We start from the raw sequence: 68,561 nt of genomic DNA, 5'->3' as shown, positions 1-68,561 counted from the left end.
TCAGACGTTACTTTCCTTGATGTGAACTCATTCTCCCTAGCTTAATTCAGAAGAAGCTACGTAAAGTTTCATTTTCAGGCCAGCTAGCGCATCAAACACGCCCTTTTGCAATCTTTTGCGCTTCTCTTTGCAGACCTCTAGCTTGGAGAGGAGCTTGCAAAGCTGAGCTGGAGGAGTGAAAAACCTCAGAAAAACTGGACTTGGCGCCTGCTGCATTGCCACTGTTCGAGCAAGAGGCATGGCTGATGGTCCTCTCGCCTCTGCTGCTGTGGCTGGGGAAATTATTTATGCTGACCTGGATATCGGTCCCGGGAAACGCTGCAGGAGACTGCATTCGCTTCCTCAGCCTGGCAGTAAGTGTCTCGTGCGTTTTGGGGGCTTTTTTTGTGGGGGCTGTGGTTGTGCTGGGAGACTCAATACTCCGGGTTCATCTCTCCTGCCCTCGTAGTGGTGTTTCACATCTCCGTCTTGCTTCCTTCCTCCGCTGCCTTGCTGCGGTGCTTCATGCTCTCTTTTCCTGCTGACTCCAGTTCTGGTTGCTGGCTTATGAACAAAACCAGCAGAAGGTTTAATTCCTGCTCTTTCTGCCCCTGGGAGGGACCTCTGCCTGGTGAGGCCCTCTTCAGTCACAAGCTGCACCCTCTTTCTTTGTGACAATTCATGATTCCAGCAAACACATCCCTTTTGATCTCAAAGGGCTGGGCAAAACCCATCTTCTGCTGCTGTGAAGCTGCACTCGGATGTTCCTCCTTTGCTGTTCTATTCGTAGGCCGATGAGGAACCTTAATTGCGGATCCACCTTCGGCCAAGGCGAGCTCTGGCTTTGTCCAGAAGCATCGTCCTGCCTCCCTCCTGTGAAACAAGAGCCGAGGATGGGTGGCCTTTGCCTGGCCTTGAGCTCTGCAGGGAGGACATGTGCTGCATGCTTCCCTGAGCAGGGTGGAGCTGGGGGCGGAAGGGGCTGTCTAACCTGGGTCAGATGAAGTCTCCTTCCAAGGAGAGCTTGGTCCGTCCAGGTTCAGCGGTTTTGCCCTGGTGTGGAGATAGGGTGCCATGGTGGGGCACATCTCCCATCCTGGCCCACCTCTAACCTTGGCAGAAATGTACAATTTTCTATATTTTTTCCCCTCCACCATTTTTGGGAAGGGGGGAGGAAATTGTTTACCTTTTTTTTTTCTAATTTCTCTGGCAGTAGCGTGTGCTGCAGCTCTTTGTCCTTTCTCCCGCGGGATGCAGCCCCGTACCCCAGTTTTCCTTTCTCTGGAGAGGAAGCCCCATGGAGACCCCGCCGCCGCAGTGCCCCTCACCTGGGCGTCAGGGCTGCTGCCCCCAGCAGCTTTTGGGCTGTTCAGCTGTGGCCGTGGCAGGAAGCGCGGGCCCCGCTGGCAGTTTGCACCTTGCTGGCGCAAGCCCCATCGGTCATCGGTGGTTTGGTTTCCTGTCCCCTCTTCCGCGTCCCCAGCCCTGTGCCCTCCCGGCTCTTGGGCGCCATGGAGGATGAGGATGGCTACATGGTCTTGGGCAAGCGGGGTGCTGCGGGGAGCCCAGGTCCCCTCCAGGATGCAGGTATTGGGGGTCGTGTCTGCTGGTCCGAGAGAGGCCGTATGGGGCGGTGATGAGCGGTGCGACTTGAGAAGGGGGAGAAGCGGGGTGATGCCATCTGCCAGGTCCCCAGGAGCTGCTCAAGCTGGGGAAACTGAGGCACGGTGTGAGGGAGAAGGATCTGGGGGGGCTGTTGCTCATCCAACACCCTGGGCTGGCTGCTGTCCTGCCTCCGCCAAGCTACGGGTCTCAGCTGTGACCCCAAAAGAGGGAGCAGAGGGATTTTTGGGGATACCTGGCTCCTGCTGCTGGTCTCTTACTGGGTCACTCTGGGGTCACTCCTTTGTGTGTGTGTGTGGGGGGGGGTGTCTGCGGGGATTTGGGGGGGGTCTCACCAAGGTGCTTTGCCCCAGGACAGCCTGCTTTGGGCTCTGTGGGGATGGGGGGGACACGAGGACAACAGATGTTCTGCACCCCCACACCTATTTTTTGTCCCCCTTCCCCTGACAGCAGGATCCATCATGCAAGACTCCCAGAGGGGTTTTGCCCTGCCGCGGGCGCGTGTCCCCTCAGGAGCCCCCCGCTGTCCCCGCTGCCTCCTCAGGGGCCTGATGGCCACCCTGGTGCTCTCCCTCATGGTGCACGGTGAGTTGGGCCCCAGCGCCTTTTTTCTTGGGGGGGCAATGGGGGGTTCAGGGGGTGCTACCCTATTCCCCACTGCCAGTTGCTCTGTCTCCATCGCTCCAACCACCCCCACAGGGCATTTGCCACCATCCCTGACACAGTACAGAGATAAAGTCCTGGCCACTTCTTGTTCAGCAATAGCTAAAGCCAGCTGGATGGCTTTCACCCCTGAAACTGCTGGCAGTTTGTTATACAGTGGGGCCTCCTCAGCACAAGTCTCCTCCTCCTCTGGTGATATTCCAAAACTTTTGCCTTCTGCCCAGTCCATGATCACTGCCAGGATTCCCGGGCGACTGGGGTTTCCTATTCGAGCCCGGTGTGTAATCGGTGCAACCCACTTACCCCACGCAGCATCAGTTGCATGATGTGTAGAGGGGACCCTCCCTTTGAACACCCAGCCCAGCACCGGCAGTCGGGGTGCCAGCAGGAGCTGGGCTGCAGCACCAACCACTTCCCAAGCAGCTCAAACCCCTTCATATGCTGCCAATATCTTTCTCAGTTGGAGTATAGTGGGCTTTGGATCCTCTGTATCCCCGACTCCAAAACCCTCGGGGTCGACCTCGAGTCTCCCCTGGTGCTTTCTGCCAGAGGCTCCAGGTATGGCCGCTCTCCCCACCTGCGGTGTAGAGCATATTCCTTACATCCTGCCCTGCCTGGACCGGCCCAAGCGCTACTGCATGAACTATCTCCCGTTTAATTTGTTCAAAGGCTTGGTGTTGCTCAGGGCCCCATTTGAAATCGTTCTTCCTTTGGGTCACCTGGTAAAGAGGGCTTACGATCTGACTGCAATTTGGAATATGCATTCTCCAAAACCCACAACGCCTAAGCAAGCTTGTGTTTCCTTTCTGCTAGCTGGTGGGGACGTAGCTGTTATTTTGTTGATCACATCCATTGGTATCTGACAACGTCCATCTTGCCATTTTATTCCTAAAAATGGCATCTATAATGCAGGTCCCTTGACCTTACTTTGTTTTATGGCAAAACCTGCCTTCAGAAGGATTTGGACTAGTTTCATTCCCTTCTCAAAAACTTCTTCTGCTGTATGGCCCCACACAATGATGTCCTCAATGTACTGCAGATGTTCTGGAGCTTCACCCTGTTCCAGTGCTGTCTGGATCAGTCCATGGCAAATGGTGGGGCTGTGCTTCCACCCCTGGGGCAGTCGGTTCCAGGTGTACTGAATACCCCTCCAGGTAAAAGCAAACTGGGGCCTGCACTCTGCTGCCAAAGGGATGGAGAAAAATGCATTAGCAATATCAATTGTGGCATACCACTTGGCTGCCTTTGACTCCAGTTCGTACTGAAGTTCTAACATGTCTGGCATGGCAGCACTCAGTGGTGGTGTAACTCGTTCAGGCGGCGATAGTCCACTGTTAGTCTCTACTCCCCATTAGACTTTCACACTGGCCATATGGGACTGTTAAAGGGTGAGCGAGTCTTGCTGATCACTCCTTGGCTCTCCAGTCCATGAATCAGGTTATGGATGGGAATCAGGGAGTCTCCGTTGGTGCGATATTGCCGCCGGTGCACAGCTGTGGTAGTGATTGGCATCTGTTGTTCTTTGACCCTCAGCAACCCCACAACAGAAGGGTCCTCCGAGAGACCAGGCAAGGTGGACAACTGTAATTTCCTCCGTCTCCAAGGCAGCTATACCAAAAGCCCACCAGCACCCCTTTGGGCCCTTGAAATACCCTCTCCTCAGGCAGTCTATGCCAAGGATGAACGGAGCATCTGGGCCAGTCACAACAGGGTTCTTCTGCCACTCATTCCCAGTTCAGCTCACTTCAGCCTCCAGTACAGTGAGCTGTTGGGATCCCCCGTCACTCCAGAAATACAGATGGGTTCTGCCCCTCTATAACTTGATGGCATTAGGGTACACCGTGCACCGCTGTCCACTAGAGCCTTCTACTCCTGTGGGTCTCATGTGCCAGGCCACCGAATCCACACAGCCCAGTAAAGCCGGTTGTCCCTTTCCTCCACCTGGCTGGAGGCAGGGCCCCTCTAACACTGGTCACAGCATTCGCTGTTCACTCCTTGTAAATGTGAATCAGAAGTCCCTTGATTAAGATCGGGAGTAGAATTAGCCCTCCTCCTCTGTCTGGGGAACTGCTCACTGGAAACTGGAGCTGCAATTTTCCTGGGAGAACCGCCTTTTGTAATAGTTTTCCCTTCCAACTCACACACCTGTGCCTCTAGGGTCAAGGTGGGTTTTCCATCCCACTTCCTCATGTCCTCTCCGTGATCATGCAGGTAAAACCACAGGGTGCCCCTGGTGTGTATCCTCTCCATCCTCTCTCTTGAGCATAGGGACATTGACTCCTAATGGCTGAGATTAGTCTGTACAGGTGGGGAGTAGGACACATCCTCTCCGAGTTGCTGCAACTCTTGGGACAGCTTTTCCACAGCCAAGACACAGGCCTGTAGGGAGGAAGAGATACTTTCTTCGTATTCCCAGAGTTGGCCAGCAACTTCATCCACCGTTGGTGCCTCGTCATCTTTCCAGGTCAGTATTGCCAACGAGTTGGAATACGATGCTGGTGCGCTCCGTACCACCTTCCGCCACATGGGTCGTGTGCACCTGACTTCATCTGGATCTTTGGGTAACTGCTCATCGTTCAGGTCACTGTAAATCACCTCCAGCATGCCTAATTCCCCTCAGGTACTGGATACCTCTCTCCATGGTGGTCCATTTGCCTGGGCGATATATAACATCCTCCTTGAAGGGATTCCTTTCCTTCACGCCTGACAGGAGTCACCTCCAGGGGCTAAGGACTTGTGCCCCTTTCCCAATTGTTTTGTCAATGCCCCCTTCCCTGGAAAGGGATCCCAGCTGCTTGGCTTCCCTACCCTCTAATTCCAGGCTACTGGCCCTGTTATCCCAGCATCGGAGCAGCCAGGTGATGATGTGCTTGCCTGGATGACAACTGAAATCTTTTCGCATATCTCACAGCTCACTCAGGGATAGCAATCAGGTGGTTACCATCTCATTTATGGGTTCTTCCTCCTCATCCCTTACTAAAGCAGCTGATTTTCTTGTGTATTTTTTTCTTTTGTGTAGGGGCAACTGATACCAGCACAGGTTGGTTCTCTGGTTTAGCCACGGTGCCAGTCACTGGGGTTGGAGTGGCTGCAGTGCCTGTCATTTTGTCATCAGATCCAGACACCTTCTCTTTCCCTTGAGGGTACTGATTAGTGTTGACCACAGCTCGATAGGCATGGGCCAGTCCCCAGCATGTTGCCATGATTTGTGTCTCTCTCGAGTTGCCAGGGTGACCACATACTTTTTCCAAATACTTTACTAATTCTTCAGGATTCTGCACTTGTTTGGGGTGAAGTTCCAAAACACTGGAGGTGCCCAGTGCCCTAGGGACTTGCCCATATGATCCCACACACCCTGCCACTCATAACTCTCCAGCCTTGGGGCAGATCTCTGGGTGATATTCTTAAACTGCTTACTGACCTTTGTCAAAACCAAAACAATATTCCCAAGAAGTATCAATAGAAGTATCTCAACTGCCCAGGGATGTTCAAGATGCTGAAAAGTTATTGTAATGAAGGAGGAAACATCATAGAAGATGGCACAGGTGCCATTCATATTTCCTCCACAACAACACTCTCCGAGGAAGAGGTATAATTGCTAACTCTCTCCATGAGGTAGTACCCAAAGTACAGTAATGACTTCTGTATGAAACCCAAATACCAAGCAATGCTCAAGGTCAGGGTTTTGATAAGGAACCTCCAAGCAAAAGATCATGAATCACTGCAGAGCATAGCACACTGCACAAACCAACACCAAGCTTTAACATGTACTGCAAAAAAAAAAAAACCAAACCACAGTGCAGATCAGATGAACTAACATCATGACTGGCAACTGTTAAGAGATTCCTTCATTCACTCTGGTTAATCTGTTGTTATCTCAAACCCTTCAAGCCCCACGTTGGGCAGCAAAAAGGACTGTCATGGTTTAACCCCGGCCAGCAGCTCAGCACCATGCAGCCGCTCGCTCACCTGCAGAAAGCCAAACCCCTGCCCCGGTGGGATGGGGGAGAGAATTGGAGGAGTAAGAGTGAAAAACACTCCTGGGGTGAGATAAGAACAGTTTCATAATTGAAATAAAGTAAAATAGCTGTAATAATATAATAATAATAACAATATACAAAGCAGGTGATGCCCAATGCAATTGCTCACCACCTGCTGACCGATACCTAGACAGTTCCTGAGCAGCGATCGCTGCTCCCCAGCCAAACCCCCCCAGTTTCTATGCTGCCCATGATGCCATATGGTATGGAATGGCCCTTGGGCCAGTTTGGGTCAGCTGGCCTGGCTGTGCCCCCTCTCAGTTTCTTGTGCACCTGGCAGAGCATGGGAAGCTGAAAAGTCCTTGACTGGTGTCAGCACTACCCAGCAACAACTAAACAATCAGTGTGTTATCAGCATTCTTCTCACACTGAAGCCAAACCACAGCACTACACCAGCTCCTAGGAAGAAAATTAACTCTGTCCCAGCTCAAACCAGGACAACAAAGTTTTAATAAAAATAAATAATAAAAAGGTCGGTAGAAAACCAGCACCAGCACCTGATATATACACCAAGTACAAACGAATTACGAGAGAAGCAAGATGAGTTCTCGGACGGTCCCAGGAGGAGAAAGAAACCTGCTCCATGCATAAAACAAGGTGCCAGGCCAAGCAGACATATGTCAACTTCCACCACATCTCCACTTCCCGCAGGTTCATCTCCCTGAGAACTGCAGTGAGTTGTTGCTGAGAACCAGGAGCAACCTGGAGCAGCAGCTGAGGTAAGCACATCCCTACAGTCCTGGAGGAAGAGGTGAAGCTGGGAGGTTCCAGCACAGGTCCCTTCTCCATCACCTCTGATACCCCAGAGCCTTAGGCTTGCTGCACAAATAGCGACAGTGATGGGAACAGCTTGAACTCCCAAAATTACGCTTGTTCAAATACACGCATGGTCCTTGGCCGTGCACTGGGAACCTGCAACAAGAAGGAAAGACACCACCGGTACCGTTGGGTTACTGGTTGTCCCCTCAAGCACCCAGAAGAGACGAGTGCTGCCTGCAAGGGACAGCCCCAGCACACATGTCCCACCAGGACCCTGCCCGGCCCACTGCAGGACGGTCGCCCCACGGCCCCGGATCGCAATGGGACTCACGTCTGGTTGAAGCTGCTGCCATCCACCCACTCCAGGCGCTCGCCCCGTCTCCACAGCCCAACCCAGTAATCATCATTGTCCTTGAGGCACAAGTTAAACTCCTGGGTAGGAAAGAGAGAAGCCAACAGTCGGGAGCTGCTGCCAGCCCCACGCGAGTCACTGTCCCAGCCCCACGCTGCTCCCTGCCGGCCTCGCAGGCAGCCCCGGCCCCACACCGCTACCCCCCGGCCGTGGCACAGCAGCAGCTCCCACCCAAGGGCTGCTCCAGCAAGCTCCAGAGGCTTCTCAAGAAGCTCACCAGCACGGCCAGCGGTGCTGTTCCTGCTCTGCTCTGCCCCAGCCCTGCTCTGCTCAGGGGCCAGCCGAGCACCGCAGATGGGCAGACGCGCCCTGGGCTCCACGCTGCACCCCGTGCCTCCCTCCCTCCCTGCCAGGCCCCAGCCCACAGCTGCATCTCTGGCCCTACAAGCACCTCTCGCCTGCCCAGCACCACCCCCACGCCTGCACCCCACCCAGAACCCCCCGTCACCCCCACGCAGCCACAACAGCCCCTCACTCACCATCTCCCACCCCATCTTGAGCACGGCCAGCGAGGCCCCGAGGGAGGAGCACTGCTCCTGGCTCCACTCCCAGCTCCCCTCCTCTGTCGAGTTCGAGCAGTAGTAGCAGACCTTGTGGTACCCAACCCAGCCCTCAGGACAGCCCAGCACCCCAGCCGCAGGCAGATCTGGGTTCCCTCTGTGCCTTCCTGCTGCAGAGGGAAGGGGAGAAGGTCAGAGGATTGCACTCCACAGGGACCAGGGGACACAGGTCTGTGATGCTGGATGGAGGCAGCCGCTCCTCCCTTACCTGATTGTACAGCAACAGCCATGGCAAAAGCCACAACCAGAACCACGAGCACAGCCACCACCACCATGGCACACACTGGATGGCGCGCAGGCCAGTTGCCTGGGGGAGGAACAAGCCACTGGCAGTGAGGACAGTACTGTCCCACAGCAGGCATGGCCCTCGCATCCCCACCACCCCCAACACCAGCTGCCCAGGGAACACAGGAGGGACCCCCAGGGCACAGCCCGCAGCAGGAGAGCTGCCAGACAGACCCAGACATGCTGCGGGGCTGCTACGGACCACCCGATGAGGACTGAGCAGAACACGAGGCGTTCTTCGCTGGCTGGGCACACAGGTGGGGGTTTGAAAAGCCAACACACAGCCAGAGTTGAAAATGGCAACAAGGGCTTCTGTGGATTTAGGAGCAGCAGCAGGTAGACTCTGAAAAACCCAACTGCACCCTGCCCTGAGCAGCCTGCCCACGGGTGACATTGCCACAGAGAAGCCATCCCCTCCCTACAGGCCGCAGAGCTGGCTCCGTACTCACACAGAAATCCGCGTGCCCTTCTGCCTGTATCCCCTGGCATCTCTTTGCAAAGGCTTGCCTCTTCACCTGGGGGACCCAAGGCCTGCTCCAACTCTCCTGACTGGGAACATCTACAGGCTTGCGCCCAAGGCATCACAGCTGCCAAGAAAGCCTGTTTCAAGCCAGGCTGAGACACAGTTTTACCTCCACAGCTCTTATCGTCGTATTGGGACATTGCAGAGAAGATGATGATGACAATGATGCAGTAGATGGGGACGTTTAATTCTGTGTGCTGGCTGGGGCCACGCTTGGCTCTCCCGGATCAGCCGTGGCCCTGCGCTCACACTCAGGCTCGCGGAGGCGATGCCAGCGCAGGCCTGCCCTGGCCCTGCTCCCCCTGGCACGCTGCAGCCTGTCCCCAGCAGCCGGCCAGCACCTGGGGAGACAAACGCAGCGTCAGGGAGCTCAGGGACCGGCCCTCGGCCCCCAGCACAGCCAGCACCCTCCCCAACACCCTGCACCCACCCTGCCCACACAGCCCGCCAGCCACTCGACGCCTGCCACCAGCCCCCTGCCCACCGCTCAGCCCCCCCTGCTCCACCACCAGCCCGGGCCCAGGCACGACAATGGGGGGGACGGGGGCCCCCAACACCTCTGCCCAGCCCCGCTCACCGCCCCTGACGCGCACCAACACCCCCAGCCCCGGCACCCCAGCCTGGGCCAGGGGCCGCACCTTCAGCCCCTGCAGCCAACAAGGGGCTGCAAACTCGGCTCTCCTGGGGGCGACGGGATGGACCGGGCCTGAGCAAAGCTCCTTACGGGGTGCTCCGCACACAGACTGAAGCCAGGCGAGGGAGGAATAAGGCACAGCGCGCAGGAGAACACACACGCCTGCAATTCTTTTTTTTTGCTTTCCCCCCCACTCACCCGACAGAGCCCCTCGCACCGAGCCCCATCGGTTAAGGCAGAAACCAAAGCTCACTCCGGCTGCTGGAGCACAAGCTCCCCGCCCTGACATGCCAACACCAGCCCCGGGGAACCGCCGGCTGCCGGCACAGCAGAGGGTTTCCATGAATCCCAGCTGGGCTCCCGCCAGAAGAGCTGGAGCGGCTCCGCCCCACCGCGCCGCGGGGGAGGGCAGCACCCACGCCGGCACAGAGCGGGGGGTGCTGGAGCGGGGCGGGGGGGACGACCCGAAGCAGAACCCAGTGCCCGGGAAAGCCTCCCCAGGAGCCCTTCTCTGCTGCACAGAGAAACCAGAGGCAGCCACAGCTGCTGGGGAACGGGCTCCTCCTGCCGCTCCCGCACCGGCACCGGCGGGGAGCAAACGCGGGCAAAACCCAGCAGGAAAGCCCGGCCGAGCCCGCCGGGCCCCCTTCCCTCCGCGGCGAGCGGCCGAGCCCCAGCAGCCCCCACGGCCGGGCCCTACCTGCGCTACGGCCGCCCCCGGGCTCCGGACGCTCCCGCCGCTGCCGCCGCTCTCCGCCCCGATCGCTCCTGACGGGAGAGGCGGTACCCGGCCTGAGAGCCCGCTCAGCCCGCCCACCGCCCTCGCCCAATCAGCGCGCAAGGGGGAGGCGTGGCGGGAGGAAGCAGCCAATCGCAGCGGCCGCTTTACGGAGCTGGTGCGGGGAAGCAGCCAATCGCAGCGGCCGCTTTATCAGTCGCTCCTCGTGCGGGGCCTCGGCGCCCCCGGCCCAGGCCGTGTCGGGTCAGCTCGGTCTTTAACGGCCAGGCCCGTCAGGGGCGCGGGGCCGTGTCCCAGAGATGGGGCCTTGTCCCCGCTGTGCCAGAGCCACGGCCCGCGCCCAGCCCAGCTCTTTGCTTTATGCCATTGCCGCGCAGCGGTGGGTGCTGGGTGCTAATGGCACGCAGCTGGCACAGCCGCTGTCCTTGCTCCGCGTATTTATACATCGCACCGAGTCCCCGCGCCTGCGCTCAGCACCTCCTTACCTGCCTCCATTGGCCGTTCCTCCTTTTGCTTCGATGTGAAGACAGAGCTGCCTTTAAAATCACTCGGGGTGCTCGGTGGGCGGGGGTCTCCCCTTGCGGGTGGGTAGCTCTTCCAGCAGAGGTGTGGGTTTCATATTCTGATGAGCTGGGTCACTCAGGGCACTCCAGCGAGTGGATCTTGCTGCCTCGTGAGAGAGGGAGAGGGCACTTTTGACACCCGAGGATATGTGTTCGTTGTTTAGAGATCTCTTGGCCTTCTGCTCCTCAGGACAGATACCCTGGTGCCCGTTATCTTTCCCACATTCCTTCAATCAGTCATCAGCTCCCCCCTTTAAGACTGTAAGGAAAGAAGGTTCACATTTTCCTTAGACAAGATGGGGACCAGGGGGGTAAAGCCCCTCCCACCGTAAGGGAAGATCAGGTTTGAGACCACCTGAGGAACCTCAGTGTTCACAAGTCTGTGGGACCTGGGATGCACCCCAGAGTCCTGAGGGAATTGGCTGATGCAGTTGCCAAGCCACTCTCCCGGATATTTGAGAAGTCACGGCAGTCAGGTGAAGTCCCTGGGGACTGGAGGAAGGGGAATGTTGTGCCCATTTTTAAAAAGGGACGAAAGGAGGACCCTGGGAACCTGTCAGCCTCACCTCTGTGCCTGGGAAGATCATGGAGCAGATCCTCCTAGAAGCTGTGCTCAAGCACATGGAGGACAGGGAGGTGATTCCAGACAGCCAGCACGGCTTCACCAAGGGCAGGTCCTGCCTGGCCAAGCCAGTGGCTTTCTATGAAGGAGCGACTGCATCGGTGGACAAGGGAAAAGCGACGGATGTCATCTATCTGGACTGCTGTAAAGCCTTCGACACAGGCCCCCACAACATCCTTCTCTCTAAACTGGGGAGATATGGGTTTGATGGGTGGACTGTTCGGTGGATAAGGAATTGGCTGGATGGTGGCATGCAGAGGGTCGTGGTCAATGGCTGGATGTCCACATGGAGACCGGTGACAAGTGGAGTCCCTCAGGGGTCCGTACTGGGACCGGTGCTGTTTAACATCTTCATCAATGACAGAGACAGTGGGATCGAGTGCACCCTCAGCAAGTTTGCAGATGACACCAAGCTGAGTGGTGCGGTTGACACTCCAGAAGGATGAGATGTCATCCAGAGGGACCTGGACAAGCTGGAGAGGGGGGCCGGTGTGACCCTCATGAGGTTCAACAAGGCCAAGGGCAAGGTCCTGCACCTGGGACGGGGCAACCCCCAGTATCAGCACAGGCTGGGGGATGAAGAGATTGAGAGCAGCCCTGCGGAGAAGGACTTGGAAGTACTGGTGGATGAAAAGCTGGACATGAGCCGGCAATGTGCGCTTGCAGCCCAGAAAGCCAACTGTATCCTGGGCTGCATCCCCAGCAGCGTGGGCAGCGGGGCGAGGGAGGGGATTCTGCCCCTCTGCTCCGCTCTGGTGAGACCTCATCTGGAGTACTGCGTCCAGCTCTGGGGCCCTCAGCACAAGGACACGGAGCTGCTGGAGCAGGTCCAGAAGAGGGCCACCAAAATGATCCGAGGGCTGGAGCACCTCTCCTACGAGGCCAGGCTGAGAGAGTTGGGATTGTTCAGCCTAGAGAAGAGAAGGCTGCGAGGAGAGCTTATTGCGACCTTCCAGGACTTAAAGGGGGCCTACAGGAAAGATGGGGAGAGTCTTTTTAACAAGGCCTGTTGTGGCAGGACAAGGAATAATGGATTTAAACTAAAGAAGAATAGATTTAGACTAGACATAAGAAAGACATTTTTTACAATGAGGGTGGTGAAGCCCTGGAACAGGTTGCCCAGAGAGGTGGTAGAGGCCCCATCCCTGGCAACATTCAAGGTCAGGTTGGACGGGGCTCTGAGCACCCTGATCTGGTTAAAGCTGTCCCTGCTCACTGCATGGGGGTCGGGCTGGGTGACCTCTAAAGGTCCCTTCCCACCCAAAGCATTCTATGATTCTATGATTCTATGATAAGTCTCATCTTTTCGCACATCTGTCTTCCCGAGGCAGAGCAACATTTCCATGCACACTGTATGTATATATGTGTTAACCCAAATATTAATAAACTTATAATCAGTGTACATATTAGTTCCTTTAACCACAAGCTTAAATCTGCTATCCAAGAGGTCAGCCACTTGCAAGTTCCAGCAAAGCCAAGGGAAGTAGCATCCTTTTGAATTTCATATAAAATTTTAGGTTTTTTCCAAATTTCATCAGGATCAGCAGATACTCTGCCGCTCTGGTCCACACAGGCACAACAGCAGGTGTTTAGGACGGCACACACCCCTCCCTCAGTTGCCAGGAGCATATCCAGGGCCATTCTATCCTGAATAGTCATTTCAGTTAACTGGGTCACTTCTTACAAATCCAGCAATATTACTTCTATAAACTAATAAACTATGATTTGAGTCAGTTTTTGCACTAATCCAAAATGTGCGTTCTCCTCCCAGGGATGCTCCACTTCCTGCCTCTGAGAGTTCCCACAATGCACACTCATGATTAGAATAGAATTGAATCATTAAGGTTGGAAAAGACCTCTAAGACCATCGAGTCCAACCATCAGCCCAACACCCCCATGCCCATTAAACCATGTCCCCAAGTGCCACCTCTGCCCGTTTTTTGAACACTTCCAGGGATGGGGACTCCCCCACCTCTCTGGGCAGCCTGTTCCAATGCTTGACCACCCTTTCCGTGAAGAAGTTTCTCCCAATATCCAATCCAAACCTCCCCTGATGCAGCTCAAGCCCATTTCCTCTCATCCTATCACTGACTACTTGGGAGAAGAGACCAACACCCACCTCACTACACCCTCCTTTCAGGGAGTTGTAGAGAGTGATAAGGTCTCCCCTCAGCCTCCTCCAGACTAAACAACCCCAGTTCCCTCAGCCGCTCCTCATCAGCAGGACCCGGCACTTGGCCTTGTTCAGCCTCATACAATTGGCCTCGGCCCATCGATCCAGCCTGTCCGGGTCCTCTGCTCAAGGGTAGGAAAGCTCTGCAGATCAACACTCCCACCCAGTTTGGTGTCATCTGCAAACTTACTGAGGGTGCTCTCAATCCCCTCATCCAGATCAGAGCCCTGGGGAACACCGCTTGTGACCGGCCGCCATTGCATTTAACTCCATTCACCACAACTCTCTGGGCTCAGCCACCCAGCCAGGTTTTTACCCAGCAAAGAGTACACCTGCCCTAGCCACAAGCCGCCAGCTTCCCTAGGAGAATGCTGTGGGAGACGGTGTCAAAGGCTTTGCTAAAGTCCAGGTACATGACATCCACAGCCTTTCCCTCATCCACCAGGCAGGTCACCACGTCATAGAAGGAGATCAGCTTGGTCAAGCAGGAGCTGCCTTTCATGAGCCCATGCTGGCTGGGCCCGATCCCCTGGTTGGCCTCCACTTGCCTGTTGAGCATACTCAAGATGAACCCCAAGGGAGATCCCTGTAACATATCCTGTGCCCTGTGCCACTGCGTGGACCACTATCCTGGGCCTTGAAAAGCAAGTCTTATGGGAATGTGGCACACCAGAAGGAATCAAGTCAGGCAACGGGACTCATTTCTGAAACAGCCTGGGCCAAAGAGCACGGCACTGAGTGGGTATATCACATCCCCGGCCATGCACCAGCCTCCGGGACAATCGAACGATACAATGGGCTGTTAAAGCCTACCCGGAGAGCAATGGGTGCTGGGCCATTCAAACATTGGGAGACGCATTTAGCAAAAGCCACGTGGTTAGTCAACACCAGGGGATCTGCCAGTCGAGCTGGCCCTGCCCAATCAACACTTTTACGTACTGTAGAAGGAGATAAAGTCCCTGCAGTGCACATGGAAAAATATGCTGGGGAAGACAGTGTGGGTTACTCCTGCCTTGGGCAAAGGCAAACCCATCTGTGGGATTGCTTTTGCTCAGGGACCTGGGTGCACTTGGTGGGTGATGCAAAAGGATGGGCAAGCCCGATGTGTACCTCAAGGGGATTTGATTTTGGGTGAAAACAGCCAATGAACTGAATTGTACATTGCTAATTGTTATAGAATACAGTGTGTCATCACTTCTCTGGTTGCTATATGGCGTATCAATGGCTGTGAGAAGCTGCCAGAAGCTTCCCCCATGCCCGATAGAGCCAACGGCAGCCAGCTCCAAGATGGACCTGCCGCTGGCCAAGGCCGAGCCCATCAGCGATGGTGGTAGCACCTCTGGGGTAATGTATTTAAGAAGGGGAAAAAAACCCGTGGGACACCAACAGCAGCTGGAGTGAGGAGTGAGAATGTGTGAGAGGAAGGACTGTGCAGACCCCAAGGTCAGTGCAGGAGGAGGGCAGGAGGTGCTCCAGGCGCAGAGCAGAGATTGCCCTGCAGCCCCTGGTGCAGCCCATGGTGGGCAGCTGTGCCCCTGCACCCATGGAGGGCCCCGGGGAGCAGAGATCCCCCTGCACCCGGGGAGGAGCCCATGCCAGAGCAGGTGGGTGCCCGGAGGAGGCTGGGACCCCCTGGGAAGGACCCACGCTGGAGCAGTTTGTGGAGGACTGTCTGCCGTGGGAGGGACCCACGCTGGAGCAGGGGAGAAGGGTGAGGAGTCCTCCCCTGAGGAGGAAGGAGCAGCAGAGACACCTCTCCGCTTTGTTCAGATGTGCCACTCGTTAGGTTATCGTGGCCAAAGCTCAGCTAAGGAGGATTAATTAGTAATACCAGCATCCTCGGCTGCCGCGTGCTGCAGCGCTGCTTGGTGGTGAGCAACTGTGGGCCCTTGATTACCGGGGACATTTCAAGCTTGCTTTCTGTCGCCCTCCTGATACAAAAATTCGCGGATACCATTCTTCAAAGTCCAAACCTCTCTGCAGGAGGAAACGGAGTATTCAGAAAGTTTCCGAAATTAAACTCAATAGCAACAAAGCTACTATTAAGCAGGCATCCTTTATTGCAGCGCTGGGCAGCACTGGGGATCGTTCCACCACGAGTGCTCCAACGATTTGGCAAACTTCCAGCCACGTGGTGGGGCTGGCTGCGTGGCGCAGGCAGCGAGAGAAATATGAACAGGGCACGCACATGGGGCCAAGGGGAAGAGGCAGGCGGCGGCAGCACCGGGTGACATTTCCTTCCTCTGAGCCAGAAGGTGAAGGAGAAACTGGTGCAAAGCGAAGGAGCGAGGAAGAAGGACGGGGCTGGGGCTGTGAAAGGCGGCGGGGACGGGAGCAGGAGAGAAGGGCAGTCGTGGATTTGGCTTTCTGATCACTGCTGATTTAAACTCAAGTTTATCCTTGTGTGATAGAGAAGAGGGGGAGCTGATGGATGGCAGAGCACAGAGACTGGGGCTGCGGGCTCGCCTTGCCTGCCTATGCCCCAACATCTCAGGCACTCTGTGCCCTGTTTTTTTTTCCCCGAGCCAGGCACGGGGCTTGCGAACGTCCAGGGATTTCTGCCACACCAAAGGGACCAGCCCCCAAAGCTGTGGCCAGCCCTTGGCCTCCCCTGCCGCCACTTCCACAGCACCACAGAGCCTGGGGCTGGGGGCTCGCCTTGCCTGCCTATGCCCCAACATCTCGGGCAAGCTTGGCCCCGGTTTTTTTGCGCGAGCCTGGTGCAGGACTTGCGAACGTCAGGGATTTCTGCCACACCAAAGGGGGCAGCCCCCAATGCGTTGGCTGGCCATCGGCCTCCCCTGCCGCCGCTTCCACGGCACCACAGAGACTGGGGCTGTGGGCTCGCCTTGCCTGCCTATGCCCCGATGTATGAGGCACACTCGGCCTTGTTTTTTGCCGGAACCCAGCATGGGGCTGTTTTTTTCTTTGCCCGAGGCAGGAGTAACCCACATTACCTTCCCCAGCATATTTCTCACATGTACTACAGGGACTTTATCCCCCTCTACACTATGTAAGAGTTTTGATTGGGTAGGGCCACCTCGACTGGCACATCCCCTGGTGTTGACTAACCACGTGGCTTTTGCTAAATGCGTCTCCCAATGTTTGAATGGCCCAGCACCCATTGCTCTCCGGGTAGGCTTTAACAGCCCATTGTATCGTTCGATTGTCCCAGAGGCTGGTGCATGGCCGGGGATGTGATATACCCACTCAGTGCCGTGCTCTTTGGCCCAGGCTGTTTCAGAAATTAGTCCCGTTGCCTGACTCGATTCTTTCGGGGGTGCCACGTTGCCATAAGACTTGCTTTTCAAGACCCAGGATGGTGTTCCGGGCGGTGGCACGGGGCGCAGGATATGTTTCCAGCCATCCGGTGGTTGCTCCCACCATGGTGAGCACATGGCACTTGCCTTGGCGGGTTTGTGGGAGCGTGATACACTCAGTCTGCCAGGCCTCCCCATATTTCTGTTTCAGCCATCGCCCTCCATCCCAGAGAGGCTTGAACCGCTTGGCTTGCTTGATTGCAGCGCATGTTTCACATTCACAGATAACCTGTGCAACAGTGTCCATGGTCACGTCCACCCCTCAATCATGAGCCCATCTGGACATTGCATCTCTTCCTTGATGGCCTGAGGTGTCATGGGCCCACCAAGCTATAAATAATTCACCCTTACCTTGCCAGTCCAGATCCACCTCAGCCACTTCAAGCTGACCAGCCTGATCCACCTGCTGGTTGTTTTGATGTTCCTCAGTGGCCCCACTCCTGGGTACATGAGCACCTACGTGATGAACTTTGACAGCCAGGTTATCTACCCGGGCAGCGATATCTTGCCACAACGCAACAGCCCACATGGGTTTGCCCCTGTGCTGCCTGTTCCTCTGTCTCCATTGCTCCAACCACCCCCACAGGGCATTTGCCACCGTCCGTGACTCAGTACAGAGATAAAGTCCTGGCCACTTTTCTCATTCAGCAATACCTAAAGCCAGCTGGATGGCTTTCACCTCTGCAAACTGACTCAACTCCCCTTCTCCTCCAGCAGGTTCTGCGACCTGTCGTATACGACTCCATACAGCAGCTTTCCACCTCCGATGCTTTCCCACAAGACAACAGGACCCAGCACTGAACAGGCCACACTGCTTCTCATTTGCTGGCAGTTTGTTATACAGTGGGGCCTCCTCAGCACGTGTCTCCTCCTCCTCTGGTGATATTCCAAAACTTTTGCCTTCTGCCCAGTCCATGATCACTGCCAAGATTCCTGGGCGACTGGGGCTTCCTATTCGAGCCCGGTGTGTGATTGGTGCGACCCACTTACTCCACGCAGCATCAGTTGCATGATGTGTAGAGGGGACCCTCCCTTTGAACACCCAGCCCAGCACCGGCAGTCGGGGTGCCAGCAGGAGCTGGGCTGCAGCACCAACCACTTCCCAAGCACCTTGAACCCCTTCATACGCTGCCAATATCTTTCTCAGTTGGAGTATAGTGGGCTTCGGATCCTCTGTATCCCCGACACCAAAACCCTCGGGGTCGACCTCGAGTCTCCCCTGGTGCTTTCTGCCAGAGGCTCCAGGTACGGCCGCTCTCCCCGTGTGCGCAGTGAGGCACAGCAGGAACCCATGGGTCCTCGCTTCTCCTGACTCCTAATTAGCAGCCATTTCATTAGCCTAATTATCCACTATTTTATTACCTCCTGCACGTACCTTTCTTGCACCCTGACGTGGTTTAGCCCCAGCCAGCAACTCAGCACCATGCAGCCCCTCGCTCACTCCCCCTGCCCTGATGGGATGGGGGAGAGAATTGGAGGAGTAAGAGTGAAAAACACTCCTGGGTTGAGATAAGAACAGTTTCATAATTGAAATAAAGTAAAATAGTAATGATAATAACAACAATATAATAATGATGACAATAATATACAAAGCAAGTGATGCACAATGCAATTGCTCACCACCCACCGACCAATACCCAGACAGTTCCCGAGCAGCGATCGCTGGTCCCCAGCCAACCCCCCCAGTTTCTATACTGCCCATGATGCCATATGGTATGGAATAGCCCTTGGGGCAGTTTGGGTCAACTGTTCTGGCTGTGCCCCCTCCCAGTTTCTTGTGCACCTGGCAGAGCATGGGAAGCTGAAAAGTCCTTGGCTAGCATAAGCAGTACGAGAAACAACTAAAACATCAGCAGTTATCAACGTTCTTCTCCTACTAAATCCAAAACACAGCACTATGCCTGCTGCTAGGAAGAAAATTAACTCTGTCCCAGCCGAAACCAGGACACACCCTTTGCTGGACACTGGCAAGCATCACTGCTCACCATGCCACAAGGCTGCCCAATTCCTTCTGTGACTTAAATGCATTCATTGGCTCCGATAAGGAAAACGGCCCCAAATCCATTTTGCTGACCAGAGAAGGGGACATCAGGGGACGAGAGAAAAGACAGAGAGCTCCAGCCATCCCCCTCCGGCCCCTGGCACCCCACACTGCCACAGCTCCAGGGAGAAGAGCCGGGAGAAGCCGTCACGGCACACACGCACACTCCATCGCTCCAAAAGCCAGGACGGAAAGCGCACCCGGGGCCGAGGAGGGCAACGGACACGGCTGCCTGCAGCAGGCGCCTTCCAGAACATGAGGGACACCCATGGCAGTTTATCATGTTTTAATAGAAATAAATAAAAATGTCAGTAGAAAAACAGCACCAGCATCCATAACTCTCATGGGTGCCACACTGGGAGAAATTCCAGCAGGTCCATCTCCCCGAGAGCTGCAGTGAGCTGTTGCCGAGGCCAGGAGCAACCCGGAGCAGCAACCGAGGGAAGGACACCCCTACACTCCTCTGGTGGGGGAGGTCAAGCTGGGAGGCCCCAGCACAGGTCCCTTCTCCATCACCTCTGACACCCCAGAGCCTTAGGCTTGCTGCACACATAGGGACGGTCCAGTGAACAGCTTGAACTCACGAGGTCGTTGTTGTTCAAGTACAGACAAGGTTCTTGACCCTGCACCGGGAACCTGCAACAAGAAGGAAAGACACCACCGGTACCATCGGCTTAGCAGCTGTCCCCTCAAGCACCCGGAGGAGACGAGTGCTGCCTGCAAGGGACAGCCCCAGCACACACGTCCCACCAGGACCCTGCCCGGCCCACTGCAGGACGGTCGCCCCACGGCCCCGGATCGCAAAGGGACTCACGTCTGGTTGAAGCTGCTGCCATCCACCCACTCCAGGCGCTCGCCCCGTCTCCGCAGCCCAATCCAGTAATCATCCCTGCCCTTGAGGCGCAAGACAAACTCCTGGGTAGGAAAGAGAGAAGCCAACAGTCGGGAGCTGCTGCCAGCCCCACGCGAGTCACTGTCCCAGCCCCACGCTGCTCCCTGCCGGCCTCGCAGGCAGCCCCGGCCCCGCACTGCTACCCCGGCCGTGGCACGGCAGCAGCTCCCACCCAAGGGCTGCTCCAGCAAGCTCCAGAGGCTTCTCAAGGAGCTCACCAGCACGGCCAGCGGTGCTGTTCCTGCTCTGCTCTGCCCCAGCCCTGCTCGGGGGCCAGCCGAGCACCGCAGATGGGCAGACGCGCCCTGGGCTCCACGCTGCACCCCGTGCCTCCCTCCCTGCCTGCCAGGCCCCAGCCCACAGCTGCATCTCTGGCCCTACAAGCACCTCTCGCCTGCCCAGCACCACCCCCACGCCTGCACCCCACCCAGAACCCCCCGTCACCCCCACGCAGCCACAACAGCCCCTCACTCACCATCTCCCACCCCATCTTGAGCACGGCCAGCGAGGCCCCGAGGGAGGAGCACTGCTCCTGGCTCCGCTCCCAGCTCCCCTTCTCTGTCGAGTTTGAGAGGTAGTAGCAGACATTGTGGTACCCAACCCAGCCCTCAGGACAGCCCAGCACCCCAGCCGCAGGCAGATCTGGGTTCCCTCCATGCCTTCCTGCTGCAGAGGGAAGGGGAGAAGGTCAGAGGATTGCACTCCACAGGGATCAGTGGACACAGCTCCACGGAGCTGGACAGAGGCAGCCGCTCCTCCCTTACCTGATTGTACAGCAACAGCCACAGCCAAAGCCACAACCAGAACCACGAGCACAGCCACCACCATGGCACACACTGGATGGCACGCAGGCTGCTTACCTGGGGGAGGAAACAAGCCACTGGCAGTGAGGACAGTGCTGTCCCACAGCAGGCACGGCCCTCGCATCCCCACCACCCCCAACACCAGCTGCCCAGGGAACACGGGAGCAAGCCCCCAGCCCAGTTTCCCCACACTCACAGCTGGCAGCAAGAAAGCCAAGGGACAGTCACACCCACCAGGGACAAGGCTCTCACGCCACAGACGTGGGGGGACAACCTGCAGCAGGAGAGCTGCCACAGAGCTGGGGGGCTGGGGGGTGTCTGCTACAGACCATCCGATGAGGACCCAGTAGGGGACGAGCCCTTTCCAGAGAGCTGGAAGAAGCCTCACACTTGCCAGCCCCACTCCTCGGGGGGTGACGCTGCCACAGGGACACTGTCCCCTCCCCACAGACCACACGGCTGGCCCCGCACTCACCCACAAGTCTTCTGGGGCTCCTTTTGTCTGTACCCCAAGGCACCTCTGGCAGGGGGAATGCCCCTCCGTCCTGGCCACTCAGGGGCTCCTCCGCATGCCCATCGCCAGCCCAGAATCCATTCCCCTCCCTGTGTCCTATGGCACACTGACACGTGGAACACTTTTTCTCATAATAAGCAGGATCTTGCAGGCACGGCATCGCAACTTCTGTCAACAAAGCCTCTTCAGAGCAAGACATGGATGCAGATTCACCACCACAGCTCTTATCATCATATTGGGACATTGCAGAGAAGATGATGATGACAATGATGCAGTAGATGGGGACGTTTAATTCCGTGTGCTGGCTGGGGCCACGCTTGGCTCTCCCGGATCAGCCGTGGCCCTGCGCTCACACCCAGGCTCACGGAGGCGATGCCAGCGCAGGCCTGCCCTGGCCCTGCTCCCCCTGGCACGCTGCAGCCTGTCCCCAGCAGCCGGCCAGCACCTGGGGAGACAAACGCAGCGTCAGGGAGCTCAGGGACCGGCCCTCGGCCCCCAGCACAGCCAGCACCCTCCCCAACACCCTGCACCCACCCTGCCCACACAGCCCGCCAGCCACTCGACGCCTGCCACCAGCCCCCTGCCCACCGCTCAGCCCCCCCTGCTCCACCACCAGCCCGGGCCCAGGCACGACAATGGGGGGGACGGGGGCCCCCAACACCTCTGCCCAGCCCCGCTCACCGCCCCTGACGTGCACCAACACCCCCAGCCCCGGCACCCCAGCCTGGGCCAGGGGCCGCACCTTCAGCCCCTGCAGCCAACAAGGGGCTGCAAACTCGGCTCTCCTGGGGGCGACGGGATGGACCGGGCCTGAGCAAAGCTCCTTACGGGGTGCTCCGCACACAGACTGAAGCCAGGCGAGGGAGGGATAAGGCACAGCGCGCACGAAAACACACACGCCTGCAATTCTTTTTTTTTTTTTTTGCTTTCCCCCCCACTAACCCGACAGAGCCCCTCGCACCGAGCCCCATCGGTCAAGGCAGAAACCAAAGCTCACTCCGGCTGCTGGAGCACAAGCTCCCCGCCCTGACATGCCAACACCAGCCCCGGGGAACCGCCGGCTGCCGGCACAGCAGAGGGTTTCCATGAATCCCAGCTGCGCTCCCGCCAGAAGAGCTGGAGCGGCTCCGCCCCACCGCGCCGCGGGGGAGGGCAGCACCCACGCCGGCACAGAGCGGGGGGTGCTGGAGCGGGGCGGGGGGGACGACCCGAAGCAGAACCCAGTGCCCGGGAAAGCCTCCCCAGGAGCCCTTCTCTGCTGCACAGAGAAACCAGAGGCAGCCACAGCTGCTGGGGAACGGGCTCCTCCTGCCGCTCCCGCACCGGCACCGGCGGGGAGCAAACGCGGGCAAAACCCAGCAGGAAAGGGGGGCGCGGGCAGCGCCCAGGGCCGGCCGAGCCCGCCGGGCCCCCTTCACCGCCCCCCTCCCTCCGCGGCGAGCGGCCGAGCCCCAGCAGCCCCCACGGCCGGGCCCTACCTGCGCTACGGCCGCCCCCGGGCTCCGGACGCTCCCGCCGCTCCCCACGCCGATCGCCGCGGACAGAAATGAGGCGGTGGTCGGCCTTAAGAGAGCCCCGCTCAGCCCGCCCACCGCCCCGGCCAATCAGCGCACAAGATCGAGGAGTGGCGCGGGTAATCAGCCAATCGGAGCGGCCGCTTTACGGAGCTGGTGCGGGGAAGCAGCCAATCGCAGCGGCCGCTTTACGGAAGTGAAATTCGGCGTTGCCACATTCGGCCTCTGGCCACGGCCAGGCCCGTCAGGGGCGCGGGGCCGTGTCCCAGAGATGGGGCCTTGTCCCCGCTGTGCCAGAGCCACGGCCCGCGCCCAGCCCAGCTCTTTGCTTTGGTGGCAGGAGCTGCGACCCCCTGCTCCACGCTGGAGCAGTCTGCTCCTGAAGGGCTGCGGCCTGGGAAGGACCCGCGCTGGAGCAGTTTGTGGAGGACTGTCTGCCGTGGGAGGGACCCAGGCTGGAGCAGGGGAGGAGGGTGAGGAGTCCTCCCCTGAGGAGGAAGAGCAGCAGAGACACCTCTCCGCTTCGTTCAGATGTGCCACTCGTTAGGTTATCGTGGCCAAAGCTCAGCTAAGGAGGATTAATTAGTAATACCAGCATCCTCGGCTGCCGCGTGCTGCAGCGCTGCTTGGTGGCGAGCAACTGCGGGCCCTTGATTACCGGGGACGTTTCGAGCTTGCTTTCTGTCGCCCTCCTGATACAAAAATTCGCGGATATGAAAGGCCTAAACCTCTGACAATACCTGACTCAGGTAGTTTTAGTGATCTGCTGAGACAGATATTTCGAAGAATGTGACTCCTTGCCCGGCAGGAGTGAAAACAGACCCTGAGCAAGCTCGTTAGGCTTCCTGTGTAAAACACTGATGGCACAGACTCAGGACCCCCATGCTGAGACGAGCACTCAAGGAACCGGTTTCGTGGCATTCCAAGGCCAAAGGACTGATGAGCTCATTCAATGACCATATATGGACAAAGGAGGCCCAAAGATCAACCAGCGGACAAGTGAGGAAGACTATCGGAGACCACCGGAGGACCCCCGAAGACCACCAAAGAGGACGACTATGCCTGCGGATTGGACATTTGCATATGTTAATGAGTCTCATGTTTATGTAGATGCATTCTCGGAAATCCTATGAATATGTACGACTTTATAGTATATAATCTTTGGAAGCTTGCCCAATCGTTGGCGCACTTGTGGTGGAACGATCCCCAGTGCTGCCCAGCGCTGCAATAAAGGATGCCTGCTTAATAGTAGCTTTGTTGCTATTGAGTTTTACTTCCAGAACTTTCTGAATACTCCATTTCCTCCTGCAGAGAGGTTTGGACTTTGAAGAATGGTATCTGCGAATTTTTGTATCAGTTTTGGCGACCCAGATGGGACCATCTCTGTCCGGCTGCAGGACCCCTGAGTCGGAGACTCCCTTGTCCGGCCCCGGAGACTTCTCTGGAGAGACTCCCCGATTCGGCGGATCCGTGCGGGGGCAGACAAGGACCTCTGGTAAGAATAAGGCATTCTCTTCTGTTTTTCTGGTTTGACCGGTCATTTGAAGCTACTCGTAAGTCGCGGTTCGTGCGAACCCCACAGGGTGGCATACAATTGCATATACGATTTGTATTAATCACCTGGTTAGTACGTTGCATGGTTGTATTGACCATTTGATTAGTACGGTCGTCTGTGCATTTGTATTTGATTTTGGTTTACATACGCGTGTGTCAGTTATAAGTTTGGTAGTTTGGTGTAGACATATTTGAAAATCCCTGATCATCCTATGTCGACATTTGTTATTGTATCTGTGATAGTAATTGTTAGTTGTGTGTGGTGTTCGTGCCCCAGTCTCTGTCCTTGTCCTTGTGTTGTATAAACTTTAGAATGGGGAACCAACAAGGCGGAGTTCTGAAAAGGAGCCCTTTGGGCTGCATTTTAGCTCACTGGAAAGACATTGGGGGGCCATCTGGAGGGAATGTGAATCGTAAAACCTTGATAAAATATTGTAATCAGTGGTGGCCTTTATATAAGCTAGATGATGGCGAAAAATGGCCTTTTAACGGAACTTTAAAGTATAATACTTTGTTGCAACTTACGTTATTTCTACGAAGAGAGAGAAAATGGGATGAAGTGGTCTATACAGATATGTTTTTCACTTTGCGAAATCACCCTGAATGGCAGGAAGTATGTGGAATTAATCTATCGCCCCAGGACCCTATGGTTCTGGCGCTAGAAGGAGAGAAAAATAAGCAGGGGAGAGAATTAAAGAGGTGTTGCTCGGCGTGTAGCATTGGACAGAGATGTTTAAAAGTTGGCTCGCAGAATGAAAGGCTGGAGGATTATTTGCCTCCGCCAGAGAGAGAATGTGATTGGGAGGGAGATGCTGGTGCTGTCGGGGGTGAAGGATCGGAGGCACGAGTTAGGGAAGAAACTAATATCGGATTTTCTCCCATCACTGCCAGAACTCGGAGTAAAGTGGGACCTGTTGTACAGGCTCCACTAAGGCAGGCAGTGGGAGGACTTGTTAGAATTAAAGTGCCTTTTACTTTAGCAGACTTGGACTGCTGGTGAATTAATTATCGGGATGATCCCGAAAAGGTTGCTAAAGGATTTGAATTGATTGTGAAAACTCAGGACCCTGATTGGAAGGATGTGGATGCAATGTTGGATGTGGTGTTTAGTGAAGTACAGGCTCTGGTTTTGGTACAGGGAATGGATTGCTTATGATATCAGGAGAAAGTTACAGAAGGTGCAAGGAACAGATGCGAGAGATTTAGAGAAATTGCTGGAGATTGCTTGGCAAGTGTATTGGAACAAAGATAGTCAGAAAGAGAGAATAATGGGCAAAACAATTGCTAACGCTACAGTGGCTGCCTTGCGCACCACAGGGGGTCGGACACCACCCTCTTGGAACTCCTCGGGAAGCAACAGTAAGGGAGGGGGAGCCATGAGAAGGGGTGTGAGTGCCCCAGCCAAAGGAAATCAGCCCCTCTTAAGAAACCAGTGTGCTTCTTGTAAACAAACGGGGCATTGGAAAAAGGATTGCCCAAGATTGGGCAAATTGGTGAAAGTTGCCAACATGGAAGAAAATTGACGGGGACCAGGGGAATCTTCCCTAGCAGAGCCCTTGGTAAGAGTACAGCTAGGGAAAGAGGAAAAACCTGTAGAATTTCTAGTAGATACAGGTGCCACGTTTTCAGTATTAAACCAAAATTTATTGCCCGTAAGTAGGCAAAATGTTAATATTGTGGGAGCAACCGAACAGGTCGAGAAGGCTTTCTTTTTGAAACCCTTAAAATTCAGAATTGGGAACAGTGTAGAGATTCACAAATTTCTCTACCTGCCTGAAGCTCCTGGACCACTTTTGGGAAGAGACTTATTAGCTGAAACAAAATTTAACAACGGAAAAATTGTTTTTAAAATACCAGAAGAAAAACACATTGAAATTCTAAGTCTGGCTGTCACTGAACCCCGAGTTAAAGAAGAAAAATTATACAAGAAATAAAAGACCAGGTATAGCCAGGAGTATGGGCCTCGGGAATACCGGGAAAGGCTAAAAATGCAGAATTAATTGTTGTTAAACTCAAAGAGGGAGCACGACCTAAAACAATATCCCTTGAAATTAGAAGACAGGCAAGGAGTGAAAAGCGTTATAGAAGAATTCGTAAGATTCGGATTATTGATTGAATGCTCTTCAGAGTATAACACTCCTATTTTGCCTATCAAAAGAAACTGATGGCAAAACCTATCGATTGGTACAAGACCTGCGGGCAATAAATAAGATAGTTGAAGATTTACACCCAGTAGTGGCAAACCCATACACTTTATTAACAAGTTTAAAAGAAACCTATGAATGGTTCACAGTACTAGATCTGAAAGATGCATTCTTTTGCCTCACCTTGGCTCCTGAAAGCTGCAATTTATTTGCCTTTGAATGGGAAAACCCTGATTCAGGACAAAAAACCCAACTAACCTGGACAGTGTTACCTCAAGGATTTAAAAATAGCCCCACGATCTTTGGAAAACAATTGGCTAAGGAATTGGAGACCTGGGAAAGACCTCCAGGAAAAGGTATCCTTTTACAGTATGTGGATGATATTTTAATAGCCACTGAAAAGGATGAAGAATGTAAAGAATGGACTGTGAGTTTATTAAATTATCTTGGACTAAGGCGTTATCGAGTCTCATTACAGAAAGCCCAGATCTTGAAGAAGAAGTAATATACCTGGGATTCGTGATATCTAAGGGACAGAGACAGCTCGGGAATGACTGAAAAGAAGCCATTTGCAGGACTCCAGAACCGACTACGGTAAAAGAACTTTGAACATTTCTGGGAATGACAGGTTGGTGCAGATTATGGATATATAACTATGGACTTTTGGTTAAACCTCTATATGAACTGCTGAAAAATAGCCAGATACAATTAATATGGACTGATGAAGCCAAGAGGGCATTCAAAGAACTGAAATTGGAATTAATGAGGGCTGCAGCTTTGGGCCTGCCCGACGTAACGAAGCCCTTCTGGCTGTTCTCTTATGAAAGGCAAGGAGTGGCTTTGGGAATTTTGGCCCAGAGGATGGGTCCTTATAAACGAGCTGTAGCGTACTTCTCCAAACAATTGGATGAAGTAAGCAAAGGATGGCCAGGATGCCTTCGGGCAGTGGCTGCCGTTGTCTTGATCATCCAGGAAGCCCGAAAATTCACGTTGGGGCAGAAGATGATTGTGCACGCTTCCCACACTGTAACCTCCCTTTTAGAACAAAAAGGGGGACACTGGCTCTCTCCATCAAGATTCTTGAAATATCAAGGTCAACCCTGCTTCCTTTTTAACCGATAAACAGGAAATGGAGGCTGTCGTGCATGGTTGCATAGAAACCATTGAGACTGTGTACACGAGTAGGCCTGACTTGAAGGAGGAGCCGCTAGAAGAAGCTGACCACACCTGGTGTACCGATGGGAGCAGATTTGTAAAGTACGGAGTTTGAATGGCAGGATATGCTGTGACCACCACAGACCAAGTGGTGGAAGCGAAGTCACTCCCTAAGGGCACATCTGCACAACGAGCTGAAATAGTTGCTCTAGTAAGGGCGTTAGAGCTTGCTGAAGGATTGCGAGTGAATATCTGGACAGATTCAAAATATGCCTTTGGTGTAGTTCATGCCCATGGGGCAATTTGGAAGGAGCGAGGACTTTTAACCGCTCAAGGAAAAGTCATAAAACACGCTGATATAATTTTGCGACTTTTAGATGCTGTACAACTTGCGTCAGCTGTAGTGATTATGCACTGCAAAGGACATCAGAGAGGTAACACTGACAGGGAAGTGGGAAATAAATTGGCTGATCATAAGGCAAGGCAAGCTGCCGAACAAGGTGAGATATTAAGTCTAATTCCTGAAAAATCTTTGCCACTATCTGAGGTAGTTGAATATGATGAAAAGGATCAGAAGTTAATTACTGATTTAAAGGCTGAAGTTTGCCCATCAGGGTGGGCAATGTTGAAAGATAACAGAATAATAGTTCCCTTTAGAATATTATGGAAAATGGTAAAAACAGAACATGACAAAACTCATTGGGGAACTGAAGCTTTGTGTAATTCCCTCACCAAGCAAATAGTAGCCAGAAATCTGTTTCAAACTGTAAGAACTATGGTTAATAGATGTGAAATATGCTTAAAGAATAATCCCAAGGTAGAGAATCGTGTAAAATTTGGAAGTATTGATAAAGGGAATGTTCCAGGTCAAAATTGGCAAATAGATTTTTCGGAGCTCCCTAGAAAAGGGGGGTATAGGTATCTATTAGTATTAACTGATACCTTTTCTGGGCGGCCTGAAGCTTTCCCTTGCAGAACAAATAAAGCCCGAGAAGTAAAGTGCCAGAAGTGATCTCCTCTGATAGGGGACCACACTTTGTGTCACAAGTAGCTCAACAAGTTAGTAGACTTTTAGAAATTAACTGGAAATTACATACAGCTTATCGCCCGCAAGCAAGTGGGCAAGTAGAAAAGATGAATCCTTGACAATCACTTAAAAATCTGACAAAATTTATGGATTGGACTGTTTGTACCCTACAAGTTATGTGGCAATTGGAACAAAAGAATAAGGTACAGTCCTACTTGATGAGTAATAATGAGTTTATTTGGAGAAAATTATTTGGACAATGGGTCCACCCCAAGCACTGGGTAAAAGCGTTTTCGCAATTTGTGCAGTGCTATGATAGATGGTGTGCAGGAAAATTAATGTACTATAATGTAACCAACCCTAACATAATGTGTAACTTCTTAATTCTGCCAACACTCTTCTCGAGTCAAGAGAGCCTAGAATATTGGTTACCAGAATTCCAAGGGAAATATATTGGGAATGATAATAAAACATATGATTTGGATCTTTGTGAAACCACCTCTGACGGCATCTTATGTGGACAACAATCTCAATTAAACGAACCCTGCTTGTTAGAGCTAGATATGTGTGCTTAGTGACTAACAATGGATCAGTAGTTGAAGAATACAGCGTGACCACCCCATTCATAGGATGCCATAAGAATATAACCCATTTAACTTGGCACGGTCAAACGTATTCGTTTTGTTGCATATACAGAAGAACAAGTAGCAATGTTTTGGCATTATGAAAGCCTCAAGAACATTTCAGAATCTGTACAAACTTGTTGGACTGTCTAGTCAAATTGAATCTGATACCGCCTGTCACTGGTGGGATATCTTTTCAGGATACTCACCCTCTGCAGGGAAAACTTTGAATATTTTGGTTCACCCACTTTTGATATTGTTAGTGTTTGTTATCATGCTAACAGTCATCAATTGCCTTCTGTGGTATAAGCTAAAGAAACTGGCCATAAGAGTTTGGGCTTTGCCTAAGGTAATGAAATATGAAAATTTAGAAGCTTTGTAAAGGAATTTACAAGGTTTAAAGAAAAGGGGGGAATGAAAGGGCTAAACCTCTGACAATACCTAACTCAGGTAGTTTTAGTGATCTGCTGAGACAGATATTTCGAAGAATGTGACTCCTTGCCCGGCAGGAGTGAAAACAGACCCTGAGCAAGCTCGTTAGGCTTCCTGTGTAAAACACTGATGGCACAGACTCAGGACCCCCGTGCTGAGACGAGCACTCAAGGAACCGGTTTCGTGGCATTCCAAGGCCAAAGGACTGATGAGCTCATTCAATGACCATATATGGACAAAGGAGGCCCAAAGATCAACCAGCGGACAAGTGAGGAAGACTATCGGAGACCACCGGAGGACCCCCCCGAAGACCACCAAAGAGGACGACTATGCCTGCGGATTGGACATTTGCATATGTTAATGAGTCTCATGTTTATGTAGATGCATTCTCGGAAATCCTATGAATATGTACGACTTTATAGTATAAACTCCAAATCGTTGGCGCACTCGTGGTGGAATGATCCCCAGTGCTGCCCAGCGCTGCAATAAAGGATGCCTGCTTAATAGTAGCTTTTGTTGCTATTGAGTTTAATTTCGGGAACTTTCTGAATACTCCGTTTCCTCCTGCGGAGAGGTTCGGACTTTGAAGAATGGTACCTGTGAATTTTTATATCAGTTACTATTCTAGTCCGAACGATTTGGCAAACTTCCAAAGATTATATACTATAAAGTCATACATATTCATAGGATTTCCGAGAATGCACATTCTTCGAAATATGTGTCTCAGCAGATCACTAAAACTACCTGAGTCAGGTATTGTCAGAGGTTTAGCCCTTTCACTCCTTCTGGTATTATTGATATGGTGTTATTAACATGGCACAGGTATTGCAGTATTATCAACACAGTATTATGAAAACAGCATTATTAACACAGCGTTATCAATACAGCATTATTACCGCAGTATTAGTGATGCAGTATTATTAATAGAGCAGCATCAATATAGCGTTATCAACATTAACATTATCGATACAGCAGGATTATGCAGCATTAACAATACAGCATTATTAATGCAGCATTATCAATGCAGTATTATTAATGCAGTCTTATCAATACAGTGTTACTGATGCAGTAATATCACTACAGTAACAGAACACAGTAACATTCCTTATAGTACCTGTAATTAATTAAATACAAATAGAGGTATTATTAAGACAGCCACATGGTGGGGCTGGCTGCGTGGCGCAGGCAGCGAGACAAATATGAACGGGGCGTGCACATGGGGCCAAGGGGAAGAGGCAGGCGGCGGCAGCACCGGGTGACATTTCCTTCCTCTGAGCCAGAAGGTGAAGGAGAAACTGGTGCAAAGCGAAGGAGCGAGGAAGAAGGACGGGGCTGGGGCTGTGAAAGGCAGCGGGGACGGGAGCAGGAGAGAAGGGCAGTCGTGGATTTGGCTTTCCAACTTCCTGGGGTGAAACCAAGTGCTGTTAAAACCGTGATGGAAAAGAGAGGAGAAATAGCAGAGGGCAGAAATCGCCGCTGATTTAAACTCAAGGTTATCCTTGTGTGGCAGAGAAGAGGGGGAGCTGATGGATGGCAGACACCGACGGACATCAAGCGCTGATGGATGCCCATCACCGACAGCTATCAAACCCCGATGGATCCCAGACACCAACTGCTGGGGGGCTGGCAACAAAACCAAGCGGAAAGACCCTTCATAGCACCAGAAACCGCTCAGGTCAGGAGGATCAAGTAGTAAGAACAAGTTGTCCTTATTTTTGTCTTGCACAGGCAGCATGGGAGGGTCGGTAGCCTGTGCACGTTGAAAATTAAATATGACTTTGTTCTGTTTCTTGGGTTTATTACTACACGTGCATATAATGAGAAGGAGAAGGCATAGATCCCTTCTGTCCTCTCTTTAAACAGTTTCTCTGTCTGCACACGAGGGAAAACGAGGACCTTGGTCATTAATAGCTGTGGTGGGTTGGCCCCGGCTGGATGCCAGGTGCCCACCAAAGCCGCCCTCTCACTGCCCTTCTCAGCTGCACAGGGCAGAGAAAATACAACGAAAGGCTGGTGGGTCGAGGGAAGGATAGGGGGATCACTCAGCAATTACTGTCGTGGGCAAAATAGACTTGAGTTGGGGAAAATCAGTGTCTTTTATTGCCACTCAAATCGCAGCACAAAACCCCAGAGAGAAAATAATGTTATTAGTAAGAGGCTCCATGCGGTAGCTCAGCTTTCTAGGAAAGCACGCAGACGTTAATCAACCGTTTGCTTTTGCTTTTGTGACTGCTGTGCTTGCAGAAACCATCCCAAGCTCAGCCGCTCCAGCTCTTCTGGCGGGAGCCCAGCTGGGATTCATGGAAACCCTCTGCTGTGCCAGCAGCCGGCAGTTCCCCGGGGCTGGTGTTGGCATGTCAGGGCGGGGAGCTTGTGCTCCAGCAGCCGGAGTGAGCTTTGGTTTCTGCCTTGACCGATGGGGCTCGGTGCGAGGGGCTCTGTCAGGTTAGTGGGGGGGAAAGCAAAAAAAAAAAGAATTGCAGGCGTGTGTGTTCTCCTGCGCGCTGTGCCTTATCCCTCCCTCGCCTGGCTTCAGTCTGTGTGCGGAGCACCCCGTAAGGAGCTTTGCTCAGGCCCGGTCCATCCCGTCGCCCCCAGGAGAGCCGAGTTTGCAGCCCCTTGTTGGCTGCAGGGGCTGAAGGTGCGGCCCCTGGCCCAGGCTGGAGTGCCAGCGCTGGTTGCTGACCTTCAAAGATAAGGGGATGGTAGAACAAACGGGCATGGACAAAATAGGAGAAGCTGGGTAAGAGGTAATTCGGGCAGGGGCAGATCACGACCTCCGACCCGATTAAGGACTGAAGCAAGTACCCCCCCGACTCCTCCTGCGCAAGCGCAGTGAATTAAAAGCACACTAGGGCTTTAAAGGCTATGCGAGTAAACTGTTAAGCAATGAAGATGAGCGCAAGAAGACAAGTTAAGGATTATGTATTAGAAAGGTGTGGAGATTGTATATTCAATGTATAAACAAGGGAATGGAATCCGAAGCTGGTGCGCTTGATTTGTGGAATTCTTCCACCTTGCACCCTGCGCAGAAGAAAGCAAAATCTCCTTTCAAAACCAATTTTGGTTTCGGGAGCTTTATTTCCAGGTACCAGGGGGAGCGTGGTGGGGCCGGGCCCTCAGGCTGGCTGTGCCCCTGCCCTGTGCCGGGGGTCCTGGGGAGGAGCAGGGCCACCCCCAGCCGTGCCGTGGGGCAGGCTGTTGAGCCCTGGGGTGTCTGCTCCCCGTCGGTGCCCGGCAGCAAGTTGGGGCTGCCCGTGGGGGAGCCCGGGGCTGCCTCCTTCCCTGCCCCACGGAGCTGCGTCCCCTGCTCCCTGGAGCGCAATCCTCTGACCTTCTCCCTTCCCTCTGCAGCAGGAAGGCACGGAGGGAACCCAGATCTGCCTGCGGCTGGGGTGCTGGGCTGTCCTGAGGGCTGGGTTGGGTACCGCAAGGTCTGCTACTACCCCTCGAGGGAGGAGGGGAGCTGGGAGTGGAGCCAGGAGCAGTGCTCCTCCCTCGGGGCCTCGCTGGCCGTGCTCAAGATGGGGTGGGAGAGCTCCTGGAGTGGGTGGATGGCAGCAGCTTCAACCAGACGTGAGTCCCATTGCGATCCGGGGCCGTGGGGCGACCGTCCTGCAGTGGGCCGGGCAGGGTCCTGGTGGGACGTGTGTGCTGGGGCTGTCCCTTGCAGGCAGCACTCGTCTCCTCCGGGTGCTTGAGGGGACAGCCGCTAAGCCGACGGTACCGGTGGTGTCTTTCCTTCTTGTCGCAGGTTCCCGGTGCAGGGCCAAGAACCTTGTCTGTACTTGAACAACAACGACCTCGTGAGTTCAAGCTGTTCACTGGACCGTCCCTATGTGTGCAGCAAGCCTAAGGCTCTGGGGTGTCAGAGGTGATGGAGAAGGGACCTGTGCTGGGGCCTCCCAGCTTGACCTCCCCCACCAGAGGAGCGTAGGGGTGTCCTTCCCTCGGCTGCTGCTCCGGGTTGCTCCTGGCCTCAGCAACAGCTCACTGCAGCTCTCGGGGAGATGAACCTGCTGGAATTGCCCCCTGTGTGGCACCCATGAGAGTTATGGATGCTGGTGCTGTTTTTCTACTGACATTTTTGTTATTTATTTCTATTAAAACATGATAAACTGCCATGGGTGTCCCTCATGTTCTGGAAGGCGCCTGCTGCAGGCAGCCGTGTCCGTTGCCCTCCTCGGCCCCGGGTGCGCTTTCCGTCCTGGCTTTTGGAGCGATGGAGTGTGCGTGTGTGCCGTGACGGTTTCTCCCGGCTCTTCTCCCTGGAGCCGTGGCAGCGTGGGGTGCCGGGGGCCGGGGGGGGATGGCTGGAGCTCTCCGCTGGAGCCCGTCACGCGGCGCTGGCTCTGCCCCATGCCCAGGCGAGTTGTGGGGCTCCCCCGGGCCGTGCTCTGCTGAAAGCCACCGTCCCTCCCCGTCAGCCCTTGTTTTCCTGCGTATGGGGGCTCTGCGGGCCCCCCACATCCTCGCCCCCTCGAGAAGGTGCTGCTGCTGGAGCCCCAGAAGCAGCCGAAAGCAGCCGTGGGCGTTGGGGACGAAGCCGACCAGGATGGTGGGTGAAGAGACCTCGCCGTGTCCCCTGGGAGCGCGGTGCCGGTGTGGTGGCTGTGCAGGAGGGCCCCTTCCCAGTGCTCCCAGTGTGTCCATCCTTGAGCATCCCAGTTAGGGGCTCAGATGGCAGCAGGGACGGGCGAGGAGTGCTGCTGGGGCAGTGCCAGCTCATTTTTGTTTGACTTGTTCTTCCTGAGCTGGGGAAACCGTATTCTGGAGGCTTCTGCCACAGGGAGAGGCTCTTTGCTTCTCTCCCCCTGTCCCAGTTTCTTTCCAATTTCTTCCTAATTCCATTTTCCCCCCTTTTACTTACCTTAGCGCTTGCACCACTACGCTTTGTCTCCACCTTGGCCTCCGTTAAGGCCGACAATCCAGCTAGAAGTTTGACAATCCCCTGAGTTAGAGCAGGCGCAGGCTGCGGTGAGCAAAGGGTGGGAAATGCAGGAGCACGTCCCCGTTTTTGAGGTGCCTTTTTTCCCTGGGGCAAGGTCACTGGGGCTTTTTGACTGCAACAGCTCTACAATTACCTTGGTGGATGTGGCAGCCATCACAGGCTGCCCTTCTTATTTCTGCTTTCATGCTGTTAACCACAGACACCTCCTTTCTCATGAGGGACAGGGCAAAATTTACCCGATGAGGCCGCAAAGCTGCTTAAAGGAAAGCAAAATGGCTTTGAGCGATGTTTGTCTGCAGTGTGATGGGGGTGACAAGGGAGATTGGGGTGTCAGATCGGGGGCTGTTGTGGAAATAGGGTCTGCACTGAGCTGCTTGGAACGTGGTGGTGGCTGGCGTAGGCGGCTCACGCCCAGCTGCCTGCGCTAGCAATGCCTGCACCTCGGTTTAGCTCGCATTTCCCCTACCTGATGCTCTCTTTCTGCCTCCGCGCATCACGGGGCTCCTGCCAGTGTTGCCTGCAGTCCAACCTGGACTGGAGGCAGTGGGTTAAACTGGTCCCTCGAGAGCAACCAGCACGGCTGAGCGTCCAGCTTCCCCGCACTGCTTAATTCCTTCCTGCTGCTGTTGCTGTAAAGAGGAGGCATCATGCTCCGCAGTGTCCTGGCTCTGCTGTTCCTAGCTGCAAAATTAAAAAATGAGCTTAACAAGGTCACAATCTCTCCGGGGTTTTCCCTTCCTGCTCTGCACAGGCAGCATGCGGGGATGCCGTGTTCGGATGTGTGCAGCGCAGACCGTGATGGGACAGTCCCTGCTCGGGTCCCACCCTTCTGGGCATGGCATGGGTTGCAGTCAAGCCCCGCCGTGTCCTTACATTGCAAATCTGGAGTGGTTTTGCTCTCCAGAGAAACCACTTTCTCCTAAATGGGGATAAAGACCTAATTTTGGGATGCTTCAGGAGGGCTCATGTCTAACCCCTGCTTTCCAAAGAGGTTCCCAGGCTTTTTGGCACCTGCCTGCTCCGCAGAGCAGCAAAATGGCGGTGTGCTTCCAACCCAGGCTGAAAAACCAGTGGGATTACAAAGAAATCGGTAACGGGGAGAAGGCGGCGACGCTGGCGTAGGTTTGGGTGTGGAGAAGCAGTGGCTAAGGCTAGAAAACCCCTTTCCAGTAGCTAAAGGGAGGAGATAAGGGTGGGAGAGATCTGTTTTTATTTTATTTTGTAAAAATCACAATTCTTCCAATCCTACTAGGAATATTCTGGGAGATGGCAGAGCCTCTGCATCATTCTTGCAATGACACCTTCTTTTTCCTGGAAGATAACCAGTTTGGACAGAGGGGAGCGAGGTCTGGAAGTGCCTCTTTGCAGAACCCCATATTTTGGGGTTGTTGTTTGGGCTTGTTTTATTATTGAAGGTGTCTTGTGTGGGAGATTTCCTTTGGTAGCTTAGAAGACTGTGGCTCAACTTTGAATAGAAAAGGCTTCTTGGTGCTATCAGACGTTACTTTCCTTGATGTGAACTCATTCTCCCTGGCTTAATTCAGAAAAAACTACGTAAAGTTTCATTTTCAGGCCAGCCAGCGCATCAAACACGCTCTTTTGCAATCTTGCTCCCCTTGACGAGCGCTCAGAGGCTCGCGCTGCTCCTCGCAGACCTCTAGCTTGGAGAGGAGCTTGTCAAACCGAGCTGGAGGAGTGAAAAACCTCAGAAAAACCGGACTTGGCGCCTGCTGCATTGCCACTCTTCAAGCAAGAGGCATGGCTGATGGTCCTCTCGCCTCTGCCGCTGTGGCTGGGGAAATTATTTATGCTGACCTGGATATCGGTCCCGGGAAACGCTGCAGGAGACTGCATTCGCTTCCTCAGCCTGGCAGTAAGTGTCTCGTGCGTTTTGGGGGCTTTTTTTGTGGGGGCTGTGGTTGTGCTGGGAGACTCCCACCCTCCAGGTGGTGCAGGGAGGGGAAGGGGCCCATGGCTGTGGCGGTGTGATGAGGGATCCCGTCTGCTGTTTGGGATCCCTTCCGTAGTTTTGTCTTGAAACGGCTCTGGGGTTTCTTTGAAAACAGGGTCACCATTTCACTCTGTGGCCTGAGTCCTACCGTGACTCAATTAAAATGGGATTCTTCCACTGTGGAAACCAAGTGGGCTTGCATTAACACTTGGTGCCGTGGGGTTAAATACCGCGGTGGCTTTTCTGCCTGCAGCTGCCCTTGGCGTTGCCCCCCTTACACCTCCCTCCTCCTTCCTTGTGCGGCTGCTTTGGCTGCAGCCCTGCCAGCATCAAGCCTCAGCTTTGCACGATTATTTCTAAGCCCTGACTGCCCCCAGCTTGGCCGTTTGAACATCCTGGCATGATGGAAGAAGAAATCCCCACACCCAGCCTCCAAAGCTGCCCAAATTCAGCTGCTCTTAGGAGACCTGTGATGCTTAAGGGCAGCTGGTGTCTTTAGATGGCCTGATCCAAGTCTCAATACTCCGGGTTCATCTCTCCTGCCCTCGTAGTGGTGTTTCACATCTCCGTCTTGCTTCCTTCCTCCGCTGCCTTGCTGCGGTGCTTCATGCTCTCTTTTCCTGCTGACTCCAGTTCTGGTTGCTGGCTTATGAACAAAACCAGCAGAAGGTTTAATTCCTGCTCTTTCTGCCCCTGGGAGGGACCTCTGCCTGGTGAGGCCCTCTTCAGTCACAAGCTGCACCCTCTTTCTTTGTGACAATTCATGATTCCAGCAAACACATCCCTTTTGATCTCAAAGGGCTGGGCAAAACCCATCTTCTGCTGCTGTGAAGCTGCACTCGGATGTTCCTCCTTTGCTGTTCTATTCGTAGGCCGATGAGGAACCTTAATTGCGGATCCACCTTCGGCCAAGGCGAGCTCTGGCTTTGTCCAGAAGCATCGTCCTGCCTCCCTCCTGTGAAACAAGAGCCGAGGACGGGTGGCCTTTGCCTGGCCTTGAGCTCTGCAGGGAGGACATGTGCTGCATGCTTCCCTGAGCAGGGTGGAGCTGGGGGCGGAAGGGGCTGTCTAACCTGGGTCAGATGAAGTCTCCTTCCAAGGAGAGCTTGGTCCGTCCAGGTTCAGCGGTTTTGCCCTGGTGTGGAGAAAGGCTGCCGTGGTGGGGCACGTCTCTCAACAACCAACCCATCATGAGCAAGTTTACCGCAGTGCCAGCGGGATCAGTGTGAAACGGAGGAGGGTGGCAGTGCTGAAATGCGGACGCTTGACCAAAGCTTTTGAACAATCAGCAGCAGAACCGTGGAGGGCTGCCAGGCTCTGAGCTGCGTTTGGGGACAAAATGGCCCAAATCTGTGCTGCAGGCCTGGCTGGCTGGATGTGGGATTGAGGGATTGAGTGTTTTTCTCCTAACAGCTCTTTCCCTTGCAGCATCGGGCTGCCCTCAGTGGCACCGAACCGCTCTCTGGGCCAGCTGGACCGGGAACCTCCTTCTCGGAGTGGCCGTGGTGGGGATGGGATGCTCCTGTGAGTAGCTCTGCTTGCCAGCACGGGGACAAGCAAAGGACAATCCAAAGAGCAGGGAGGGGGTCCCTGCTCCTGGGGGTCTGGCCCGGGGGCTTGTGTAGGAGGCAAATCTGCTTTTTATGATCTGCGTTGGGTGACGCACATCAGTGCAAGGTGTGGGGAAGTGGGGTTTTATCAGAATTGCTTAGAGCTGCTGGGTGGAGGAGACTTGGCTGTTTTGGTTGGCCAGCGAGGGGAAACCACTGGAAACTTCTCAGCTGTGGCAGGGTCAGGATTTGACACCCCGTGGCCGAGCTCAGGGTCACACGGAGCCCTGACAAAATTAGTCTTGCACCCAGTGTGATGTTGCTGGTGCCATCTGATGCTGCCCACAGCACCCCCAAACCACACCAAGCATGTGGAAGGGAGACTCAAGTGTCTGATGTAACTTGGCAAGGAGATCCTCCAAAGCGGGGGAGATCCACTGGATCTTGCGCTGGGGAGGGACTCGGGTGTGGATTTGAACTGTGGGGATGGATCTGCCATGCTTTTGGCACAGGGGTTCGGAGGAGGGAGCAAAGGGATCAGACTCGAGCTTCCCTGGGCACCGTGCCCTCCACGGGGCCGAGAGCTGCAAAACGCAGGTGATGCTCTCGGCATGTGGGAGCAACTTTGGGCGTGAGCCGGGGCATGGTGGCTTTGTAGGGATCTGCTGTCCCCATTGTAGGGTGGATCTGGGGCCAGCAGCGACCTGGGGATGATTGTTTGAACTTGGTGTGTGTCCAGTAGCGGAGAAGACCCCAAAATAAATCTGCTGGGAGCTGTCACGTGCACTGCAGGTGCCTGTGGGCTCGCTGTGCTGCAAGGGGTGGTCAGAAGGTGGCAAAGAGCCCTTCACCCTTGCGTCAGGCCCCTCTGGCTGCACAGATAAGGCTGGCGCAGCTTGTTTTGCAGGGGAGGCCGCTTCCGTAGCGGTCAGAGGCTACGGGGCTTTCTGCAGCTGTCCTGTTTGATGCCTCCATACCTCGTGTGCTGCCTCATGCAGGGGGTGCAGGGGCCACATCCTGTCGCCAGTGCAAAGCAGCAGTGGGGTGGAGGCAGTTCCAAGTGAGTGTGGGGGTGAGCTCAGAGGTGCTGACCCCGTACCCCAAAAGAACACGGCCTGGGGTCTGCTCTGGGTTGGGACCCCAGGCCAGTTCTCACCCCCCTGAGATGCTCAGATCAAGGCTCAAGGTGAGCTGAGATAGCAGGAAGGATGAGGGGAGGGCTGGAGGGCTCTGAGCACCGGCTTGGGGTCAGGATCCATCCCAGACACTGCCCGGCATCCTGCTGGGGCCACGTGCAGGTAGATGTCGGTGGGCATCATGCCTGAGGGAGCCAGTCCCTCTCCCCTGCTCCATCCTTCCCTTGCAGTTCTCCACCAGCAGTCACAGAACCCAGGAAGCTGCAAAAACGGGAGCGGGAACGTAGGAGACGGCAACGCCACCCTGGAGAACATCCGCTCGGAGCTGAAGAAAGGTCTCTGCTTGTCAAAGCTGCAAGGTAACTGCCCCGGCCACAATGCATCTCCACACCATCAGCATTCCCAAGAACTTGCAGCACCCCTAAACTGGAGAACCAAGCAAAGCTCAGGGCATCCCCGTGTTCCTGGGGAGCAAGCAGGACTTAAACACTTGTCCTTCTTTGGATGTGCAGGGGCCAAGGTGGCTTCTTGGTGGCTGAACGTGGCACTGACTGTCTTTCAGAGAGTGAGGGGTGCAGGCTCTGCCCCACGGGCTGGGTGCTGCGCGGGACCAAGTGCTATTGGGCTGCCGACAGGTTCAACCCTTGGAACAAGAGCCGGGAGGACTGTGCGAATCGGGGTGCCGAGCTAATGATGCCGGGGGACCTGGATGATTTGGTAAAGGGACCGATGGCATCGGGGATGTGGGACGGGTGCCCGGACTGCACCCGAGGGGCTGCTGGTGGCACCTGGGGAAGGGCTGAGGGCTTGCCCCGAAATCTGGGATCAGCACCCAAGCCCCCGGGATGCCTCTGCCAGCGTCAGAGTGTGGGGGACACGGGTGGGGCTCAGTTCTGGGCTGGGGGCTGCACGGGGACAGGCTGGAGCCTGTTTTGGGATGGTGATCCATGGCACATGGGCGTCACCCCCTGCCCTCTCCCCCGATACAGGATTTCCTCAATAAAATCCTACAGAAACCCAGCCGCTACTTCTGGATCGGCCTCTCCCTCCCCTCCGGTGGGAAGGGCTGGACCTGGGTGAACGGCTCCCGCCTGGACCAGAGCCGGTGAGCGCTTTGGGGAGGGATGGGTGTCGGGGTGGGCACCTCCACCATCACCCGAGGGCCCCTCGTGCCGTGACGTGGGCTCCCTCCTGCACCCGCAGGTTCCCGCTGAGCCCCGGGGATGAAGGCAGAGCCTGCGGGATGCTCCGGCAGGACAAGATCGGCTCTAACAGCTGCAGCTCGGGATTGCACTGGATCTGCCAGAAAGAAGCCACCCAGCTCTGAGCCATGGGCCGCAAGCTGGGCTGTGGTCGGGAGAGACGCTTGGGGATGGGCCAGGATCAGGCCCTCATCGGGGGATGTGGAGCCAGTGCTGACATTGTTGTGCACCGACCATCTCCTGCACAAATTAATCGTGACGCTAGCTGGGCTCTGTTGTGTGGTGCTTTCAAGCAAGTTTGCTCAGGGAGGGCTGGGAAGAGCATCCTTCTGTACCAGCCAAGCCTGCTTGTGCACGCACACCCATGGGCACGCTGTGCCGGTCCCTTTCTGCCCGGCAGCACTTGCCCCTGGCCCTGCCTCGGCCTGCCATGGCTCCAGGGTGCACCAGGGCCCCCATCCAGCCCCCTGGGGCGATGCCTTTGGGATTTCTGCCCATGCCAGCGTCCCCTTCAATCTTCCTCCTGGACCGTCCCCATCCTCAGGTCATGCTTTCGCCCCAGGCGCAGCACAGCTCACCCAGGAGGTGGCTCGTGCCGGGCACTGGAGGAGACAGATGCTCACGGCATGGTGCTTGCAGCAGCATTGCAAAGGCAGAGAGAGGAAGTGCAGCCATGAGAGCGTTAGGGTTAGAAAGGCAAAAAGAGGTGGGGGGATTAAAAAAAATCCCAAACTACCACCCCAGCAAGTGAGGTCGCCATGAGGCAGCGCCTGGCCCAGAGCCCAAGGAGGGAGAACACCCAAACCCTGTTTTGCTGAGCAGAGGAGGGGGACGGGGGACCTGGGGACGGCTGCAAGTCTGAGCCACAGCTGCCACGTCGGCGTGATGGGGATAAGATGGTGATAAGAGCCTCTCCCTAGAGCAAAAACCTCCAGAACTAGGGTTTCCCCAGCGCAGAGCGAGCTGCAAAGCTCGCTGGGACTGCCCCAGGGTATTGCGCTGCTCCCATCCCTGCTGCATGGAAACAGCCGCCTGAGCTGGGATGCTTGCGGATGGATGGACTGGGAGCACTGGGAAGGGGCCGTTTGCAGCAGCCCTGATGCCCGCCCTTGCACAGAGCCACACCAGCACTGCCCTCGCAGGGGGGGCAGCGAGGTTTCTTCACCCACCACCCAGCTGGGTTTGTCCCTGCCACCCACAGCTGCTGCTGGGGCTCCTGCAGCAGCACCTTGGGGGGGATCAGGATTCGGGGGGCCCTGAGAGCCCCCGTACACAGCCTTGCGCAAGCAACCGCACCCCTGTGCAGACACAGCCATCTCCCCGGGCTCCTCCTCCTGCCCCCAGCACCTTCTCTCTCCTTTTGGTGCACTGAAAACAGGAGGGTGCTGCCAAGAGCTGCCCAAGGGGAGAGCAACCACTCCCTTCCATCCGCTGGTGTTCCCAGCTCTGCTCGCTCTTCCCTGCCAGGGTCTCTGCAATGAGATGGGATGGAAAAGCTGGCATCACCCTCCGGCTCTTGAGCCCAGAAATAGCTTTGTCTGCTGCATCTGTCACCTGGCACCAGCTGCGATAGAAGGCTGTAGCTTTGGCCCTGTGTTTGTTGGCGGGTTGTTTTGTTTTGTTTTGTTTTTTTAAGCACTTGTTCTGTAAAAGGAACTGACCCTTTCAAGTGGGGAAGAGGCCCTGGCTGGGAGCTGGCAACTGTTCCTTTGTGGGGAAGGCGGATGGGATCCGTCGCCTAAAAACCATGCGTGTCGCTCTCGCGGCTGGTGGGTGAAGATGCTGACGATGGGCAGCCATCAGCTGATGCGCTTGGGAGGATGGTTTGGAGCTGATGCCATCCCTGCTGCCCACCTGTGGTGGTGCAATCCCCCCCACCCCCTTATTGCTCTTTCTCGTACACCTCTTTACGACCTCCGGAATTCCAGGCTGCAGCCTTTGTGTAGCGAGTTGGTCAGTTAAGCACCCTTAATTGTACCAGAAACTCCTACATGGAGAAGCAGAGAGCGGCTCTGTTCTTATCAAAATCTTCATATTATGGCTCATGAGGGGAGCAAGAACAAGCAGCTACCCCTGGCAGCCTTGGAACAGAGCGGTATCAGCGCTACTGGAATTCCAGCAACTACCGACCCGAACTGTGGCTCGGGTGGAAATTTACTGGTGGTTAAAGTCAATCATCTCACAATGCTATGAACAGCAGTCCTAGGGGAGGCCCTTTGAGCTCTCCTGGACCGCCGCGGGCTGCACCAGCATCTCCCTCTGATCGAAACGCCTCTCAGAGCCGGCGAAGCTAGCAGACCCTGACAGTTTGCTGCAACCAGAAATCCATCGCCGAAGACCGACAGTGGAGCCTGGGCTGAAACCCTTCACTCCTCGAGGCTCAACCCTCGCCCGTTGAGAAATGCCAAGACATTCGACATGAATATTTCACTGAACTCGAGTGGAATTTTTAACTGGTATGAAAGGGCTAAACCTCTGACAATACCTGCCTCAGATAGTTTTAGTTATTTGCTGAAGCAGAGTAGATAAATAGGACAGATATTTCAAAGAATGTGACTCCTTCTCTGACACAATTAAAACAGATCTTAAGCTCGTTAGGCTTACTGAAGCACTGATAGCACAGACTCAGGACCCCCATGCTGAGACGAGCACTCAAGGAACCGCTTTCCAGGCATTCCAAGGCCAAAGGACTGATGAGCTCATTCAATGACCATATATGGACAAAGGAGGCCCAAAGATCAACCAGCGGACAAGTGAGGAAGACTATTGGAGACCACCGGAGGACCCCCGAAGACCACCAAAGAGGACAACTATGCCTGCGGATTGGACATTTGCATATGTTAATGAGTCTCATGTTTATGTAGATGCATTCTCGGAAATCCTATGAATATGTACGACTTTATAGTATATAATCTTTGGAAGCTTGCCAAATCATTGGAGCACTCGTGGTGGAACAATCCCCAGTGTTGCCCAGCGCTGCAATAAAGGATGCCTGCTTAATAGTAGCTTTTGTTGCTATTGAGTTTTATTTCGGGAACTTTCTGAATACTCCGTTTCCTCCTATGGAGAGGTTTGGACTTTGAAGAATAGTATCCGCAAATTTTTGTATCATGTATACTATTATATATATGTATTCACGTTTGTGTGTATGCATGTGTGAATCAGTTTAAGTAGTCTGCAGATGTACGATTTAATTTCAAAGTGAGTCTCATACTGCTGCATTATCCTTATTCCTATTAAACCGTTGACCAAGTCTGAGACCAAGAGTGGGCCCAGCCGCACCCAGACTCCTCTCTGAGAAGGAGTTTAGAAAGCAAGGGGGTCTATTCCAAACCTCGTGACTCAACGGCAGGGTCCTCCTTATCCCCTACATACGCAATCCCTTTGTGAATCATTCCAACTCAGTGTAATTTAATTTTCCTTTATGCACTTCCTTCTAGTAATAGTGTAAACCTTGCCATCTTCGAGTCTGTAACTAAGTCACTGTTTTGATCCATTTTGTCTAATCACATTGTTAATCACTGATGACTGAGTGCTATAAAATATTACAATCAAATGCCCTCTGTGTTTCTCTGTAGGAGACAAGAGACAGGACGGGAACTGCAGCCCATGGAAGGGACCCACGCTGGAGCAGTTTGTGGAGGAAATGGAGGGAAACTCAACAACTTCTTTGTCTCAGTCTTCACCGGCAAGCTCTCTCCTCACCCCTCCCGAGTCGATGGAGCGCAAGATGGGGACCAGGGGGGTACAGCCCCTCCCACCGTAAGGGAAGATCAGGTTCGAGACCACCTGAGGAACCTCAGTGTTCACAAGTCTGTGGGACCTGATGAGATGCATCCCAGAGTCCTGAGGGAATTGGCTGATGCAGTTGCCAAGCCACTCTCCCGGATATTTGAGAAGTCACGGCAGTCAGGTGAAGTCCCTGGGGACTGGAGGAAGGGGAATGTTGTGCCCATTTTTAAAAAGGGACGAAAGGAGGACCCTGGGAACCTGTCAGCCTCACCTCTGTGCCTGGGAAGATCATGGAGCAGATCCTCCTAGAAGCTGTGCTCAAGCACATGGAGGACAGGGAGGTGATTCCAGACAGCCAGCACAGCTTCACCAAGGGCAGGTCCTGCCTGGCCAAGCCAGTGGCTTTCTATGAAGGAGCGACTGCATCAGTGGACAAGGGAAAAGCGACGGATGTCATCTATCTGGACTGCTGTAAAGCCTTCGACACAGGCCCCCACAACATCCTTCTCTCTAAACTGGGGAGATATGGGTTTGATGGGTGGACTGTTCGGTGGATAAGGAATTGGCTGGATGGTGGCATGCAGAGGGTCGTGGTCAATGGCTCGATGTCCACATGGCTGGAGCCCCTCTGCTCCGGGGCCAGGCTGAGGGAGCTGGGGGTGTTCAGCCTGGAGAGGAGGGGGCTGCGGGGAGACCTGAGTGCGGCCTGGCAGTGCTGAAAGGGGGCTACGGGAAGGGTGGTTTAACAAGGCCAAGTGCCAGGTCCTGCACTTCGGGCACAACAGCCCCATGCAGCGCTGCAGGCTGGGGGAAGAGTGGCTGGGAAGCTGCCTGGCCAAAAAGGAGCTGGGGGTGTTGGTCGACAGCGGCTGAACATGAGCCAGCAGTGTGCCCAGGTGGCCAAGAAGGCCAACAGCATCCTGGCTTGTATCAGGAATAGTGTGGCCAGCAGGAGCAGGGAGGTGATTGTGCCCCTGTGCTCGGCACTGGTGAGGCCGCACCTGGAATGCTGTGTCCAGTTTTGGGCCCCTCAATACAAGAAAGACATTGAGGTGTTGGGGCGTGTCCAGAGAAGGGCAACGGAGCTGGGGAAGGGTCTGGAGCACAGGGCTGGTGGGGAGCGGCTGAGGGAGCTGGGGGTGTTCAGCCTGGAGAAGAGGAGGCTGAGGGGAGACCTGATCGCTCTCTACAACTACCTGACAGGAGTGGGCAGGGAGGGGGGTGTTGGGCTCTTCTCCCATGTAGTTAACGATAGGACGAGAGGAAATGGGCTCAAGCTGCGCCAGGGGAGGTTTAGGTTGGAAATTAGGAAAAATTTCTTTACGGAAAGGGTGGTCAAGAATTGGAACAGGCTGCCCAGAGAGGTGGGGGAGTCCCCATCCCTGGAAGTGTTCAAAAAACGGGCAGAGGTGGCACCTGGGCACATGGTTCAGTCTGGTCTACCCTTGGTTGGCTTAGAGTAGACTTGGCAGTGTAGGTTAATGGTTGGACTGGATGATCTTAAAGGTCTTTTCCAACCTAAACGATTCGATGATTCTATGATTCTATGATGGGGGCAAGCTTTTTAGCAAAGCCTGTTGTGACAGGACAAGGAGTAATGGATTTAAACTAAAGAAGAACAGATTTAGACTGGATATAAGGAAGAAATGTTTTACAGTGAGGGTGGTGAGGCACTGGCACAGGTTGCCCAGAGAGGCGGTGGAGGCCCCATCCCCGGAACCATCCCAGGCCAGGCTGGACGGGGTCTGAGCCCCCTGCTCTGGTTAAAGCTGTCCCTGGCACTGCAGGGGCTGGGCTGGGTGGGCTCTAAAGGTCCCTTCCCACCAAAGCGTTCCATGATTCTATGAGTCTCTGATTCTATGAAATGGAGTCCCTCGGGCAGGGGCTGTCGGGAGCTGTAGTCCTGGGGGAAACTCACCCGTGGGCCCTCTCAGGGGTGCACCCTGGGGGTCCCCTCTGTGTCCCCCCCACCCCCAGGGGAAGCCCCCAGGATCCCCCGGCCCCTGTGCCACACTCCCAGGGATCCATGTTAGGCCTCGGGGTGAGAGTGGGCCCAGGCCCCACATCCATCAGGCCCCAGGGCTTTGGCCATTTTGGGGGGTGAAATACTCCCCTTGCAGGCGTTATTTGGCGTTTTACAGCCCTGTCCCCCCTGGTTGGGAGGAGAAGGCAGAGCCCCCCCAACCCACCCCACACCCCTTCCCTTTCAGCCAGCTCCCAAGCTGCGCTAACAGTAAACAACAACACTAAAAATAAAAGCTAAGGCACCTTTGTTGCCATGGCTGGGTGACCTCTTCCACGCTCACCTGCTGCTCCTTCCCATTCCTCTAAGGGCTCTTATGGCCATTGCCCAAGTTATCCCACTGTTCCATGAAATCATTTTTCCACCCTCCTGAGCATCTTTTTAGGGTTCTCCTCTCCCCAGCAAGAGCTCAGATATGCTTGGCATTAAGAAAGCTGTTTGAAATTTAGATTTCTACCTCCTCCCTCAAGTCTTCCCCCAAAAAAGTGGATTTTTTTTTTAAAGTATTATTATTGGTTTTATTACTTGTTTTAACCTGGCTCAGAGGTGGGTGGCTTCTTTCTGGCAGATCCAGTGCAATTCCAAGCTGCAGTTGTGGGAGCTGATCCTGCCCCATTGGACCATCCCGCAGGCTCTGCCTTCATCCCCGGGGCTCAGCGGGAACCTGCGGGTGCAGGAGGGAGCCCACGTCACGGCACGAGGGGCCCTCGGGTGATGGTGGAGGTGCCCACCCCGACACCCATCCCTCCCCAAAGCGCTCACCGGCTCTGGTCCAGGCGGGAGCCGTTCACCCAGGTCCAGCCCTTCCCACCGGAGGGGAGGGAGAGGCCGATCCAGAAGTAGCGGCTGGGTTTCTGTAGGATTTTATTGAGGAAATCCTGTATCGGGGGAGAGGGCAGGGGGTGACGCCCACGTGCCATGGATCACCATCCCAAAACAGGCTCCAGCCTGTCCCCGTGCAGCCCCCAGCCCAGAACTGAGCCCCACCCGTGTCCCCCACACTCTGACGCTGGCAGAGGCATCCCGGGGGCTTGGGTGCTGATCCCAGATTTCGGGGCAAGCCCTCAGCCCTTCCCCAGGTGCCACCAGCAGCCCCTCGGGTGCAGTCCGGGCACCCGTCCCACATCCCCGATGCCATCGGTCCCTTTTCCACCTCATCCAGGTCCCCCGGCATCATTAGCTCGGCACCCCGATTCGCACAGTCCTCCCGGCTCTTGTTCCAAGGGTTGATCCCGTCGGCAGCCCAATAGCACTTGGTCCCGCGCACCACCCAGCCCGTGGGGCAGAGCCTGCACCCCTCACTCTCTGCGGACAGACGGACAGACACCACCCTGCTAAGGCACCCCAGGGCAGCCTTGCACCAGCCGGGGTGGGGACAGCACGGTTCCGCCGGAGGGATGCTCCGGTACGGCTTATTGGGGGGGGTCCCCGTTGAGGAGACCCCATGGGGGATGGGTTACCTTGCAGGGGGCACAGGCTCTTCCTCAGCCCCAGGTAGATGCAGCCCAGCGACGCGTTCCCACAGCCCGCGGTCCCCTCGGGCTGTCCCCTCTCCGCCACCAGCCAAGACACTGGGAGAGACGGATGCTGAGCCCAGTCCGGGGCTCGGGAGTGGAGGGGGCACCTGGTCCCTCCCACAGCCCCCATTCCCCACCAAAAAGGCCCCTGGGGCCCAACTCACAGTGAACCATGAGGGAGAGCACGAGGAAGAGCACCAGGGCGGCCATCAGGGCCCCAAGGAGGCAGCGGGGACAGCGGGGGGCTCCTGAGGGGACACGCACCCGCGGCGGGGCAAAACCCCCCTGGGGGTCTTGCATGATGGATCCTGCTGTCAGGGGAAGGGGGACAAAAAAAAGGTGTGGGGGTGCAGAACATCTGTTGTCCTCGTGTCCCCCCCATCCCCACAGAGCCCAAAGCAGGCTGTCCTGGGGCAAAGCACCTTGGTGAGACCCCCCCCCCCAAATCCCCGCAGACACCCCCCCCACACACACACACAAAGGAGTGACCCCAGTAAGAGACCAGCAGCAGGAGCCAGGTATCCCCAAAAATCCCTCTGCTCCCTCTTTTGGGGTCACAGCTGAGACCCGTAGCTCGGCGGAGGCAGGACAGCAGCCAGCCCAGGGTGTTGGATGAGCAACAGCCCCCCCAGGTCCTTCTCCCTCACACCGTGCCTCAGTTTCCCCAGCTTGAGCAGCTCCTGGGGACCCGGCAGATGGCATCACCCCGCTTCTCCCCCTTCTCAAGTCGCACCGCTCATCACCGCCCCATACGGCCTCTCTCGGACCAGCAGACACGACCCCCAATACCTGCATCCTGGAGGGGACCTGGGCTCCCCGCAGCACCCCGCTTGCCCAAGACCATGTAGCCATCCTCATCCTCCATGGCGCCCAAGAGCCGGGAGGGCACAGGGCTGGGGACGCGGAAGAGGGGACAGGAAACCAAACCACCGATGACCGATGGGGCTTGCGCCAGCAAGGTGCAAACTGCCAGCGGGGCCCGCGCTTCCTGCCACGGCCACAGCTGAACAGCCCAAAAGCTGCTGGGGGCAGCAGCCCTGACGCCCAGGTGAGGGGCACTGCGGCGGCGGGGTCTCCATGGGGCTTCCTCTCCAGAGAAAGGAAAACTGGGGTACGGGGCTGCATCCCGCGGGAGAAAGGACAAAGAGCTGCAGCACACGCTACTGCCAGAGAAATTAGAAAAAAAAAAGGTAAACAATTTCCTCCCCCCTTCCCAAAAATGGTGGAGGGGAAAAAATATAGAAAATTGTACATTTCTGCCAAGGTTAGAGGTGGGCCAGGATGGGAGATGTGCCCCACCATGGCACCCTATCTCCACACCAGGGCAAAACCGCTGAACCTGGACGGACCAAGCTCTCCTTGGAAGGAGACTTCATCTGACCCAGGTTAGACAGCCCCTTCCGCCCCCAGCTCCACCCTGCTCAGGGAAGCATGCAGCACATGTCCTCCCTGCAGAGCTCAAGGCCAGGCAAAGGCCACCCATCCTCGGCTCTTGTTTCACAGGAGGGAGGCAGGACGATGCTTCTGGACAAAGCCAGAGCTCGCCTTGGCTGAAGGTGGATCCGCAATTAAGGTTCCTCATCGGCCTACGAATAGAACAGCAAAGGAGGAACATCCGAGTGCAGCTTCACAGCAGCAGAAGATGGGTTTTGCCCAGCCCTTTGAGATCAAAAGGGATGTGTTTGCTGGAATCATGAATTGTCACAAAGAAGGAGGGTGCAGCTTGTGACTGAAGAGGGCCTCACCAGGCAGAGGTCCCTCCCAGGGGCAGAAAGAGCAGGAATTAAACCTTCTGCTGGTTTTGTTCATAAGCCAGCAACCAGAACTGGAGTCAGCAGGAAAAGAGAGCATGAAGCACCGCAGCAAGGCAGCGGAGGAAGGAAGCAAGACGGGGATGTGAAACACCACTACGAGGGCAGGAAAGACAAACCAGGAGTATTGAGTCTCCCAGCACAACCACAGCCCCCACAAAAAAAGCCCCCAAAACGCACGAGACACTTACTGCCAGGCTGAGGAAGCGAATGCAGTTTCCTGCAGCGTTTCCCGGGACCGATATCCAGGTCAGCATAAATAATTTCCCCAGCCACAGCGGCAGAGGCGAGAGGACCATCAGCCATGCCTCTTGCTCGAACAGCGGCAATGCAGCAGTCGCCAAGTCCGGTTTTTCTGAGGTTTTTCACTCCTCCAGCTCGGCTTTGCAAGCTTCTCTCCAAGCTAGAGGTCTGCGAGGAGCAGCGCGAGCCTCTGAGCGCTCATCAAGGGGAGCCTGGGAGCCTCTTTGGAAAGCAGGGGTTAGACATGAGCCTTCCAAGGGGACAGGGTGGAAACTGTTCCAAACAGCTCAGGAAATCCATCTGGTTTGTCTTCATTCCTTGTTTTCGGGTCACTTCCAAGGGACTTTATTAATGCAGCATTATCAATACAGTATTATTAATGCAGTCTTATCAATACAGTGTTACTGATGCAATAATATCACTACAGTAACAGAACACAGTAACATTCCTTATAGTACCTGTAATTAATTAAATACAAATAGAGGTATTATTAAGACAGCCACATGGTGGGGCTGGCTGCGTGGCGCAGGCAGCGAGAGAAATATGAACGGGGCACGCACATGGGGCCAAGGGGAAGAGGCAGGCGGCGGCAGCACCGGGTGACATTTCCTTCCTCTGAGCCAGAAGGTGAAGGAGAAACTGGTGCAAAGCGAAGGAGCGAGGAAGAAGGACAGGGCTGGGGCTGTGAAAGGCAGCGGGGACGGGAGCAGGAGAGAAGGGCAGTCGTGGATTTGGCTTTCCAACTTCCTGGGGTGAAACCAAGTGCTGTTAAAACCGTGATGGAAAAGAGAGGAGAAATAGCAGAGGGCAGAAATCGCCGCTGATTTAAACTCAAGGTTATCCTTGTGTGACAGAGAAGAGGGGGAGCTGATGGATGGCAGACACCGACGGACATCAAGCGCTGATGGATGCCCATCACCGACAGCTATCAAACCCCGATGGATCCCAGACACCAACTGCTGGGGGGCTGGCAACAAAACCAAGCGGAAAGACCCTTCATAGCACCAGAAACCGCTCAGGTCAGGAGGATCAAGTAGTAAGAACAAGTTGTCCTTATTTTTGTCTTGCACAGGCAGCATGGGAGGGTCGGTAGCCTGTGCACCTTGGTTTGGTTTGGGTTTTGGTTTGTTTTTTGGGTTTTGTTACTATATGTAACTATTTGGGGTTTATTACTATATGTAACGAGAAGGAGAAAGCGTAGATCCCTTCTGTCCTCTCTTTAAACAGTTTCTCTGGCTGCACACGAGGGAAAACGAGGACCTTGGTCATTAATAGCTGTGGTGGGTTGGCCCCGGCTGGATGCCAGGTGCCCACCAAAGCCGCCCTCTCACTGCCCTTCTCAGCTGCACAGGGCAGAGAAAATACAATGAAAGGCTGGTGGGTCGAGGGAAGGATAGGGAGATCAGCAATTATTGAATTTATTGCCAATCAAATCAGAGTAGGGTAATGAGAAATCAAACCAAATCTTAAAGCACCTTCCCCCCAATTCTCCCTTCTTCCCAGGCTCAGCTTCACTCCCCATTTTCTCTCCCTCCTCCCGCTGAGTGGTGCAGGGGGACGGGAATGGGGGTAGCGGTCAGTTCATCATCCATCATCTCTGCTGCTCCTTCCTCCTCAGGGGAGGACTCCTCACCCTCCTCCCCTGCTCCAGCGTGGGTCCCTCCCATGGGGTGCAGTCCTTCAGAAGCAGACTGCTCCGGCGTGGGCTCCTCCCCGGGTGCAGGGGGATCTCTGCTCCCCGGGGCCCTCCATGGGTGCAGGGGCACAGCTGCCCACCATGGGCTGCACCAGGGGCTGCAGGGCAATCTCTGCTCCGCGCCTGGAGCACCTCCTGCCCTCCTCCTGCACTGACCTTGGGGTCTGCACAGTCCTTCCTCTCACACATTCTCACTCCTCACTCCAGCTGCTGTTGGTGTCCCACGGGTTTTTTTCCCCTTCTTAAATACATTACCCCAGAGGTGCTACCACCATCGCTGATGGGCTCGGCCTTGGCCAGCGGCAGGTCCATCTTGGAGCTGGCTGCCGTTGGCTCTATCGGGCATGGGGGAAGCTTCTGGCAGCTTCTCACAGCCATTGATACGCCATATAGCAACCAGAGAAGTGATGACACACTGTATTCTATAACAATTAGCAATGTACAATTCAGTTCATTGGCTGTTTTCACCCAAAATCAAATCCCCTTGAGGTGCACATGGGCTTGCCCATCCTTTTGCATCACCCACCAAGTGCACCCAGCAAAAGCAATCCCACAGATGGGTTTGCCTTTGCCCGAGGCAGGAGTAACCCACACTGCCTTCCCAGCATATTTCTCATATGTACTACAGGGACTTTATCCCCCTCTACACTATGTAAGAGTTTTGATTGGGCAGGGCCAGCTCGATTGGCAGATCCCCTGGTGTTGACTAACCACGTGGCTTTTGCTAAATGCGTCTCCCAATGTTTGAATGGCCCAGCACCCATTGCTCTCCGGGTAGGCTTTAACAGCCCATTGTATCGTTCGATTGTCCCAGAGGCTGGTGCATGGCCGGGGATGTGATATACCCACTCAGTGCCGTGCTCTTTGGCCCAGGCTGTTTCAGAAATGAGTCCCGTTGCCTGACTCAATTCTTTCGGGGGTGCCACGTTGCCATAAGACTTGCTTTTCAAGACCCAGGATGGTGTTCCGGGCGGTGGCACGGGGCGCAGGATATGTTTCCAGCCATCCGGTGGTTGCTCCCACCATGGTGAGCACATGGCACTTGCCTTGGCGGGTTTGTGGGAGCGTGATACACTCAGTCTGCCAGGCCTCCCCATATTTCTGTTTCAGCCATCGCCCTCCATCCCAGAGAGGCTTGAACCGCTTGGCTTGCTTGATTGCAGCGCATGTTTCACATTCACAGATAACCTGTGCAACAGTGTCCATGGTCACGTCCACCCCTCAATCATGAGCCCATCTGGACATTGCATCTCTTCCTTGATGGCCTGAGGTGTCATGGGCCCACCGAGCTATAAATAATTCACCCTTACCTTGCCAGTCCAGATCCACCTCAGCCACTTCAAGCTGAGCAGCCTGATCCACCTGCTGGTTGTTTTGATGTTCCTCAGTGGCCCCACTCCTGGGTACATGAGCACCTACGTGATGAACTTTGACAGCCAGGTTATCTACCCGGGCAGCGATATCTTGCCACAACGCAACAGCCCACATGGGTTTGCCCCTGTGCTGCCTGTTCTTCTGTCTCCATTGCTCCAACCACCCCCACAGGGCATTTGCCACCGTCCGTGACTCAGTACAGAGATAAAGTCCTGGCCACTTTTCTCATTCAGCAATACCCAAAGCCAGCTGGATGGCTTTCACCTCTGCAAACTGACTCAACTCCCCTTCTCCTCCAACAGGTTCTGCTTTCCACCTCCGATGCTTTCCCACAAGACAACAGGACCCAGCACTGAACAGGCCACATTGCTTCTCATTTGCTGGCAGTTTGTTATACAGTGGGGCCTCCTCAGCACGTGTCTCCTCCTCCTCTGGTGATATTCCAAAACTTTTGCCTTCTGCCCAGTCCATGATCACTGCCAAGATTCCCGGGCGACTGGGGCTTCCTATTCGAGCCCGGTGTGTGATCGGTGCGACCCACTTACCCCACGCAGCATCAGTTGCATGATGTGTAGAGGGGACCCTCCCTTTGAACACCCAGCCCAGCACCGGCAGTCGGGGTGCCAGCAGGAGCTGGGCTGCAGCACCAACCACTTCCCAAGCACCTCGAACCCCTTCATACGCTGCCAATATCTTTCTCAGTTGGAGTATAGTGGGCTTCGGATCCTCTGTATCCCCGACTCCAAAACCCTCGGGGTCGACCTCGAGTCTCCCCTGGTGCTTTCTGCCAGAGGCTCCAGGTATGGCCGCTCTCCCCACCTGCGGTGTAGAGCATATTCCTTACATCCTGCCCTGCCTGGACCGGCCCAAGCGCTACTGCATGAACTATCTCCCATTTAATTTGTTCAAAGGCTTGGTGTTGCTCAGGGCCCCATCTGGAATCGTTCTTCCTTTGGGTCACCTGGTAAAGAGGGCTTACGATCTGACTGTAATTTGGAATATGCATTCTCCAAAACCCACAACGCCTAAGCAAGCTTGTGTTTCCTTTCTGCTAGCTGGTGGGGACGTAGCTGTTATTTTGTTGATCACATCCATTGGTATCTGACAACGTCCATCTTGCCATTTTATTCCTAAAAATGGCATCTATAATGCAGGTCCCTTGACCTTACTTTGTTTTATGGCAAAACCAGCCTTCAGAAGGATTTAGACTAGTTTCATTTCCTTCTCAAAAACTTCTTCTGCTGTATGGCCCCACACAATGATGTCCTCAATGTAGTGCAGACATCGTGGAGCTTCACCCTTTTGCAGTGCCATCTGGATCAGTCCATGGCAAATCATGGGGCTGTCAATTCCAGGTGTACTGGATGCCCCTCCAAGTAAAAGCAAACTGGGGCTTGCACTCTGCTGCCAAAGGGATGGAGAAAAATGCATTAGCAATGTCAATTGTGGCACACCAGTTGGCTGCCTTTGACTCCAGTTCGTACTGAAGTTCTAACATGTCTGGCACGGCAGCACTTGGTGGCAGTATGACTTCGTTCAGGCCACAGTAGTCTACTGTTAGCCACCAATCCCCATTAGACTTTCACACTGGCCATGTGGGACTGTTAAAGGGTGAGCGAGTCTTGCTGATCACTCCTTGGCTCTCCAGTCCATGAATCAGGTTATGGATGGGAATCAGGGAGTCTCCGTTGGTGCGATATTGCCGCCGGTGCACAGTTGTGGTAGTGATTGGCGTCTGTTGTTCTCTGACCCTCAGCAACCCCACAACAGAAGGGTCCTCCGAGAGACCAGGCAAGGTGGACAACTGTAATTTCCTCCGTCTCCAAGGCAGCTATACCAAAAGCCCACCAGCACCCCTTTGGGCCCTTGAAATACCCTCTCCTCAGGTAGTCTATGCCAAGGATGCACAGAGCCTCTGAGCCAGTCACAACAGGGTTCTTCTGCCACTCATTCCCAGTTCAGCTCACTTCAGCCTCCAGCACAGTGAGCTGTTGGGATCCCCCGTCACTCCAGAAATACAGATGGGTTCTGCCCCTCTATAACTTGATGGCATTAGGGTACACCGTGCACCGCTGTCCACTAGAGCCTTCTACTCCTGTGGGTCTCATGTGCCAGGCCACCGAATCCACACAGCCCAGTAAACCCAGTTGTCCCTTTCCTCCACCTGGCTGGAGGCAGGGCCCCTCTAACACTGGTCACAGTATTCATTGTTCACTTTTGTACATATGAGTCAGGAGTCCCTTTACTGAGTGCAGAAGATGATCAGCCCTTTTTACTCTGTCTGGGGAACTGCCCGCTGGAAACTGGAGCCACAATTTTCCTGGGAGAACCCCGCTGTGTGATTGTTTTTCCTTGCAATTCACATACCCGTGCCTCTAGGGTCAAAGTAGGTTTTCCATCCCACTTCCTCATGTCCTCTCCATGGTCTCGCAAGTAAAACCACAGGGTGCCCGTGGTGCGTACCCCCTATATCCTCTCTCTTGAGCGGAAGAATGCTGACTGCTAGTAGCCGAGATACTGGCCTGTATAGGTGGAGAGCAGGACCTATTCTCTTTGAGTTGCTGGATCTCCCAGGACAGCTTCTCTACAGCCAATATGAGGGAGGAAGAGATATTTTCTTCGTATTCCCAGAGTCAGCCAGCCACTTCATCCACCTTTGGTGCCTCTTCAGCTTTCCAGGCCAGTATTGCCAACGAGTTGTCATATGATGCTGGTGCGCTCCGTACCACCTTCCGCCACATGGGTTGTGTGCACCTGACTTCATCTGGATCTTTGGGTAACTGCTCATCGTTCAGGTCACTGTAAATCACCTCCAGCATGCCTAATTCCCTCAGGTACTGGATACCTCTCTCCATGGTGGTCCACTTGCCTGGGCGATATATAACATCTTCCTTGAAGGGATTCCTTTCCTTCACGCCTGACAGGAGTCACCTCCAGGGGCTAAGGACACAACAACTCTGAGATCAAGTGAAACAACATTGCACCCAGTGACTATTAAACTAATATAATGAATGCTTCTCACAAATTTAACACACTCTGGTCAGTTCTGTTATGTCAAACCCTTCGAGGCCCACGCTGTGCACAAAAAGGACTGTTGTGGTTTAACCCGGCTGGCAGCCAAACACCACACAGCCATTCGCTCACTCTCCCCCTCCCCAGTGGGATGGGGGAGGGAATCAGGAAAAAAAAGTAAAATTCATGGATTGAGATAAAGACAGTTTAATAGGAAAGAAAAGGAAGGGAAATAACAATAAAAAAATATACAAAGCAAGTGATGCACAATGCAATTGCTCACCACACACTAACCAACACCCAGCCAGCCCCGAGCAGCAATTGCTGCCCCCCAGCCAACTCCCCCCAGTTTCTATACTGAGCATGACATCATATGGTATAGAATGTCCCTTTGGTCAGTTAGGGTCAGCTGGTCTGCATGTGCCCGCTCCCACCTTCTCGCTGGCAGGACATGGGAAGCTGAAAAGTCCTTGACTGGTTTAAGCACTACCCAGCCACAACTAAACCATCAGTGCATTACCAGCATTCTTCTCACACTGAAGCCAAACCACAGCACTACACCAGCTCCTAGGAAGAAAATTAACTCTGTCCCAGCTCAAACCAGGACACCTCTCTGCTTCGTTCAGATGTGCCGCTTGTTAGGTTATCGGGGCCAAAGCTCAGCTAAGGAGGATTAATTAGTAATACCAGCATCCTCAGCTGCCGCGTGCTGCAGCGCTGCTTGGTAGTGAGCAACTGCGGGCCCTTGATTACCGGGGACGTTTCGAGCTTGCTTTTTCTCACCATTGATGCAGTAATATTACTGCAGTAATATAACACAATTATTTATTATGATACCTGTAAATTATTAAATACAAATAGACATATTAACAGAGCCACATGGTGGGGCCGGCTGTGTATTACACTGTGTTTGAGCTAGGTCGTGCCTTCCGCAACACCAACACCTCCCCTTCTGGCAGGTTCGTCTCCCCGAGAGCTGCAGTGAGCTGTTGCCAAGGCCAGGAGCAACCCGGAGCAGCAGCCGAGGGAAGGACACCCCTACGCTCCTCTGGTGGGGGAGGTCAAGCTGGGAGGCCCCAGCACAGGTCCCTTCTCCATCACCTCTGTCATCCCACAGCTTGGGGCTTGCTACACACATAGGGACGGTCCAGTGAACAGCTTGAACTGGCGACAGCATTGTTGCTCAAATACGCACACGCTCCTTGGCTGTGCACTGGGAACCTACAACAAGAAGGAAAGACACCGCTGGTACCGTCGGCTTAGCGGCTGTCCCCTCAAAAACCCGGAGGAGACGAGTGCTGCCTGCAAGGGACAGCCCCAGCACACACGTCCCACCAGGACCCTGCCCGGCCCACTGCAGGACGGTCGCCCCACGGCCCCGGATCGCAACAGGACTCACGACTGGTTGAAGCTGCTGCCATCCACCCACTCCAGGCGCTCGCCCCGTCTCCGCAGCCCAATCCAGTAATCATCCCTGCCCTGGAGGCGTGAGACAAACTCCTGGGTAGGAAAGAGAGAAGCCAACAGTCGGGAGCTGCTGCCAGCCCCACGCGAGTCACTGTCCCAGCCCCACGCTGCTCCCTGCTGGCCTCGCAGGCAGCCCCGGCCCCGCACTGCTACCCCCGGCCGTGGCACGGCAGCAGCTCCCACCCAAGGGCTGCTCCAGCAAGCTCCAGAGGCTTCTCAAGGAGCTCACCAGCACGGCCAGCGGTGCTGTTCCTGCTCTGCTCTGCCCCAGCCCTGCTCTGCTCGGGGGCCAGCCGAGCACCACAGATGGGCAGACGCGCCCTGGGCTCCACGCTGCACCCCGTGCCTCCCTCCCTCCCTGCCAGGCCCCAGCCCACAGCTGCATCTCTGGCCCTACAAGCACCTCTCGCCTGCCCAGCACCACCCCCACGCCTGCACCCCACCCAGAACCCCCCGTCACCCCCACGCAGCCACAACAGCCCCTCACTCACCATCTCCCACCCCATCTTGAGCATGGCCAGTGAGGCCCCGAGGGAGGAGCACTGCTCCTGGCTCTGCTCCCAGCTCCCCTCCTCCCTCGAGAGGTAGAAGCAGACCTTGCGGTACCCAACCCAGCCCTCAGGACAGGCCAGCACCCCAGCCGCAGGCAGATCTGGGTTCCCTCCGTGCCTTCCTGCTGCAGAGGGAAGGGGAGAAGGTCAGAGGATTGTGCTCCACAGGGACCAGGGGACAGCTCCACGGAGCTGGACAGAGGCAGCCACTGCTCCCTTACCTGATTGTACAGCAAAAGCCATGGCAAAAGCCACAACCAGAACCACGAGCACAGCCACCACCACCATGGCACACACTGGATGGCGCGCAGGCCACTTGCCTGGGGGAGGAACAAGCCACTGGCAGTGAGGACGGTGCTGTCCCACAGCAGGCATGGCCCTCGCATCCCCACCACCCCCAACACCAGCTGCCCAGGGAACACAGGAGGGACCCCCAGGGCACAGCCCGCAGCAGGAGAGCTGCCAGACAGACCCAGACATGCTGCGGGGCTGCTACGGACCACCCGATGAGGACTGAGCAGAACACGAGGCGTTCTTCGCTGGCTGGGCACACAGGTGGGGGTTTGAAAAGCCAACACACAGCCAGAGTTGAAAATGGCAACAAGGGCTTCTGTGGGTTTAGGAGCAGCAGCAGGTAGACTCTGAAAAACCCAACTGCACCCTGCCCTGAGCAGCCTGCCCACGGGTGACATTGCCACAGAGAAGCCATCCCCTCCCTACAGGCCGCAGAGCTGGCTCTGTACTCACACGGAGATCCGTGTGCCCTTCTGCCTGTATCCCCTGGCATCTCTTTGCAAAGGCTTGCCTCTTCACCTGGGGGACCCAAGGCCTGCTCCAACTCTCCTGACTGGGAACATCTACAGGCTTGCGCCCAAGGCATCACAGCTGCCAAGAAAGCCTGTTTCAAGCCAGGCTGAGACACAGTTTTACCTCCACAGCTCTTATCGTCGTATTGGGACATTGCAGAGAAGATGATGATGACAATGATGCAGTAGATGGGGACGTTTAATTCCGTGTGCTGGCTGGGGCCACGCTTGGCTCTCCCGGATCAGCCGTGGCCCTGTGCTCACACCCAGGCTCACGGAGGCGATGCCAGCGCAGGCCTGCCCTGGCCCTGCTCCCCCTGGCACGCTGCAGCCTGTCCCCAGCAGCCGGCCAGCACCTGGGGAGACAAACGCAGCGTCAGGGAGCTCAGGGACCGGCCCTCGGCCCCCAGCACAGCCAGCACCCTCCCCAACACCCTGCACCCACCCTGCCCACACAGCCCGCCAGCCACTCGACGCCTGCCACCAGCCCCCTGCCCACCGCTCAGCCCCCCCCCTGCTCCACCACCAGCCCGGGCCCAGGCACAACAATTGGGGGGACGGGGGCCCCCAACACCTCTGCCCAGCCCTGCTCACCACCCCTGACGCGCACCAACACCCCCAGCCCCGGCACCCCAGCCTGGGCCAGGGGCCGCACCTTCAGCCCCTGCAGCCAACAAGGGGCTGCAAACTCGGCTCTCCTGGGGGCGATGGGATGGACCGGGCCTGAGCAAAGCTCCTTACGGGGTGCTCCGCACACAGACTGAAGCCAGGGCGAGGGAGGGATAAGGCACAGTGCACACGAAAACACACACGCCTGCAATTCTTTTTTTTTTTTGCTTTCCCCCCCACTAACCCGACAGAGCCCCTCGCACCGAGCCCCATCGGTCAAGGCAGAAACCAAAGCTCACTCCGGCTGCTGGAGCACAAGCTCCCCGCCCTGACATGCCAACACCAGCCCCGGGGAACCGCCGGCTGCCGGCACAGCAGAGTGGCAAAGCAGGCTCAGCTTGCACCGGGGACAGGGCCATTCCCCCCACAGCTGCTTCTGCAAAGCAGCTCCTGCCCTGGCAACCCAGCGCCATTAAGCACCTGCACAAACAGGGTGTTGTTTTTTGGGTGGGGTTTTTTGGGAGTTGTTTACGAGCCCCAGCTGGGCTCCCTGCCAGGAAAAGCCGCCGCGGCTCCGCCCCACCGCGCCGCGGGGGAGGGCAGCAGCCACCCCAGCACAAAGGGAGGGGGGACGACCCGAAGCAGAACCCAGTGCCCGGGAAAGCCTCCCCAGGAGCCCTTCTCTGCTGCACAGAGAAACCAGAGGCAGCCACAGCTGCTGGGGAACGGGCTCCTCCTGCCGCTCCCGCACCGGCACCGGCGGGGAGCAAACGCGGGCAAAACCCAGCAGGAAAGGGGGGCGCGGGCAGCGCCCAGGGCCGGCCGAGCCCGCCGGGCCCCCTTCACCGCCCCCCTCCCTCCGCGGCGAGCGGCCGAGCCCCAGCAGCCCCCACGGCCGGGCCCTACCTGCGCTACGGCCGCCCCCGGGCTCCGGACGCTCCCGCCGCTGCCGCCGCTCTCCGCCCCGATCGCTCCTGACGGGAGAGGCGGTACCCGGCCTGAGAGCCCGCTCAGCCCGCCCACCGCCCACGCCCAATCAGCGCGCAAGGGGGAGGCGTGGCGGGAGGAAGCAGCCAATCGCAGCGGCCGCTTTACGGAGCTGGTGCGGGGAAGCAGCCAATCGCAGCGGCCGCTTTATCAGTCGCTCCTCGTGCGGGGCCTCGGCGCCCCCGGCCCAGGCCGTGTCGGGTCAGCTCGGTCTTTAACGGCCAGGCCCGTCAGGGGCGCGGGGCCGTGTCCCAGAGATGGGGCCTTGTCCCCGCTGTGCCAGAGCCACGGCCCGCGCCCAGCCCAGCTCTTTGCTTTATGCCATTGCCGCGCTGGCCCAAACAGAGCCCTGGGGAACACCGCTCATGACCGGCCGCCATTGCATTTAACTCCATTCACCACAACTCTCTGGGCTCAGCCACCCAGCCAGGTTTTTACCCAGCAAAGAGTACACCTGCCCTAGCCACGAGCTGCCAGCTTCCCTAGGAGAATGCTGTGGGAGACGGTGTCAAAGGCTTTGCTAAAGTCCAGGTACATGACATCCACAGCCTTTCCCTCATCCACCAGGCAGGTCACCACGTCATAGAAGGAGATCAGCTTGGTCAAGCAGGAGCTGCCTTTCATGAGCCCATGCTGGCTGGGCCCGATCCCCTGGTTGGCCTCCACTTGCCTGTTGAGCATACTCAAGATGAACCCTTCCATAACCTTCCCTGGCAACGAGGTCAGGCTGACAGGCCTGTAGTTCCCCGGATCCTCCTTCCGGCCCTTCCTGTAGATGGGCGTCACGTTGGCAAGCCTCCAGTCATCAGGGACCTCTCCTGTTGACCAGGACTGCTGATAGATGATGGAGAGCGGCTTGGCAAGCTCCTCCGCCAGCTCCCTCAGTACCCTCGGGTGGATCCCATCCAGCCCCATAGACTTGTGAGCGTCCAGGTGGTGTAGCAGGTCGTTAACTGCTTCCTCCTGGATTATGGGGGCTTCATTCTGCTCTCCATCACTCTTTTCCAGCTCAGGGGGCTGAATGCCCTGGGGATAACTAACTGGCTGTTAAAGACTAGGGCAAAGAAGGCTTTAAGTACCTCAGCCTTTTCCTCATCCTTGGTGGCAATGTTCCCCCCGCCCCCACATCCAGCAAAAGATGGAGATTCTCCTTGGCTCTCATTTTGTTATTAATGTATTTGTAGAAACATTTTTTATTATCTCTTACAACAGTGGCCAGACTGAGTTCTAGCTGGGCTTTTGCCTTTCTCATTTCCTCTCTGCATGACCTGACGAGATCCCTGTACTCTTCCTGAGTTGCCTGCCCCTTCTTCCACAGGTGGTAATCTCTCCTTTTTTCCCTGAGTGCCAGCAAAAGCTCCCTGTTCAGCCAGGCCAGTCGTCTTCCCCGACGGTTCATCTTACGGCACATGGGCACAGCCCGCTCCTGTGCCTCTAAGACTTCCTTCTTGAAGAAGGCCCAGCCTTCCTGGACCCCTTTGCCCTTCAGGACTGCCTCCCAAGGGACTCTCCCAACCAGTGTCCTGAACAGGCCAAAGTCTGCCCTCTGGAAGCCCATGGTAGTGGTTTTGCTGACCCTCCTCCATACGTTGCCAAGAATTGAAAACTATCATATCATGTTCGCTAAGCCCACGATGGCCTCCGACCACAACATCTCCCACCAGTCCATGTGGTCCATCGACTTGGGACGGGTGAGGAGAGAAGCTGCCGATGAAGAAAAAGTTGTTGAGTACCTCAGCCTTCTCCTCATCTGTTGATACTAGGTCGCCATTCTTGTTCATTGAGGGGGTATGCTTTCTTTAACCTTCCTTTTCTGGCTGACATACCTGTAGAAGCCCTTCTTGTTATTCTTTACATCCCTTGCCAAATTCAGCTCCAGCTGCGCCTTAGCCTTCCTGACCCCCTCCCTACACAACTGGGCAGCTTCCCTGTACTCTTCCCAGCATACCTGTCCTGCTTCCACTGCCTGTGCAGTTCCCTCTTGCTCTGTACTTTGACCAGCAGGTCTCGACTCAGCCATGCTGGTCCCTTTTTGCCTGATTCCTTACACCTGGCGACTGAGAGCTCTTGCACGCTATGGAAGGTGTCCTTACAGATCTGACAGCTCTGTTCCGTTCCCCTGTCCCTGAGGACCATTTCCCAGGCGGTCCTTCTGACTAACTCCTTCAAGAGCTGGAAGTTTGCTTTTCAAAAATTTAGGGTCCTGACTATACTCCTCGCTTTTCCCATATCCCTCAGGAGTGTGAACTCCACCATTGCATGATCACTGCAGCCCAGGCTGCCTCCAGTCTTGACGTCACCGATGAGCTCACTTGCATTGGTGACCATCAGGTCCAGTATTGCATCCCCTCGGGTAGGGGTGTCTATTACCTGGCTTAGGAATTTACCCTCAGTGCATTCTAGGAATCTCCTGGATTGCCTAACAGCTCGCCGTGTTGCTTTTCCAGCAAATGTTGGGGTGGTTCAAGTCCCCCAGTAGGATGAGAGCCTGCAAGCGCAAAGCCTCCGGGAGGTGGAGGAAGAAGGCTTCATCAGTAAGCTCCCCTTGATCATGCAGCCTGTAGTGGACACCAAGCACAAGGTTCCCTTTGTTGCCTCTGTCTGATTCTTACCCATAAGCTTTTGATCTGCTTGTGGCTATTCTTCAGGGACAGCTCTTCACACTCTATTGATTTCTTTATGTAGAGGGCAATGCCTCCGCCCCACCTTCCTCGCCTGTCCCTTCTGAACAGCCTGTAGCAATCAACAGCCACATTCCAGTCATGGGATTCGTCCCACCAAGTTTCAGTTATGGCAATGAGGTCATAGCTTTCTAGCAGCACAGTAGCTTCCAACTCCTCCTGTTTGTTCCCCATGCTGTGTGCGTTCATGTAGAGGCATTTCATCTGGGCTGTTGGCCATGTCACCTTCTTAGTGGAACACCCCTTGTTTCCCTTGAGGTGTTTCACGGAGGTTTCCTTGTTGGCTCCTACTACCTCAGGAGCCCCCAGCTCATCTCTGCAAGACTTCGACTGTGCTGCAGCGTCCCCAGCATGCCTCTGGGCAACAGGTTGAGGGCTCATAGTAGCACCCCATCCCTCTAACCGTTGTGCACCATCCCACAGCTTGTCACAGGCAAGCCTGGTATGTTCCCCCTCCCCCTTCACATCTAGTTTAAAGCCCTGGCCATGAGTTCCGCAAGCTCCTGAGCGAAGACCCTCTTTCCCCTTTGAGAAAGGTGGCTCCCATTTGACGCCAGCAAGCCTGGTGCCATGTAGGCCATCCCATTGTCAAAAAACCCAAAGTTGTGATGGTGGCACCAGCCATGGAGCCATGTATGAATAGATTGAATCTGCCTGTTCCTTCCAGTGTCACTGCCCACAACTGGAAGGAGGGAGGAGAAAATAACCTGTGCCCCAGATTCCCTCGCTAACCATCCCAAGGCCCTGAAGTCTCTTTTAATCACCCTTGGGCTGCGTACTGCAACTTTGTCACCACCCATGTGGAAGAGCAGTAATGGGTAGCAGTCTGAGGGCCATACCAGGCTGGGAGGTCTCCTAGTGATATCTCTGAGCCGGGCTCCTGGGAGGCAGCAGACATCCCTAGGATATATGTGGTCTTGGTTGAAAACATTCTTTTGGGGTAAAAATATGGGCACCCAGGGATCTACAATACCTCCTTGTTCCCCTCTAGGTTGTATATTGAAGCATTGGGACAAATGTGGAGGAGATCCCCTCACTAAAGGAGAAATGATTGAATATTGTAATCATTGGTGGCCAAAGTATAAATTGGAGAGTGAGGAAAAATGGCCAGAGAATGCAACTTCGAATTATAATACTATTCTGTGGTTATAATACTATATACTATATATTATAACGCTATAATACTATTCTGTGGTTATAATACTATTCTGTAGAAGGTTAGATAAGTGGGATGAAGTACCTTATTGTCATGGTTTAACCCAGCAGGCAGCTAAACACCACACAGCCGTTCGCTCACTCTCCCCCCCCCAATTGGGACGGGGGAGAGAATCAGGAAAAAAAAGTAAAATTTGTGGGTTGAGATAAAGACAGTTTAATAGGACAGACAAGGAAGGGAAAATAATAATAATAATAATAACAATAATGATATGCAAAGCAGGTGATGCACAATGCAATTGCTCACCACATGCTGACCAATGCCCAGCCAGTCCCCAAGCAGCGATCGCTCCCCCCCGGCCAACCCCCCCAATTTCTATACTGCCCATGACGCCGCATGGTATGGAATGGCCCTTTGGTCAGTTTGGGTCAGCTGGCCTGGCTGTGCCCCCTCCCAGCTCTTTGTGCCCCTGGCAGAGCATGGGAAGCTGAAAAGTTCTTGACTGGTGTAAGCAGTACCCAGCAACAACTCAACCATCAGTGTGTTATCAGCATTCTTCTCATGCTGAATCCAAACCACAGCACCACACCAGCTCCTAGGAAGAAAATTAACTCTGTCCCAGCTCAAACCAGGAGCTGGTTCGAAACCTCTCTGCTTCGTTCAGATGTGCCACTCGTTAGGTTATCGTGGCCAAAGCTCAGCTAAGGAGGATTAATTAGTAATACCAGCATCCTCGGCTGCCGCGTGCTGCAGCACTGCTTGGTGGTGAGCAACTGCGGGCACTTGATTACGGGGGATGTTTCTAGCTTGCTTTCTGTCACCATCGATGCAGTGTTATCGATGCACTAATATTACTGCAGTAATATAACACAGTTATATTCATTATGATACCTGTAACTAATTAAATACAAATAGACGTATTATTAATAGAGCCACATGGTGGGGCTGGCTGTGTATTAGACTGTGTTTGAGCTAGGTCGTGCCTTCTGCAACACCAACATCTCCCCTTCCAGCAGGTTCATCTCCCTGAGAGCTGCAGTGAGCTGTTGCCGAGACCAGGAGCAACCCGGAGCAGCAGCCGAGGGAAGGACACCCCTACGCTTCTCTGATGGAGGACAAAACCCAGGACACTTATATAGATCTATTCTTTACTTAAAGAAATGACCGTGAGACCCCAAAAAAATGTAAAATGTTGACTTCAGATTCTAATGTAATGATGATGGATGAAATGAAAAAGGCTTCGCAATGCTGTTCTGCCTGTAGTGTAGGGAAGAGGAGTTTGAAATTAGAAGATGAAGATGTTCCAATGTTGGTACCATTTACTGCCTCAGATTGAATGAATTGGAAGGCAATTGCAGAAAGTAGACGGCATGTCAGGCATGACTATATCTCAGTTAATTGAAATTGCACACAAAGTTTCTAATAACAGAGAAGAGGTTGAAAGAAAGGAAAGTGAAAGAGAAAAGTTGAAAGCTAAGCAACAGAGTGCAGCCATATTGGCTGCTGCTTTTGTTAAAGCTCAGGCTCCATCTAGGGGTCGAGGCTTGAAAGGAAGAGGTCGTGGAATGGGAGGACGTGGACTGGGAGGACAACCAGGTTCGAGGGCACCTCTAGAAAGAGATCAGTGTGCCTTGTGCAAAGAGAAAGGACATTGGAAAAAGGAGTGCCCGAAAAGACAGCCTAATTGGGCTCCCGTTCCAGCCACTTCTCCAAGGCCTGGAGAATTGCTTGGAATTGTGGTAGAAGATTCGGATTGATGGGGATCGGGGGTCAAGGAAATGAAATCCCCAGCCGAACCCCTGGTTGATGTTAGGCTGGGGAATGATGTCGTTAAATTTCTAGTTGACACAGGAGCAACCTACTCTGTACTGAATAGTTGCAAGGGACCCATGAGTAAATATTCTGTAGTTGGTGTAACAGGAAAGCGGGAGGTTAATCCCTTTTTCCAACCGATTAAATGTCAGATGGGTAACAGGATGCTTCAACATGAATTTTTATACATGCCAGAATGCCCGATACTTCTAATGGGAAAGGACTAAATTGGGGGTGTAGATAGCCTTCGACAAAAATAAAAGAAGAATCCTGCCAAATAATGCCTGGGAAGCACAAATATATGTATTACAGGAATTACTTGAGACAGCAAAAAACAAGGAGAAGGAGGGACTAAGCAGCCCCTTTTTGGAGATAGAAGACACTGCAACTCCTTTTGTATGGGCAACCGAGCATCCTGGAAGAGCCAAATCAACCAAACTGGTAAAAACAGAATTAAAGCTGGAAGCCAGACCGGTACAACAGAGACAATATCCTATGAAATTGGAAGCTCGTGTTGGGCTGGAACTCATCATAAATAGTTTTCTCAGATATGGATTGCTACGAGAATGCCGGTCAGGATATAATACCCCCATCTTACCTGTTAAGAAGCCACACTTGCAGGAATATAGACTAGTCCAGGACTTAAGAGCAATGAATCAGAAAAAAAACCCATCAGTGGATGTTCACCCGGTGGCACCCAACCCTTACACCTTGTTAACTACCATCATTGATTCCAATGTTTATTTTACAGTGCTGTATTTGAAGGATGCTTTCTTCTGCATCCCCATAGAGGAACAAAGTCAGAAGCTGTTTGCCTTTGAATGGGAAAGTCCTACGACAGGATGAAAAATGCAGTTGCGCTGGACGGTACTTTCCCAAGGATTCAAGAACAGCCCCACAATTTTCGGTAATGTACTTGCGAAAGAACTGGAGCAATGGCAAGGTAGAAAAACTAATGTTACCTTGCTGCAGTACGTGGATGATATACCATTGGGGGCGGATGCAGCTGAGGAATGCAAGGAAGCAACCATAAGTTTACTAAACTTTTTGGGACTGGCAGGATATGGAATATCAAGGAAAAAGGCACAAGTTGTTCAGACAACTGTGATGTATCTGGGGTTCAAGATATCCCAGGGAGAGAGGAAGCTAGGGACTGAGAGTGAAGAAGCAATATGTCAAATTGCACCCCCCCAACCAAAGAGAGAGCTTAGATCGCTTTTAGGAATGGCTGGATGGTGTCGTCTGTGGATTCCTAATTTTGGATTAATGGCTAAACATTTATACGAAGCTGTTAAAGGGCCAGGAGAGCTGCTGGAATGCACTCCAGACTGCCGGAAAGGATTTGATGCAATAAAAGTTGCTCTCGAGTGCCCTGGCTCTATTTCTTCCGAACCTAACAAAGCCTTCTGAACTTTATGTGCATGGGAGAGGACATCAAGCATTAGGAATACTAGTGCAGCCTCTGGGGAACTGGAAGAGGCCGGTGGCTTACTTTTCAAAGCATCTTGATAAAGTAAGTGCCAGATGGCCAGGATGCCTGAGGGCAGTGGCAGCTACTGTACTGCTGGTCCGGGAAGCACGGAAGTTGGCTTTAGGACAGAAAATCACTGTTTACGTGCCACATGCTGTTATAGCGGTATTGGAACGGAAGGGACATCATTGGCTGTCCCCAGGCAGCATGGTTCAGTATCAGGTGATACTGCTCGAACAAGAAGACGTAACAGTGAAGGTATCTAGTGCCTTAAATCCAGCATCTCTTATTACCTTTACACGAAGAAGAAGAGTTAGCACATGAGTGTTTACAAACTAAACAGGCCATGCAGACCTGAGGGGTGTCCCCTTATGGAACCCTGATTGGGAATTGTTCACTGATGGGAGCAGTTTTGTCACCAAAGGGGAGCGGGAAGCTGGATATGCTGTTGTCACTCTGGAGAAAGAGATAGAGGCATCATTGCCAGTGAACACTTCTGCACAAAAAGCTGAATAATTGCATTGATTCGAGCCTTAGAAATATCAGAAGGGACACGAGCTAACATCTATACGGGCTCAAAATATACATTTGGAGTAATACATGCGCATGGTGCAATTTGGAAAGAGAGGGGATTGTTCTCATCGCAAGGAAATCCTATGAAATATAGCAAGGAAATTCTGAGATTGCTTGAAGCAGTCAATAAGCCAAAGGAAGTGGCGGTGATACATTGCAGAGCACACCAATCAGGACAGAATGGTATAATTACAGGAAATCGAAAGGCGGATGAGATTGCAAGACGAGCCGCTCTGTCTGTAAGGACAGCAGCCTTAGTCCCTGAAAGAACTTTTGACATTGATGTTCCTGAATATACAGAAAAAGAAAAGAAATTGGCTGAGTTTCCTAACTGTATTAAGGCCTCTGAAGGATGGTGGAAAACCCCAGACGGACAATGCATAGTTACTCCTCAAGTAATGAGAGAAATTATGAAAAGGACAGAGAGTGCCACTCATAAGGGAGCTGAGGCTGTAGCAGAAGTGACAAGGACGTACGCAACAGGCATTAATATGCTGAACGTTGCCAAAGGGATTACAAAGGGATGTGAGACTTGTTTGAGGAATAATCCCAAAATTCAAGAGAGACCCTTACCAGGAGAGGTGAAAAGAGGCCCTGCACCAGGGAGTTATTGGCAAATTGATTTCTCAGAATTACCAAAGTGTAAAGGATCTAAA

At 54.5% G+C, this 68,561-nt stretch overlaps 4 protein-coding genes, 1 long non-coding RNA gene and 1 pseudogene across 5 annotated transcripts; 2 read left to right on the top strand and 4 right to left on the bottom strand.

Moving 5' to 3' along the window:
* Positions 1-7,093: 7,093 nt before the first annotated feature.
* LOC142596223 (C-type lectin domain family 2 member B-like) lies at positions 7,094-9,093 on the bottom strand. Its single transcript, XM_075725305.1, has 5 exons — positions 8,954-9,093; positions 8,245-8,343; positions 7,956-8,146; positions 7,396-7,496; positions 7,094-7,217 (listed from the first exon to the last, which is right to left on the bottom strand). Exons 1-5 carry the CDS (start codon positions 8,982-8,984, stop codon positions 7,094-7,096), a joined length of 546 nt encoding a protein of 181 aa, XP_075581420.1. The 5' UTR covers positions 8,985-9,093.
* A 10,116-nt stretch (positions 9,094-19,209) lies between these two features.
* Positions 19,210-21,325, bottom strand: LOC142596243 (C-type lectin domain family 2 member E-like). Its single transcript, XM_075725338.1, has 5 exons — positions 21,107-21,325; positions 20,593-20,688; positions 20,304-20,494; positions 19,751-19,851; positions 19,210-19,572 (listed from the first exon to the last, which is right to left on the bottom strand). Exons 1-5 carry the CDS (start codon positions 21,303-21,305, stop codon positions 19,449-19,451), a joined length of 711 nt encoding a protein of 236 aa, XP_075581453.1. The 5' UTR covers positions 21,306-21,325; the 3' UTR covers positions 19,210-19,448.
* Positions 21,326-32,945: 11,620 nt separating this feature from the next.
* On the top strand, positions 32,946-33,718 carry LOC142596264 (uncharacterized). The gene is made up of 2 exons (XR_012831830.1): positions 32,946-33,170; positions 33,349-33,718. It is a non-coding gene; the product is annotated as an uncharacterized LOC142596264 (long non-coding RNA).
* Positions 33,719-36,303: 2,585 nt separating this feature from the next.
* Positions 36,304-40,509, top strand: LOC142596244 (killer cell lectin-like receptor subfamily B member 1B allele C). Its single transcript, XM_075725341.1, has 6 exons — positions 36,304-36,418; positions 37,925-38,020; positions 39,413-39,541; positions 39,745-39,899; positions 40,172-40,287; positions 40,386-40,509. Exons 1-6 carry the CDS (start codon positions 36,304-36,306, stop codon positions 40,507-40,509), a joined length of 735 nt encoding a protein of 244 aa, XP_075581456.1.
* A 6,170-nt stretch (positions 40,510-46,679) lies between these two features.
* LOC142596222 (killer cell lectin-like receptor subfamily B member 1A) lies at positions 46,680-48,521 on the bottom strand (annotated as a pseudogene).
* A 7,458-nt stretch (positions 48,522-55,979) lies between these two features.
* LOC142596242 (uncharacterized) lies at positions 55,980-59,313 on the bottom strand. Its single transcript, XM_075725337.1, has 6 exons — positions 59,272-59,313; positions 58,558-58,972; positions 58,032-58,130; positions 57,751-57,935; positions 57,192-57,292; positions 55,980-57,013 (listed from the first exon to the last, which is right to left on the bottom strand). The coding sequence occupies exons 2-6, from the start codon at positions 58,769-58,771 to the stop codon at positions 56,899-56,901; spliced, it is 714 nt and encodes a 237-aa protein (XP_075581452.1). The 5' UTR covers positions 58,772-58,972; positions 59,272-59,313; the 3' UTR covers positions 55,980-56,898.
* Positions 59,314-68,561: the final 9,248 nt, after the last annotated feature.

Source organism: Pelecanus crispus, chromosome 29 (genome assembly GCF_030463565.1).
Source record: "Pelecanus crispus isolate bPelCri1 chromosome 29, bPelCri1.pri, whole genome shotgun sequence".
In the NCBI taxonomy this organism is placed as follows: Eukaryota; Metazoa; Chordata; class Aves; order Pelecaniformes; family Pelecanidae; genus Pelecanus; species Pelecanus crispus.
Note: the sequence above shows the minus strand (reverse complement) of the source record. Positions and strands in the feature narration are given on the sequence as shown.

What these genes read in the sequence shown, in the direction of transcription:
- LOC142596243 (XM_075725338.1), bottom strand. Translation starts at nt 21,305, where the DNA reads ATGCCGTGCCTGCAAGATCCTGCTTATTATGAGAAAAAGTGTTCCACG. An exon ending in GAGCCCCAGAAGACTTGTGG is followed by an intron (nt 20,689 to 21,106) that starts GTGAGTGCGGGG and finishes TTCCTCCCCCAG; the next exon opens with GTAAGCAGCCTGCGTGCCAT. An exon ending in GGCTGTTGCTGTACAATCAG is followed by an intron (nt 20,495 to 20,592) that starts GTAAGGGAGGAG and finishes TTCCCTCTGCAG; the next exon opens with CAGGAAGGCATGGAGGGAAC.
- LOC142596242 (XM_075725337.1), bottom strand. Translation starts at nt 58,771, where the DNA reads ATGTCCCAATACGACGATAAGAGCTGTGGAGGTAAAACTGTGTCTCAG. An exon ending in GGCTTTTGCTGTACAATCAG is followed by an intron (nt 57,936 to 58,031) that starts GTAAGGGAGCAG and finishes TTCCCTCTGCAG; the next exon opens with CAGGAAGGCACGGAGGGAAC. An exon ending in TCAAGATGGGGTGGGAGATG is followed by an intron (nt 57,293 to 57,750) that starts GTGAGTGAGGGG and finishes TTTCCTACCCAG; the next exon opens with GAGTTTGTCTCACGCCTCCA.
- LOC142596223 (XM_075725305.1), bottom strand. Translation starts at nt 8,984, where the DNA reads ATGTCCCAATACGACGATAAGAGCTGTGGAG. An exon ending in CGACGATAAGAGCTGTGGAG is followed by an intron (nt 8,344 to 8,953) that starts GTAAAACTGTGT and finishes TTCCTCCCCCAG; the next exon opens with GCAACTGGCCTGCGCGCCAT. An exon ending in GGCAGCAGCTTCAACCAGAC is followed by an intron (nt 7,218 to 7,395) that starts GTGAGTCCCATT and finishes TTCTTGTTGCAG; the next exon opens with GTTCCCAGTGCACGGCCAAG.
- LOC142596244 (XM_075725341.1), top strand. Translation starts at nt 36,304, where the DNA reads ATGGCTGATGGTCCTCTCGCCTCTGCCGCTGTGGCTGGGGAAATTATT. An exon ending in TTCGCTTCCTCAGCCTGGCA is followed by an intron (nt 36,419 to 37,924) that starts GTAAGTGTCTCG and finishes TTTCCCTTGCAG; the next exon opens with CATCGGGCTGCCCTCAGTGG. An exon ending in TCCCGCCTGGACCAGAGCCG is followed by an intron (nt 40,288 to 40,385) that starts GTGAGCGCTTTG and finishes CTGCACCCGCAG; the next exon opens with GTTCCCGCTGAGCCCCGGGG.